Below are 53,152 nucleotides of genomic sequence, written 5' to 3' on the forward strand. Positions count from 1 at the left end.
AGATAGAGGAGAGAAAGAGAGTGACTATACATGTAAGTTTTTCTTTTACCACTGCATGTAAGTTAGTACTGAACATGAAGAGATTGATTTCAGTGATTATACATGTAAGTTAGTACTGAACATATGTGTTCTGTTTGTGTTATTCTATCGGTAGTTTTTGATGTTGCATATGATAAAAGTGAACTTGCTAATCATGGTAAAACATCAAAATATTATATTAAAACAATCACATAAAACAGAGATAATATGAACGACAAATAGAGAAAAGTACGGCGCAACAACGCGGGCGTACCCTTCTAGTACTATAGCATTGTTGATTCTTTATAGAACATTATAACTCCTCCTAGCTTACGAGGCTCCAACAAACATCACATCTGGTTGCAACAAAAACATGGAACCTCATAGGTACAAGCATCACCTGCTGTAACCAAAACATGCAACCTCATAACTATCAGCATCCCATCTCTCTATCAAAAGCATGGAACCGACCCCTTAACACCACGAGCCATGCAACAATTTTTTTTAGAAATATGCACAAAATCAGGGACTCTTGACTCCCTTTGAAGTCTAGAAAGATGCACAAAAGAAAAGGAAAACCTAGCCTCCTGCAGATGTGCTTCCAAATTCTACCAAATTAGCCTTGTCAAGGGAGTCCGCAAGGGGAGGCTGAGTCAATACCCGAACCACCACCATTGCTCTGTGCTAAGGACCTGATCCATCCAGTCCTTACCACCTAGCAAAGGTCACTCCAATTTCACGGTTCGTTCTTGACTCAGATTCTTACCCAGCTGCTCACTCCAGACCAAAAGGTTTTCCATTTCCAGGTTCAGACGTCACAGTGCAGCGCCGTCTTGATCCTGTTAATGGTGCAAGAGATCAGGTTGTTCACAGTCTGTATCGACTCCACAGTGAGCTTTGCGGTGGGCTCGCTGTTCTTCACAAGTATCTGGAATGCAAAGGTGAGCAACGAGCCGCATGTCTTGTGCCCATCACCAGGTATGGTAGGTCCATCAGGCAGAATAACAAAACCGGATGGCAAGAGCGGGACAGAAGCCGAGTCACCTCCACTCATGACAAGATGCATTGCTGGGATGTCCACTGGGGCGTAAACGACCATTGAGCCAGATGCATCGGTGCATGTCTCCTGTAGGATCAGAATGCCGTTCTGCTGGGTGTTTGTGGTCTGTGCCATGCAAAGATATTAGGGTAATGTATACCCAGATAACAGGAAGGATAAATACTGTTACAAATCACGTAAGAACATCCCTACATCAGAACAAAATGGCGATATTTTCTGCCACTGATGACGTCTATGATCGAGACCAATGGGACAATAGATGTTGACAGAAATTAGATGAAAGTTCACATAGATGTTATACCTTTGCTTTCTGAGGCGTGTGCGTGTTTTGTGTCAACAGTTTTTAAGATATATCAAACTTGTCTGGATCTACTGGTACCTTTTTTTTAGCACACATGTACTTCTCTGCTTTGGCCCTATCCAGTGTGGCCTTTTGGGAGATCTTGCGTAAAGTTTGCTTCTGTCATGTTAGCCCAGTCCAGTTTCTCTTTGCTTAATAACACTAGACCCTTTCCATTTCCCTTTGATTTCAAAATAAATAAATAAAATTGATTGGAAGTTTACTCAATCGTTGCATGGAAAGAATTCAGATATCTGGATGCATGCTAGATTACTACCTACCTTCAATCTCTTGTTGTTCCATACATGTCTCCTCCACTAAACACATTTGACCATTACCTTTAGAATATATGCTAGTAAAAACTATATAATTTTTTTGATATCAAATGAAGTAGAATTTCATGATTTTGTGTACAACTGAAATAACTTTTCAAAGATTGACTGTGCGCATCCTAAAAGTACATCTAATTTGGTTTTAGAAAAGAAGTGGTATGTAGTACCAAGGCAGCTGAAAACATCTTTAAGTTTTGAGCCAACAATGTAACTTTCAGACTTCAAACTCTTAATTATCTATAAAAAAAAGACTTCAAACTCCTCATATTTCTGGCTCAGCATTAGCTACGCCTGACCCATATCTACACGCGTCATATTGCAAATTTCAGAACAAACATTTGGAGCGCACCAACAAGTTCCTGGCATATGTGTTTTCTCTTTCTTTCTGAAAATCCTGAAAGTGATGTGTTGTATCACAAGAGTACCGTACTACACAGGGTTCAACTTCTACACTGAAAAGCCTCCTGACTACTAGTCAGTTAAACGTGTCATTGATGTTTCTAATAGGCATAGAAAGAGCAATAACTATGAAGTGTGACATAAAATACTCACGTTGGTCCTCAATAGAGATACGGTGTTCCCATCTTGTTGTCCCTTGGCAATGTTTGTCACCTCCTGCATAGGGCCACCAGTGCTGAGGATATCCCATTCCGCGCGTGTTCCCTCGTCGCACAGGAATTGGAAAAGCCGTTCAGGTGTCACAAGCATCCATACAGATGTGGCAGCACAGAGCACCACACCAGGTGGCACCCCAGGTTCATCCACACTCTTCCTTTCGATGATACGCACATCATTCCCAATGTTGTCTGTGAAGCCATCCAGTTTGCTCCATTCAAGAGCAGATGATGCACTCACTCCTGAAAAGAAGCTCTCCATCATCCTCTGTGCCAACTTCAGCAAGCTCTGTGTTCCTGCTGCCAGCACATCTGTGGAAAATGGGGTGCATTGTCATTTTTTTTTTCTTCCAAGGAAGAATACCCCGAGCATGCCACATGGATGTTGCAATGCTATCATATTTCTGTACCTGATGAGTATTGCTCCCACGCTGCAACGCATGACTGGAGAGTGGCCCAGCACTTGCACTGGCGCTGTAGCGTTGCGAGCCACCGCCCTGCACCAAGGGCAAGGCCTGACCGAAGGAGAGACCGGTAGAGCGGGTGCACTGAAGATTCATCATATTCTGCATGTTCGACCCATTTTACCTGCAGTGTAGTTTTGATAGAATCTGTTAGCACATAAATGCATGCCCACATGCAATATTGACCACTGCAGCACAATTTTATTATGGAGTCGGGTTAAATAACAAACGTTTTGGTGAGATATGTAGGCCATGTTTTAGAATGTGAAAAAGAACAGTGGAGAAGTTGGATTATACTACTTTGAGAAGCTAAACTATTACGAACCCCCACATTGCAGCATGGACTGGATACTTACATTGCAATAGAACAATAAAGACTATGATTTGCTTGCATCTAATGAGCAAGTGACATACCACCAAAGGGAAGATAAACACATGACTGCAAATAACAGAACAAAACTCAATCGTGTGTGAGATCATATTATTCCTAGTTTGATCTAGGAACAGCTGATCTTTCTGCGGATTGCCTAGCCATAAGTTTGACATCATTCTGATCTCCATATCTTTCGTGTGTGCTACCGTCTACCGAATTTCTTTTGTAATTGCATGAGTTGTCTGTGCAAAATAAAATATTATCTAAAAATACACATCAATTGAATCAACTAATCAAACGATCGTGAAACATGTCTACTACTAAAAGTTTCAAACAAAGCCACTTATGTATGCACCAGATGAGTAATCTAGATGAAAATTGTATAATGTACTCCAAGACAGTTATTATGGATCGGAGGGAGTAGTAATGTACAGATGCAAAACCAAAGCATCAAAAACTTTTTCCATTAAGATAAACAATAGAGGAAGTGGCCAAGATCTCAACAACAAGACATAATCTGGTAATCCACTTCAGATTATTTTTTTAGCTTATCCACTTCAGAATTAGAGTATCAGACTCATGCTCCTTGCAGACTAACAATATGAATACTACACTACATAGTGGTCAGTAGACAACACATTAAAAAACAAACTAAAACTACTTGAAGGAAGCACTATGAAAAGAACACCTTCATTACTCTGTTCCTTGAGTGTCATGGCCATGCAGGACAGGAACTAATGATGCATCCAATAAGCAAGCAGATATTTATCATATGAGTAGAGAAGTAATCTTTGTAACAGATAAAGTGATAAGGTTGATTTTGATGGTAACCTTTAAGGTGTGGCAAAGCAGTATCATAACTATTAATGACCCATGAATGATGAATCTAGAATGCAGTTGAGTTTCTGGCATGCTTTTATGATGTGAACTAGTCAAGGTTATCTTGTTTAACACCTATACCTAGAAATCTCTTAAGAACAGGAAACACATAGTGGATGTCTCTAGGTTATTTTACCTTACAGAAGCCATTGCGGGTGTCTTGTTGCACCAAACAACCAGAAGGCAGCCTCCGGCAATTCATGTTTGCAGTAGTAGATGCCGCAGCTAGGCCTTGATCCACCACCAATCCATCAATGGAGACATCTACTACAGCCCATGCACCCTCACCCAACTGTTTGCAGAACCTGAGAAAGGTCGCCTTCCTAATAGGGACAAGAGGTGAAAGCACTTGTAGCTCTGCCTGTATCTGTTGCAATGAAAGGAAACAATCAGAGTATCAGACGCTACAACTTACTGGTATAAGATATGCACGTGGAGGGTGGACACTGCATACTGTTCAACACTCACAAGCAGCAATGCACCATCTCTACTTCCTGCTACTCCAGTAGAGATCTCCGCGATGGTCGATGACTTGGCGACCATGCACGAGAATATGTTGGACCACCGTCTCTATGGAAAGAAAAAAAACGATGTAAGTTCAAGAATACAGAGTATAGAAAATAGCAACATGAAGGTGCATGGTGAGACGAGGACGACCTCATCCATGAGCGCCTCCACAAGCGCAACACTATCATCACTGATTACAATACCAGACTCCCTAGAGGCTTCAGATTGAAATCCTGCAGGCTTTACCCCTATGCATGGTGAGAAGGTGTTCAGGTACTCTTCATAGTTCAGTGTCTCCTTGGCAGGGGAGTCAGAAAGGGAAACACTTGGAGTCCACAGCGGATCCTCCATTTGCGCCATCTTGACAAGCTCATCCATTGCACTCTTTGCGAGCTCCAAGAGCACTGACTTGTCAATGCCAGCTATCTCCAGCGGTTCCTCACTCATGGTCATGATCGCCGTGCCACTTGAAGTGGACGCAGTGCCAGTGAACTCAGTGATCGTCGAGCTGGCCACTGTGGTCGACGGCACTGAACCAACTCCACCGGCCGCAGGCTGCACTCGCGAGCCTGGCATTGGTTCTGGCTGATGCGTCTGCAGCGGCGCCGGGAGAGAAATGGACTTCCCAAGGAACTCGGAAGAGGCAGCGCAGACTCGGCTGAGCTCTTCCGTGAGCCTCGCGTTCTGGGCGCGCAAGTGCTGCTCCTCCAGGGACAACACCCCAAGCACCACCGGACGGCCGCAGTTACCACACACGGGATGCCTCATCGCCTCCCGGATGCACAGGTTCTCGGCGCGCAGCCTGTCGTTCTCCTGCCTCAGCTGCACGTTCTCATCCCGCACAAGCTTCGCCTTGCAAGATTCACAGGAAGCCGTGTCAAGAATTTAAGCGCGGAAGACCAAGTAAAGGATCGAAAGCGTTCGGCAGCTTAATCCATCGGTTACCTTAGTCTGCGTGCGCCGGTTCTGGAACCAGAACTTGACCTGGCTTGGGTCCAGGAAGAGCCTCCTGCTGAGCTCCGCACGCTGCATCTCATCCGGGTGGGGACATTTGTCGAACAACCTGCACCAAAGAGAACACACGCATGCACGCACGATCAAAAGAAGTGATCAAAGCAACGCAACGAATTGTCAGGGCGGCTCTCCATGTGTGGGGACGCGTACGCTTGGAGCTCCTGGATCTGCTCCGACGAGTGGCGGACGTAGGGCCTCTTGCGCTTGCGGGGCATGCCGCATGCCGCATCGTCGTCGCGGCCGAAGCCACCTCCGGAGACGACGTCGAGGTGGTCTATCGTCCGCGATCGTCTCTCGTTCTCCGCCTCCGACGCGCTCCGCACCGTCCCGCCGCCGGCGCAGCCCACCGGAACCACGCGCCCACCGTCGCCGCCATGGCCTGCGGCGTCCGCCTGCAATAAAGCCCAGGAGAAAGAATAATAAAAGGCACACTTTTCCCAATCACCCGTTCACCACCCGAGACTCGCACAAAAGGAAAACCCAGGCAGTACTAGTAGTACAAGACACGTTAAGAAGCGCGGCGCCGCGTACCGTGGCGACGGAGAGAGCCGGCGTGGGAATGAAGACGCCGGTGCCAGCGCCGGGGAACGGGAGCTCCATGCCGGTCAAGGCCCCATCCCCGCCGTCATCGTCGGAGAAACCAAGAAAGCTCATCGCCTTTTCCCTTGGCATGGGCCGGAGAAGGAGAAGCAACAGCGCAGCGGCCAAGCAGCAGCAGTACAGGCGCGTGTTTCTCGGGCGCAGCAGCCAAGAGGCCTCCCTCTTTTCTACTGTACGCCCAGTCCCAGACGGTGAACCTGAACACGCCTCCCTCTTTGTCTGTGTCTGTAGTAGCTGTACTATTCCTCTTGGATGAGACCCAGCAGCAGCCTAGTCCCCTAAACCCTCTCCGCGATGGGATGTATCGGCAAGGTGGCCAACGCAACGCAAATGCAGTACTCCTACCAGTGATGTACAGCAGTAGCAGTAGAGTCGGGAAGCGGCAGGCAATTTCTTCGAGCTGTGGAACGGTGGACTTGTGGAATGTGGACGGACGGGGGTCGGTCAAAGCGGGTTGGGGTTTTGTTCGCTTGTGGTGCGTGGGGTTTTGTTCGCTTTGCTCTCTTTCCCTTTGCATGGCAAACTGGCAGCGGCACTGACGGCTCACACGTTGTGCCCGGCGTTTTTCCCTGCTTTGATGAGTTGGTGGGACTGGCCGCCTGTCCTGTATCTTTGCCTTTTGGCTTTTGCCCTTCTTCGGCGTCCTCTCCTCTCCCTCTCTCTGCACGGAGAAGCAGAGGGATGGCAGGGGCGCGCCGCGGAGTCAAAAGCGAGCCGTGTTGGTGGCGCCTCCGTGGGGAGTGACTGGAGATTAACGCGCTCGGGCCAGTAGTAGGCAGGAGAAAGCCGAAAGCCACCTACGTGGACGTGGCTAGCGATGAGCAGGGGCCCCACCTCTGACTGTAAGTGCAAGGCCTAGCGGCCAGGGGCGTGCGACGTCTTGAGGCGCTGGAAAACGCGGGTAGCCTCCTAGCGTGGTGGGATGGTGCCGTGCCGTGCCGCCGGCACTACGGTTAATCTGGCTAGGCACGAGCACGATGCGACTCTGGTCCGCAGAGTGACGTAGCCAGCCTAGGACAGCACAGCACAAGAGGCACGCCTCGGCACGGCGTGAATGCTGAATTTCGACAAAATTCACCCAAAATCGAAACAAATTTGAAAACTGGATCCCGCGCGAAATAAATTCACAAACCTGACCCTTTCTAGCAGCGCCCGCACACCAGGCACTAAACCCTGCAGCATAACGTCCTATTACTTGGAGTTGAATCGATGCCAGCGTGGCTTTTCCGGGACCCGCGCGCGCCCCTACAGCGCCTCGTTGCTGGGCGCTACATTGCGGCCATACAACCTCGTCACCGGGCGCTACACCCCCCGTGCCCTAAAGTGGCTGAACCGCTCGGGCCGAAGGCACAGCCCACACAGAACTCACCAGCAGACGCCGTTTTTCCTCCCGCGGAAGAACAGGGGGCGATGGCGGTTGCTCCCCCACAAATCTCTGCCCAAGTTCCTTGTATTCTCTGTGGATTTAGTGCGAATTTTCTCCCCCAAGGTCTTCGGACTTCCTACCTCCGATTCGCACTGAGCCTCATGCCACGTTCCACGGGTTGTCGTACTTGCGATTCAGCTCGGGCCGCGGATTTCAGCGCCACGCAATCTAGATGAGGTTTCAACATATATTTTTCTAGATAATAGTCCATTCTAAACCCCTGAACTTGTAGAGATCGTCTGAATCAAACCCTGACCTTCTACCCGTGATTTCGGCCCCTGGCCTAATTAATCCTGGTTGATTAACCCCCTGACCCGAAAATAGCCGTTTGCTTGCTTCGGGATTGCTGACGTGACACGGGATTTGGGATTCGACACTGCATGTGGGTCCAAAGCCGGCTATATACATATTTGTTTTTATCGTGTACCTGTAGAAATTATAGCTTCGAAGCTGAATTTCGCCTGGTAGGAGATAAAGGCCGTACCTCATCATCGTCTAAAAACACTCCATCGATAGCGCGCGTGGCGTCCTTGCCTCGCGCCGCTGCTGTCGGCCCGTCCCGCCGCCATCCCCCGCCGTCGCCGCCGGCACTGGCCCGACCCGCTGCCGTTTTCACCCAGCCGCATTCATGCACCGCCGCAGTGGGAATAGTGCTGAACCAAGGCTGAAGGACCACTTGTCTTCCATGAACGCTGGACTCCGGTTTTCGAGTTCGAGATAGCCGGCTGGGGACCACATGCAGTGTCGAATCCCAAATCCCATGCCACATTAGCAATCCCGACGCAACCAAACAACTAATCTTGGGCTAGAGAGTTAAACAACCAAGATTATTTAGGTCGGGGCCTGAAATCACGAGATTAGAAGGTCATGGTCCGATTCAAATGATCTCTACAAGTTCAGGATTTAAAATGAACTATTCTCATTTTTCTACCCAGAATTGCATTTTTTGTTTTAGAACAACCATCTGGCTTTATTGATCATAGAATAAAGTACAATAGCTCGAAACAAGCGAAACGTACACAAGCAACAAAAATCCACTATAGAACTAAAAGCTCCATCATGGTCTTTCGAAACCAACATCTCTAGATCCATCTTCTGCATCTTGACGTTTCTACGTATAACCGGTAACGAAATCGCAGAACACCATGTTTGCACAAACTTGACTAACCTTATAGGTTTTGAAAAGCCGCTTGAGTCGCCCACCTCAAGTAATTAATGGGAGTCTAAGATCGTTGAACGCACCATGGCGGGGGACACACCCCTTACAAGTCAAGCTGTGAAACTGCTTATCCGTTGATGAATTGACAAGGAAAAAAGACCAAAAACACTAAAAAATAAATCGTGAGAAGCACTGACTCCATGGAGTAGGACGCGGCACCTACGCCAGGACGAGGATGGAGCCAAGATGCCACCGCGAAGAACACACAAACATAATAAAAAAAACTGCAAAACTGATGCAAGATGTTGATCCGTGGTTTCCCCCGTCTCTCAACGCCGAAACGATAGTCAGAGACGAGGGGAATCGCTAGAGATCGAAATTTTCTTCAGCAAGTACGGCTAGGTCTTCTCTTGACGGTTAGAGTTTCAAACGGAGGGAGAGATGATCATCCAGAATTGCATCTAGACGGGGTTGCAAACAACAGATGGATAGCTCAGATTCAAGCTACTTCTTCCCCAGTCTCTTCAGCTCTGCAGGCTGAAGCTCTTGGTGGTCTCCTTGCTGCAGAAATTATTTCTCACTTCAATCAACAGGAAGCAAAGCAGATCACAGAAAATCAAACTCTGGCGTTTGCTTGTCAGCTGAAGGATGTGAACAACCACCCTGGTCACTTGTCAATAAGAGCTTTTCTATCACAGATCATTGATATCCATTCTAGGTTGAACACCAGGATGATTTTCACTCCAAGAGACAACAATACTTTAGCCCATCAATTAGCAAATGATGCTAAGAAAAGGGATAACAACAGCCCTATCATCTCTTGTACCAATGATCTTCACAGGACTGTGGGTCGTCCTTTTAGACAACTTTGTAACTCCGAAAGCTCTGTTTTATACGAGCTTCGTCATGTACTATGTTGTTAATGAATAAATTCCTTTTCTTAAAAAAAACGGGGTTGCAGCGCATTTTCCATCGGGCAGCCCGGGTTTAGGAACCAATTCGACGACAGGCCTTTCCTTGGCCTGGACCCCGGTTGTCGCGCATGTCACGAGCCGACTAGTTTTTTTGGGCTAACTGTGGGCTGGACCGACTGGCGACGGCTTAGCCTGAGTTTTCATGTCCTGCTCAAGCCCCAACTCCGTGACGATTTCAAACCTCTACAGTGAGAAGACGTCTTCAGTTGCAAATCCAGCATCCCACAGGTGACGTCGCGACGCGATTGTGATTTGTGAAGGGATCCTCACAAGCTGTTGATTCAGTCCAAGCCCCTGGCAATTTGCAGGCAGTTGTCTGAAGCAGGGGAGGCGTGTGACGGTGTGAGAGTTTCCATTCCTCCTGCTTATTGATGGTGAGCTGCGCCTGTCGAGTCTCTCTGTGTGTTGCTAAGTTTGTTCTTTTCATTTTTCAGTTTTCTGGACTCTCCTTGCACTCATACTCGGTTTCGTGCGTAATGGAATCTGAGACAAAATTTGTGCAAGCAACAAAATTTGTTAGTACAAAGATAGGTCCAACCAATTCGGGTTCGAAATGGGCCAGATGTGTATATTCGGTTTTACGAATTTAATACTCCATATGCGGTATCTGTTCTTTGTCAGTGACAAATCCGTACAAAAACACGAGTTTTCCGGTTCGAAAAATACAGATGCCACAGCTCCTGCGTTGTCAGTCCCCCTCATTTTCTCTTTATTCAGCTATTTTTTAGTCGATGATAACGACATTATTGAGATTCGTGTAAGATTAATATAGGTTTGACGGATAAGAAAATTTTCATTGGCTAAGATTGTTGACTGAAAAATAATTACTTCCTCCGTTTCATAATTCTTGTCTCAAATTTTAAAAAAAAAATTGACCGAACTACTGGGCGACGTGCCCACGTTAGTTTAGCGTGCGGCGCCTCCCCGCGCCTGTGCGGGATGGAGCCAGCCTGGCCCAGCAGAACCTCCCCGCGGGTGCAATCAGCCTGGCTCAGCCCGCTCACCCAACAGCGCTAGCAGCCCAGCTCCCCCACAGGCCCACACGAAGCTAGCTGGTCCAGCCGCAGCGCAGAGCAGCCCAGCCGTGGCAGCATGTTGGTGGCTTGGCATTCGGCCTAACTCGTTTTAGTTTTTTCTTCTTCTTTTGGATTAGACATAATTTTCGCTACGTATAAAAATTGATCGATTTAATATGCATCAACCTCATCAATACACATCAGTTGTCCTCTAAAAAAGTAGCACTGTCGCATGTGTTTAACTACTCGCCTTTGCCGATTCATCATTTAACTGCGCCTTTGCCGATTCATCATTTAACTGTGCGCCTTTGCCGGTTATCATTACCTACTTGACAGTTTATCCGTGCGCAATTATTCACTTATGTATGCCTATTTACGAACTTGCAAATATTTGCTGGTTTAGCTATTTCTACTTGTCGATTCAGGAACCTATTTGTCAGCATATCCACACATACTGGTTTATCCACACCTATTTGTCTAGTCAATTGTGCCTACTTCTAGATTATCCGTATCTACTCATCGGTTTATCCACATCTTTTTAATTGTGAGTACTTACCCGGTCAAATATGCCCCCTTATCAAGTTAATTGTTTTTACTCACAAGTTAAATGTCTCTACTTACCGGGTTAATTGTTCTAGCCTACCAGGTTAAATTGCACACTTATCAGGTTAGTTGTACCTATTTATCAGATTAAATGTGTCTACTTATCAGATTAACTGTTCTGACTTATCAGGTTAACCATGCCTATTTACCAAGTTATTTGTGCCTTTATCAGGTTAACTATGCCTATTTACCATGTTAATTGTATCATAATTATCATGTTAATTGTGCCTACTTACCAGATTAATTATGCTACTTATCATATCAAGCTATCTACGTCTACATACTAAGACCTACAAAAATATAAGTCTCATGGTTAACAAGTTATTTGTGTTTACCTACCGTAATATTTGAGCACACTTACCGGGCTATCAACCCTATTCACTAGTACCTATACCATTCTCATGGTTCTCAGGTTATTTAAATCAACCTATCATATTATTTGTGTATATTTACCGGATTATTTGCACCTATCTACCATGATAATTATGGCAATCGAATCAAGCTGAGCTTCACTAATTTTCTTCTATTTATAATTTTTGGCACCAGTTAACCGGGTTAATTGTCCCACAACACTTGTGGTCACCTAATTGATTATCCATGTGACAGTTATCAGGCTACATCAAGCAAACCACACATGTTGTATGAACCACACATATCAAACTGAGTGTAGGTGCCATAAAAATAGGCTTAGAAGCTACTGGATTAAAGCCCCACAATCTACACATGTTGTATGAACAAACAATGGGAACATATGCCGTGCATTAACGGTCCAGCCAAGCAAAAAAAGCAGGATGTAGGCTAGCCTTACAGATAGATAGATGAGCAGATCTTGTTATGCTCCAATTTGACTCCGAGGTCAACAGCAAACACCACATAAATACATAATTGAATCACGTGAGGGCTGGTCTCCTAATCAAACTTGTACGCCAATGTTGAATCAAGCGCTTAGAGCAGCTTGTGCTGAAACCCCATGCATACATCCGGATTGTCAAAATGAGCCTAATTGTTGTTCTTTTTGTTCTACCGAGAGCATCACCTGGCCTGACGTTCGATCAATACAACATACACTGCTGCGGCAGAGATGCAGATGCTAGATCGCCAGGCACTTGGCGACACCCGCATTGCGCCGTCTTGCCCACACCTTCTCATCCGATAGCTCGCAGTAGCAAGTTGCTAGCTGCTGCCTGCTGCTCCACCGCGGCAGAGATGCATCGCCGCGACCCGCCGGCCGCCGCTGCTCCGCCGTCGCCGCGCCTGCTATGCCTTCGCCGTTATCTGCTGCTGCTCCACCGCTACAGCGCCGGATCTACCTGCTCCTCCACCCTCATGCTGGCTGCTGCTCCTCCGCCTCTTCTCCACGGCCGCCGTGACCTACGGCTCCGCCGACAACGAGCAGGGGAAAAGCACTGCGCCCCTCCAGTGCGGCGTCGGCGCCGGGCGAGAGGGATCCACGGGTGGTGCTTGTGGGCGGGAGATTGCGGGCCGCCGACGGCCAGCGGCGGTGCGGGGGCCGAGGATGAGGCGAAGCTACCGCCGGAGAAGAAAGAGAGAGCGGGGTCTGTGGGGAGGGGAGAAATATCGGGGGATGAAACAACCCGCCCGCACAACGCGCCCCTCTGGAAACTTCCACGCGAACTGCAGCCATCAGATCGCCGGGACGTGAATCTTGATGCGCGCCGCACGGGAGGACAACGGTGGGCATGTCTCCTGGTAAGATTGTCCGAAAAAATGAATGTATCTATCCGGGACCGGACTACAGGGCGGCGTGCCCCACCCATGCGTTGCCAGCGGCGGTTCCCGTACACCCGCGCGAGCGAGCGTCCCGTACGCGATGGCTCCGAGACGCTCCACGCACGGCCCGAAACGACGAAACAAGTGGGCCCGAAACGACGAAACAAGTGGGCCACGGCCCAAGTAGCTGCTTTTGGACCATCTGCAAAACTAATGCTGGGTCAAGCAACGTTCGCGTTGCCCCCATCTTTGGTCTTTGCCATGTTCTGCGTTTTCTCGAGTTGGTTTTTCTCCTTCTGATTGCTTCTGAAACACAACAAAATAAACCAGATTGCTGTCAAAAATAAAAACAGCTTTGCTCTATGGACCCCATGCATCTTTTGTTTGAACTGAACGCTGCAAATGCGCTGCTTCTGTCCAGCGTCTTTTTAGAACGGTTGGCCGTGCTGCACTTGTGTCTTCCTTGATGGAATGGATATCTAGTGTTTAGTTCTTATATTTTTGCAATCTTGCTTCTTAAAGACAATAAGAGAATAATCAGCTTTGGCATGTGGACCGGATGTGACAACTGACGATATGTGTAATGGACTAACATGTCAATTAGAATCAAATAACCTGGTCGCTAGAGTCAAAAAAACATGGGAATTGAGTGGAAAAAAACATGGCAACTGGAATCACATAACCTGGTTGCTGGAAGCAAAAAAAAAAGTGGCAATTGAGTGGGGAAAATTAACAACGTGACAAAAACAACATGTCAATTAGGCTCAAATAACCTGGTCACTAGGACAAAAAAACATGACAATTGAGCGGGGGAAACACCATCACAACAAAGCTCAAATAACCTAGTCGCTAGTGTGAAAAAAACATGTCAATTGAGCGAGAGAAAACAACATGGCAACTAGGATCAAATAGCTTGGTCGCTAGCGGCAAAAAAACATGCCAATTGAGCAGGGGAAAACACCATGGCAACTAGGCTCATATAACCTGGTTGCTAGGACAAAAAAACATGGCAATTGAGCGGGGGAAAACACCATGGCAACTAAGTTCAAATAACTTGGTCGCTAGGACCAAAAAATATGGCAATTGATCGAGGGAAAACAACATGGCAACTAGTATCAAATAGCCTGGTCGCCAGTGGCAAAAAACATGCCAATTGAGTGGGGGGGGGGGGGGGGGAGGACACCATGGCAAATCAGGCTCAGATAAACTGGTCGCTAGGACCAAAAAACATGGCAATTGAGCGGGATAAACACCATGGCAACTAGGTTCAAATAACCTGATCGCTAGGGCCAAAAAACATGGCAATTCAACGATGAAAAACAACATGACCACTAGGATCAAATAATCTAATTTCTAGGGGCAAAAAACATGGCAATTGAGTGGGGAAAACACCATGCCAACCAGGCCCAAATAACCTCGGCGCTAGGACCAAAAAACATGGCAATGGAGCGGGAGAAAGTACCATGGCAATTAAACTCAAATAAGCTGGTCGCTATGGCCAAAAAACATGGCAACTAGATCAGTAACAATTTGGCTAGGGAAAAAACATGACAACTAGTATTAAATAATCTGGGTGCTAGAGCCAAAAATATATTAATTAAGTACGGATAAACAATATGAAAATTAGGATCAAATAACTTGGTCGCTAGAGCCAAAAAATATGGCAATTAAGTACGGGTAAACAACATAGAAATTATGATCAAATAACCTGGTCGCTAGAGCCACAAAATATGTCAATTCCTTGTGCACCTGACTTTTGAAAACAACTATTTGGAGATGTCCACAAAGGTAGCAAAATCACAGGAAAGTGTATGGACCGGCAATACAAAACAAAATCATCTTTCCCCCTCCATTCGTTTCTACAATCTATGACAGTTGCGATCTTTTGACACGATGGTAAGCTGGTCAAGTAAACTATGACTTCACATAATTCATACAACATACCAAAAAATGATATCCATGTACAACCTAATTGCCAGGTTACCTATGCCGAATTGTCATGCTAGCAATGCCTAATTGCCAGGTTTGCAATGGCTAATTGCCAAATTACCTATGCCTAATTGCCATGCTAGCAATGCCTACTTGCCAGATTATCTATGCCTAATTGGCAAGTAAGCAATGTCTAATTTTCAGGTTACCTATGCCTACTTGCCGGGATAGTAATGTCTAATTGCCATATTACCTATGCGTAATTGCCATCTTAGCCATGCCTAATTGACAAAAAGAGCCACGGGTCTCACAAACATCCGTCCACGTGAGAAGAACATAGCAAAGAACACAACACAACGAAACAACATCGAGCCACCAGGCATCCACTCCGTTGATCTAATCCTCTTGCGCGTCAGCATCGAGACCGACGACCCTCTCCTCTAAGTCATGTGCTCCGCCTCCGTTCCAGTCGCGTGATCTGCTCCCTCGTCCCCTGCTTCAGCTGACTCGCTACTCATAGGAGGACTCCCAACGGTCCGGGGGGCATCAACACGACCCACCTCAACGTGTTGCTCACGTCTTTATGGCCGCCGCTGCCGCCTCAGTGACGCCCAGCCGCTGTTCGACGAAATGCCTGGCCAGGGTGTCATCTCCTGGACTACACTCTCACCTCTACACCGACCACGGGGACCTGGACTCCTGCGAACAACTGCAAGCAAGATACATAGGACAAATGGACCGAAAATTTGGGCATCCAGCACCATGGTGTGTTGACACGAGGAGCATGGTCTCAGAGATCAATGGCAGATGGCCAGAACTCCACGAGCGGTTAGTGGATGTCGTTGCCAAGTTCGATGGCACGCAATGTCCCGTCGCCCCTGCTCCGTCGGCACCCCGCCGGGACCGCGCCCCTTCTCCACTGGTGCCCCTCCGCGCCACTGCTCCGTCGGCGCCCCGTCGCCGCGGCCGCGCCCTGGCCCCGACGACGCGCAGCCCCTGCTCCGTCTGCGCCCCCCCGCAGCGCACGCTCTGCTCCGTCAGGTGCCCCGCCGCCTCGGCCGCGCCCTGGCCCGACGACGTGTAGCCGCCGAGGCCGCGCCCCTGCTCCATCGGCGCCCCATCGCAGCGACCACGCCCCGCCTCGCCGCCGCGACTGCTCCCCTGATCCGCCGCCGATCTGCCGCCGATGCGGACGGGTGCTGCTCCGCCGCCGTTTTCTACACCTGCCCGAGATTCGGTTCCCCCGCTGCGCTTGCTTCAATCGGGACTCCGTAGGAGAACGAGAGCTATCAGGAACAAGAGAGAGGAAGATAGGATCAGGAGAAGAAAGGAGGATCAAGGGGAGTTGGATCGGACGGACCACTGCGCGCCGCAGACCAAGTGGGGCACATGCCCCGCTTACAATATCGGATCTATCTATATCTATATCCATAAGTATCTAAAAAATACGAACCGTTCTTTTCACCGTCGTCTGTCAAACTTTCCAAAAAAATTATGAGCCCCCAAGATTGCACGTATATTAGGCCTACTAAGCCGGCTGGACCGTTACCTACACCAAATTGGACCGGAACTATTAAGCCGGCTGGCCCGTTACCTCCACCGAATTGGACTGGAACTCCGCGAGCGAATCTATCGCCAGCGGGATCATTACGAGAGTCGGGCAACAACTCTGAATCTAACGGGAAAAAGATCGCTCCGCCGAAACACTACGGGAGTTGGAAGATGAGACCCGATCGGGCACCCATCGGGCAAGGAACCGAAGCCACGGCCGTCCCCTATGTCTCCCAGGCGCGGCCATGGTTGGTTCCCTCTTTCGTTTCCCAGTCACAACCGTCTCCTCCTAGGGATAAATTACACGAGGTGATGGCGAATTGTTAGAAGAAGCTAATGAGACAGACTGCGAGAGAGAACGATGGCAGCACCTAGTGCATAGTAGAGAGAACATCTAGCTGCCAAAACATAAATTTGTTGCCCCTTCTAACTCTTTTTTTTAACGGATGAAGTGAGATAGTGGAGAGAACTAAAAAAAATTAAGAGATTCCGTCTCAAAACTTCTTTGACCGGGTGATAATATATAATTTTCAGAAGAAAGTGTATTGTTCTATTTTGAGAGACTAGAATATAGAGACAATCTTGGGAAGAAAACTTTTTTAAATGGATACTTGGTGATTGTTAAAGAAGAGAAAAGAGAGGTTTTGATGCATGTTTTTGAATGTATCATTTTATTTTGTTGTTCCGTTGCAACGCACGGGCATATCAGCTAGTTCCTAAAAAATGTCTAGATACATGTAATATTTGAACAAGAATTATGGAACAGAGGGAATATTTGTTAGACTACTCAGAAATATACGCGTTTTTCTTTTGGACCAGACTATGTGCCAGCCGTGTGGCAGTTATCATAACTACCGTACGTTTCCCGCCATCCTTCCTCTGATCTGTTCCGTGAGCCCGAGCCGCACCTCCTGCTTTTTCTCCCACTCCGTGCATGCACATAGAAGTATAGAACTGAGAGAGGGGCTGCAGCATCAGCACGTGTGCATTTAAAATGCTCTAGAAAATTTAAAAAGTTGTGTAGCTCAAATCGTGTACCCGATCAATAATCCGTTTTCACAGTTGATTTCGTCTCAACGAGAGCTACAAAACAAGATCCCGTTTGGATATATTTCGGGGAATTTTTGGTTAAGCTCAAAGTTATCAACCATAGGCATGTGAGTTACCAGACCTCTTCATGATTAGTTACCAGCTTTCAATCTATATTGGGGTGTTTTAATGTTGTTTTTAGAGCTCCAAAGTTACCAACCAACAATAGCTGAGTTATCAGCCTGTTCACGATTGGTCCAATGCTAGATATATCTTGACATGTTTTGGCTACTTTTTCAATCTTAAAGGTTACCAATCAATACTATGTGAATTATCAGGCCATTCACAATTGTTCGACGTTGTTTCTAGTTATACATGTTTTGGTTACTTTTTTCGAGTTTAAAAGTTACCCCACCAATGCTTTGTAAGTTACCAGACTATTCACGACAGAGTTATCGGTTCGGAAACTAATCTCACTTTGGAAGTGTCCAAGATATTTTTCAAATTTAGAATTCACCAGTCAGTAAGAGTATGAGTTATCACACTATCCACAAGTAGTTATCAACTCAAAATTAGACCTTAATAGACCTCAATTGGTTATGTTTTGACGACATTTGCTTAAGCTTGTAAGTTATCAGACCACTGATACATGAGTTACCATACTATACAAAAATTAGTTACAACTACGGACCTACCACTCACTTGGATATATACCGGGAACTCCTTTTACTAGTCCAATAATAGATGACTTACCAGAACATTCACAACTAGTTACCAGTCTATATCATATCTACAATCGGATAACTAAAAGGTGAGGTTGTGATAATTGTATCACAATCACCTTGGTGACGGTGTCATGTTGGTACTAGTGTGAGTTATTGGACTATTCACAAAGGAGTTATCAGCTATAAACTACATATATCACTTGTAATGTTTCATGACTTCTCCAAACTCAAGAAGTTATCATGTAATAATAAGAGAGTTATCGGCTTCGATACTAGAACTAATACCTACATTTCAATGACTTTTGCTGGAGTTTAGAAGTTACCAGCCCCAGTATTACATGAGTTACATACCAGAACATTCATAACTAGTTACCAAGCTATATCATATCTATAGTCATGTAACTAAAATGGTGACCTGGTTATAACTTTATCATGAACACTTTAGTGACTAAGTAAGTGTCATGTTGGTAATTGTGTGAGTTATTGGACTATTCATGTAGGAGTTATCGGCTAGAAAACTATAGCTCACTTGGAATGTTTCGATGACTTCTCTATACTTAAGAAGTTATCAGCCCACAATACAAGAGTTATCGGCTTCGATACTAGAACAAACACCTACATTTCAATGACTTTTGCTGGAGTTTAGAAGTTACCAACCCAATAATGCATGAGTTACCGGAACATTCAGAACTAATTACCAGGCGATATCATATCTACAGCCGGGTAACTAAAATGGTGACCTGGTGATAAGTGTATCACGAACACCTTGGTGACTAAATCAGTGTTTTGTTGGTAATTTTGTGAGTTACTGGACTATTCACAAAATAGTTATGAGCTAGAAAACTAAAGCTCACTTGGAATGTTTCGATGACTTCTCTGAACTAGAAGTTATCAGCCCATAATACGTGAGTTATCGACTTCGATACTAGTACTAAAGTACCTACATTTCAATCACTTCTTCTGGAGTTTAGAAGTCACCAGCCCAATAATACGTGAGTTACCGGACCTTTACCAAATAGTTAACATGTTATATCATATCCGAACAGTTGGGTAACTAAACCGGTGACCTACTGAGAAACTGTATCACGCACACCTTGGTGACTAAGTAAGTGTCATGCTGATATTTTCGACTTCAAGGTTGGATAACTATATAAATGACAAGTGGTAACCATAAACTAAATAGTCCGGTAACTCCACCATTGCTATTGTGATAACTATAGTGATATAATCTGGATAACTTGGTAGATATGCAAGGTTCGCCAACACTATGATGGTAACCTAGGCATGCGAGGGTGGGAAATCTATACTTTAGAGTGTTGGTAACTACATCAATGCTATGCTGGTAAGACTACTTTACTAAGCAACGGCCCATCAATCAAGTTGGCTAAATGATCGCCATGAGCTAAGAGAACAAGGAACCTCTTCAATCCAGTTTGCCAAGGAATCAACCAACCCATTTGCAAACATACATCTTCCCACGGTCAAAGGGTACCACCCCAAACCTCGCAAGTAACCTAGTTTTATAGTCAGACGACACTCAATTTTGGTTGCTAAATGACAACATCAGAAGCAAAATCAGCCAAAAAACTAATCAGATGAGCATTTCATAGTGGAGTTCTTCGCCGTCGTGGAGAGTTAAAACTAGACGCTGATAAATCTCCAATCCATGGCTCCACGCAGTCACCAAGCACGCCTCATAAGTCCGTCACACCAGGTTGGAGCCCGTGTATTCGTGCACACCTTCACAGGCAACGGTGAGCACAGTTTTGACCACGCCCTCCTCACCGACGACGACAAGTACAACATCAGCCATGCCCTGATTTCCTTGATCCACTCCGCCCCTCTCCTCCGTTGCCACGCGGCGACGAAGGCGGGATCCGTCTCCTAGCGGAGGCAGGGATCTCCCGTGCGTGCCTCGAGGTGCTAGTCACCGCTGATGGCCTCGCACTGTCCTTCCGACCGACCACCACCGCCGTCCTCACCGGATTGTTGCAGCGGCGAGGCTAGCCATCGGGAGCAAGGGCCCCTTCTTCCCCAATGGAGGCAGAGACCTCCCGCGCGTGCCTCGAGATGCTGGTCGTTGCCGATAGCCTCGTGCAGCCCTTCCCACTGGCCACCATCAGCGCTCTCGCCGGAGTGTTGCGGCGGCGAAGCTAGCCGTCAGGATGGCTGAGGAGAGTGGAGCAATGGCTGGATGAAGCAAGTAGGTGGGCGCTGCCTTCGTTGGGGCCTCGTGGGTAGGTGGGAGCAGAGGGGATTGATTGGAACTGAAGATAAGGAAGGAGTGGAGGAAAGCAGAGGTTTGAATCGGAAGGAGCAAAGAAAGAACGAGAGGATCGGACGGAGCGGAACGCGTCCGCGCGTAATGCAAATAGATTTTCCGTTTTCTTTTACATACATAAGCCGCCTTGCTCGCCTTCCTCCTCGCGCGAGCGCCGACATCGCGATCTCCCATTCGATTTTCCCATCACCCAACGAACGGATTCCGCCCTTTAGCTCCCTGTTTCATTTCCTCAATCTCCCCCAATTCTCTGCTGCCCTACCTTTCCCTACTGGGTCCTCCAGCACGGGTGATGACTTCGAAGCCCTCTCCCACGCCAAACGGCGCCGGCGCCGGCGCCGGTGGGGGCGTACGCCGGTGGAAGAGACTCTGGGTGGCAACCGCGGCGGGGCTCCTTCTGGTGCTCCTCGCCGCGGCCGTGAGCTCACGTAGCCTCCCGGCCATTCCCTCCTACTCGCGCAGCGGAGGCTGCGGCTGCCCTGTAAGTCTCCCGCAGTTCGGATCGTGATTTGGCTGGTTTGTGGGGTTTTGGTTTGACGATGTGGTTTTGGAGCGGCGGCGTGTTTAATTAGGGTGCCAGGAAGTACACCGGGCTGGTGGAGGACTGCTGCTGCGACTACGAGACGGTGGATGCCATCAACGAAGATGTGCTTTATCCGATCCTGCAGCAGCTCGTCTCGCTGCCCTTCTTCAGGTACTTCAAGGTGATGAACTATTTGGTGTTGTTTTTTAACGGTCTTGTGCGGCTAGCTTATGGAAAATTTATGTTGCATTGTTTTGATTTCGTGAACTGTGATAGCTAGCTCAACATGCTAGAATTATGGAGTGATGTATGTTTGATTGGAGCATATGCTCCAAACCGTAGAGCCATTTTTGCGGATCTATGCTCTGCTAATGTGTATGCTGAATTGGATATGCGGAATATCAGTGAACTGCATTATTTGTGTTGGGTTAGTGTACTCCATTCATGTGGTGCCCTTTTTCCACGTATTGATCAATTCTTGATTGAAGCATCAAAGTTTAATGGATCAGATCCGCAGGGAATTTTGATGTGAGTACTCTATATAATACTTTCTGATCTGGTTGTCAGAAGATGACACGGCCATAGCTGTTAGCCCTCTTCAAGTGGCTTGTGATTCCAATCCCATTCTTCGTTACATGTTCTTCTCATGCCGATCTGAGGCAAAGTGAGGATGATGGCCTTTTTAGCCAAGTGATAGAGCAGTAGACCAGTAACATATATGAGGTAACGTTGATCTATGTTTAATGTTGTTGCTGCTGCTAGATGTGGCTACTGTCTAATTAGAATATTTAAGAGCGTAAAATCATAGCACCTCCATGTAAACTACTTTGTGAGGTTTTAAATGAAGATCTGTCAGAATGTCATCATCCTCTAACTGTTAAAAGACATTCTGAACCATAGATGTCACATATTGCATCCCTGTTCGGTATGCGCACGAAACGGGGATGCGCTTGCCCCCTGAGTACCCCATCCTTTTCATTTAACTAGTAAGGTACCCGTGTGTTGCCACGGAATAATTAAAAAAAATTCAAATACATTAATTTAGATAGATTCCATTATATTTTGCGCAGATGTGACACACTTGTAATTTCCAACTCTGTCAGAACAAATGCTTTGTCTTCTCTTTTCCGGCAGCCACCACATCACCCTATAACTCTATGGCCACCAGTATTTTACATTGGGGACACGTCCTGACCGAAATCCCTTCTTCAAAGCCATCTAAAGGCCAAATATGCAATGCCGGACTATATATAGACAATGGGCAGCTCTCTCTCCCTCACTCTGCATCCAGCCGCCCCTTGCAACATGCGGCGGCCGTGTTGGCCACGATGACCATCCCCATCTCCCTACCTGTTATCAGGTGCCTGCAACTCCCCGTCTCCCGTGATCCCCTACTCCCCTCTCGCTCTTGCTGCTGCTGAGTTGCTAGCTTTCTGCTGCTGCTGCTGTTCCTTCCTTGGGGGAGGCAGAGAAAACCACGTTATGAAGACTTGAGTGAGGACATGAGGTTGGGGAGCTAAAAAATATTTATCAAGGAAAAAGAAGGACAGCAAATGCGATACTCTATCTCTCTTGTCTGGAATTATGATTGTCTACATTATATGCTGATTTTTTCCCCAAAACCCTTCTGTATTCGCCGTATCTCCATATGGCTGTTCTTACAAAATTCTTTTTTCCCTCATTCCTGTGTTCATGTCCCCGTATCGTGCAACTTATACTATATCTGTAAGCTAAAATGCGATTGTACATATATTCTATTCCTGACAATATACATTAAATGCATGATTATTATTCTAAATCTTGGCTTATCTGTTTCCTTTGCTAGGTTAAATTGTGGTGTGACTGCCTTTTTTGGCCTGATGATGGAGTGTGCGCGCTCAAGGACTGTAGTGTCTGTGAGTGCCCAGATAATGAATTTCCCGAACCATTCAAGAAGCCTTACAGTGGCCTTTCTCCACAAAATATGATCTGTCAAGGAGGAAAACCAGAGGCTACTGTTGATAGAACTCTGGACAGCAAAGTTTTCAAAGGATGGGTTGAAACTGATAGTCCATGGACATCGGATGATGAGACAGATAATGGTATATTGTTTTGCATCATTTTGTATATCATGCTTCCTTTGATTCTTCTTTATTATCATAACTGAATACCTGGTAATTGCTAAACTTTTATCCCTATTCCAGCTAAGATGAATTATGTGAATCTTCGACTAAATCCTGAACGCTACACTGGTTATACTGGTGATCCAGCTAGGAGGATATGGGATTCTATCTACAAAGAAAAATGCATAAAATGTAAGCTTATGTATTCAGTTCTTTTTCCATGTCCCATTTTTATGCATGACGTCTAATCTTAATGCAATTGAGTTGTTTGTTCTTGTTCCATTTTATTGTCATCGTTGTTGGTGTCCTACTGAATTCATATTTTTGTTAGTACATTATAGCTAGACCACAAAATATAGACTGAATAATGGATGTATTCATTTGTTGCATGATCCTTCTCTTCAAGAATGTACAGGAATTCAAACTAAAAGGTGACTTGTTTCTGAAATTGAGACTAGATGAATCCTTTTAATGAGTGTTTGCAAGTTTTAGTCTGCTCGATCTGATGTTGTGCTTCTAGAGGTGATGGATAGAAACTGATGAGCCGTCATTGCTTCAAACAGCCACTTGTGTTATTTGACGTTGCCATGACACAGTGTTTTATATTGCATAGGTTACTGTACTTTTGCTGGCACACATTTTTAAAATTGCCTTGTATGTTCTTTCAGATCCTTCAGAAGATATGTGCCAGGAGAAGAAGGCATTATACAAGCTAATTTCAGGATTGCACTCCTCAATTTCTGTACACATTGCTTATGATTATCTTCTAGACAAATCTACTGACTTGGTATCTACCCACTACCGTAAACTTCACTTTGGTGTTTATCAGACCATCTTCAGTAGTTGGTTTGACTTATTTTCTATAAATGACTACAGTGGGGACACAACCTTCCGTTGTTGTATGACCGTGTTCTGAAGTACCCGGAGCGTGTCCAAAATCTGTACTTCACATACCTATTTGTTCTTAGGGCAGTGACAAAGGTTCCTATTTCTCTATTTCACTAAAACCTAACCTTCAGTTTTATAATTTAATATGTTCACTTGCTTTGTCCTAAAGCTTGTATGGAGTAATGATTATTTTGCTCTTGTTTAGGCAACAGATTACCTCGAGCAGGCAGAGTACAACACTGGCAATCCCGAAGAGGACTTGAAAACACAATCTTTAGTGAAGCAACTGCTTTACAACCACAAGTTAAGATCTACATGCCCATTACCTTTTGATGAAGCAAAACTCTGGCAAGGTGAAAATGGCCCTGAACTAAAGCAGGAGATTCAGAAGCAATTTAGAAATATTAGGTATGTGCTTAATCTCTCTACTTCAATTCATATCTGCGTTTGAATGATTTGAAACCTTAGCCCCTGCAATTACCTGTTCATAGTGCAATTATGAACTGTGTTGGATGTGAGAAGTGTCTATTATGGGGAAAGCTACAAGTTCTTGGTCTTGGAACTGCACTGAAGATTTTGTTTTCTGTTGACAGAGAGAACAATTTGAATCAACAGGTATGATGTTCATTTCTCTTTTGGCTACTGCCAGTGTGCAACACAACATAATATAGGGTAGATGATGTGCGTTTGGTTGGTCCATGTTCCAGCTTGAGAGCATTCTCCGACGTTTCGTTTTCATATGATCCAAGGTACCAGCACATGATGCTAAACCATATTGGTTACCTACATTTCCTACGGAATATAATCTTAAAAAGACTCCGGTAACTTTAACTTGTCTGCTCTATGTGAATAAAGCAAATTACGGAACTTAGCTCTCACAAGAGAGAAAAAACACTTATGTCTCTTTGAGTGTTGTCTCTGAAATCGACCTTTTGAATTCATTTAAGATGTTCAGTGGTGATCTGTCTTACAACTTTTTTCTTGGCAATTCAGTTCCATCTGCAGCGAAACGACGCCATTGCGCTGGTAAATCTTCTGAATAAGCTGTCAGAATCCGTCAAATTTGTACATGAAAAAGGACCGTCCGCCGAGGAAGGCATTAAACAACTTAGGTCTTCAACTGTGCAAAAGGGTGCTTCGTAACTGAATGCAAATCGTAAGTGTTCTGTCTTGCTCTTCAGTGGTATAGATTTGTGTTGACCACTTGATGCCTCCTTGTATCCTTGCGTTCTTTGATCTATTTATTTGAGCTCCTTTACGGTGTCCCGGATTTAATATGAACCGTTTATTTATCTTAATCTAGTGGCCAATATGGTCTGGTACTCCATCTTTAATTCTGCGGAGTACCGGGTCGAAAATCCCCGGAGTACCTTGGTTTGGAGGGCAAAATCATAATCGTGTGACTCATTATATTTTGGTATTTTCCCGTGCTAGCTTTCAGTCCGACGTGAAGCCGCAAGCGTCAGGTGGACGCCGTCGGCCGTTGTGGAACGACGGAACGTGGCAAGTCCTCCAACGTTTCCGGCATCATTGCCACCATGCGCTGGTACAGTTTTCTCATAGGAGCTGGCAGCATTAGCTTCTTCTAACTCTGAAGCAGACGAGCGGTCGGCGTTAATTGCTTGCACGGTTGCACCGTTGAGCCACAGCCTGACCTTGGTTGGCGGGAGCCGCTGGAGCCGTCACAGGGAGGAGAGAGATGAGCTTTGATTAAGGGAATTGTTGATTAATTAGGAAACCTGCCTACGGTAATTGGTAACGTGGCCGTAACTGCAGGCCTAAATTGATGGAGTTTTTCTAATGGACAATTGATGGAATTTTTTTCTTTTGACACATGTCTAATTGGTACTTCCGTAGCTGTTTTTGGAGTACTGGGGTACTGTAAAAAGCCTCATTTATTTATATAGGCGTGTTGCAAAGACGCAGGAGGGCAAGTTGTATTTACACCTCCTCCTCTCCATACCGGAAGACTAATGTACATGCAAGGAGCAGCTTCCTAGATGATTTTGCAGATCCTAGACAGAGCTATATTTTCAGTTTTAGTGGGGCATCCCTTCGGAATTTTGTATGTAGTGTATTTTGGCAATCGAACCTCCAGATTCAAAACCGACTCCCAGCTGCTGTATTTTGGCCTGCGGTGCTAGGGACGACGCGATCTGTGGAATCTATTCTGAAGGCAAACAGTACCCCGGCCATATCCTTGGACAAGATCACCAAGCTGGTCGACACGACCCCAAATTGTTGCTGATCTCCAATCTCCTCTCCACTTCAATTGTCATACTATTCGTCAACATATTGCTCTGATGATTCCTTCTTTGGAAAATGAGGTTATTGTGGATGGACATCCAATGACACAGCATTGGGACTGCAGAACCTGCTTTGTTCGTTTTGGCCCTCCTCCTGAACATAACTTTGCTTTCTTCTGCGCCCTGACATGCCTGCAGATCGCTCTTCTAAAGTTCCTGACCTGCGCCCGTGTCGTGCAAACCACGTAGTACGATTTCTCTTTTCCGGCCCAATTTGACCTCCGACGCTGAGCGTGAGAAGTCCGCTGCCTCGCGCGCACGTACGAACATTTGCCTGCAGGTTCGTCGGCGGACGGAGACAAATTTGTTGGGGTATCTACGGGTGAGACGAGCGTGTAAGCAAAACAATACGACGGCCTTTGTTGACTTCAGCATTTCGTATACTAGTGCATTGCATTACTCCTCCTTCCTTCAGTTGGCATGATCGATCGGTTTGAGCGGGCGGCGGTTGGGGCGTATATTACACGAGAACAAAGTACAGAAATTGGCCGGGGATGTGGGTTCACGAAGGGAGTGAAGGCAAACGGGTGACCTGTTTTCTAAAAGACGTAAAGCAAAGGAACTGCAAGGAACATACGGCGTTTGATCCATTTTCTGAAATTCCACTCCAAGCCTGGCTTGACTCCGTGTAGGCTGGGCTGGGTCTGAAATATTATTGTCATGTTGTGCGTGCTCAGTGTTCACGGCCCTTTGCTGTGCCACCCAGGTTTACTGTCTGTCTCGAATCTGCCGGATGCCCGGAATCAAAGCAGCCGTCAACGTCGTCGCAGGCTGCAAAACATGTTCTAACGGACTAACATCGCTGATCCCAAGGAGATTGCGTCTGCAGTATTCTGCCAAATCTTTTCGTGGACCAGTTCACGTTTCCATGGGAACTGATAAAAAAATTGCTTGCAGCTCCAGCAGTTGTCGTTCTGTCTAGAAGACGACGAGTGGAATCCCATTATGAAGCAATTTGTATGAATCCTACTGTACTGTAATCCAGCAAATGGCGTAATGCAAGCAATGAACATCTGGCAGCAATGTGAGGGGGGGCGGGGGGGCAGAAACAAAATGGATAAACAGCAATGTACAAGGAACAAAAAACAAGCTTTTCCATAACGGAAGAGGGAAAAGGAGACCCACTTTTGGGGCGTGCATCAACATCGGATTCGGCCTCTCCGAAAAATTGACAATCGAAGAAGAGTTAACCACAAGCGAGTTAACGGGTGGAAATAAAGGACAAAGGTTCACGCAGAAAAAGACTGGAAATGGCATAAACGCGTGGAATGGTTCCTTGGAATAGCAATTTCGAACTAACGCGGGCCTCGTTATCACACTCAGCCGTCACAAATAGCTGTCGAGCGTAACGATCCTGATACGTCTTCCACAATACGCTGAAATCAACAAGGCGTGTTAACGAGTTGTTTGAAGTCTATAGAAGATCAAACATCACATACCAGAATATTCATTAGAATCCTGTTTCCACTATATTTGTTACTCCGTATTTTAAAATTGACCCCTCTGCTAACTGCTACCCCGGATAGAGCTACACCGTAGCATCATTGTGCGGCAACGGGTCAACTTCTAATTGCGCCATCAGACTCAACTCGTCGAACCCGCAAAACCTCCCAATCTTCCGTATAAAACTTCCCGCCAACTCCGTCCAACAACCATAAACAAATACAGTACTAGAAGCGCCATCAAATCGTCTAATTTTAAAAGAAGAGATAATACCAGAAAGAAACGCGTAAAAAGACCTGAGATTAAAAACCTCCACGAGGGATCACACAGGCCCAGGTCTCTTCTCTAGTCTCTATTCATCCCGAGACATCGTCCACGCGTCCGTCCTTCCGTTCGTCCGTCCATTTCCTCCTCTCCCCAGGAACTAGCCCAACAAAACAAAACAGAACGAACGAAACGAAACGATTACTCCATCATCCATTTGCACCGAACACGAACATACAGCCAAGAAGCTCCAGCATCCAGCACTCCAGCGACGACTCAGCGAGAGCCATGTCGAACGGCGACATGGAGGCCGGGGCCCCGGCGAGGGCGGCGACGACGACGGGGATCAAGCCGCCGCCCGGGAGGTACAACGCGGACGGGCACGGGCCGCAGTACGCCGCGGCGGGGGCGCCGGTGTCGCCGTTCTACTACGCGGCGGCGGCGGCGCAGGAGAAGCAGCACCGGACGTGGCTTGTCCCGCTGGTGGTGCTCGCCAACGTGGCCATGTTCATCGTGGTGATGTACTACAACGACTGCCCGCGCAGCGGCAACGGCGACTGCGTGGGCCGCGGCGTCCTCCGCCGCTTCTCCTTCCAGCCGCTCAAGGAGAACCCCCTCTTCGGCCCCTCCGCCACCACGTAACTAGTAATCGGTTTTTGTTTGATTCTCTGTTTGAGTGTTTTCGTCTCCCCTCCCTCTGGTTTGTAATCGGCGGCGGATTGGCCGTGGTGGTGGTGCAGGCTGGGGAAATACGGTGGGCTTGACAGGTACAAGGTGGTGCGCGGGAACGAGGCGTGGCGGCTGGAGACGAGCACGTGGCTGCACGCCGGCCTCATCCACCTCGGCGCCAACATGATCAGCCTCATCTTCGTCGGCGTCCGCCTCGAGCAGCAGTTCGGATTCTGTAAGCAACCACACCACCATCCTCCTGAGTTCCTCACCTCACCCACGAGGCCACGACGACTTCCTCTAGAACAACGACAAGGTCTTCTTCTCGCACAGCGTGCTTCTTTGTTTTTGACTTGGAAGGATTCGTGGTGCGCGCAGGGAAGGTCGGCCTGGTGTACCTCGTGTCGGGGCTCGGCGGGAGCATCCTATCCGTGCTCTTCATCAGGAACGGCGTCTCCGTCGGCGCCTCAGGCGCGCTCTTCGGCCTCCTCGGCGCCATGCTCTCGGAGCTCATCACCAACTGGTCCATCTACACCAACAGGGTTCGCTCGCATCATTCATTCATTCCCCCCGATTAATGTCGAACACCTTGCGGGCATGGCATTGACCTGACGTCGAATCGCAGATAGCGGCCATGGCGAACCTGATCATCATCGCCGCCATCAACCTGGCGCTGGGGATACTGCCCCACGTCGACAACTTCGCGCACATCGGAGGCTTCGCCACGGGTTTCCTCCTCGGATTCGTGCTGCTGATCCAGCCCCGGTTCGGGTGGCTGGAGCAGCCCTTCGGTGCCAAGTCCAAATCCAAGTACACGGCTTGCCAGATCATCCTCCTGGTTGTCGCCCTCATCTTATCGATTGCAGGGTAAGCAATATCGTTGTGAGATAAGTAATACAAACTGATACGGAACGGGTAGCGGGTGATTAATCTGAGAGAGCCATGTGTGCGTGTGCGTGTACGCAGGTTTGCTGTTGGATTGCTCATGGTGTTCCGCGGAGTGAACGGCAACGATCATTGCAGCTGGTGCCACTACCTTACCTGCGTGCCGACGTCGAGCTGGAAGTGTGACAACTAGAAAGACGAGATCAAGCATGCCAGCCTGTGGAGAGAACGTGCTGGCCATCGAGATAATTGCTTCAGTTTGGTTTCTTCTTCTTCTTCTTTTTTTCTTTTTTTTTGCATAATATGCTTCTGTTGTATAGAACTTTGTCGAAGATGCGCTGATTAGTGCTTCTGCTTGTATATGTTAAAACTCTGTAAAACACTCTGCTGTGGACAAATGTGTTTATTGGTTGACTTTACTCTGTTCCAGTTCCATTTTCAGTGTCAATATAGAAAAAAAAAACAGATCATACTTCCAGAACGAATGAATCAGTGCGACCAATATGCACTAGTCTTCTTGCACAAGCACGAACAGTTGTAATTACTCCCTCCGATCCATAAAAAGTGTCGTCCATTTTCTTTTTATGGATCGGAGGGAATAGTATGCAATCCTAATCAGGATTTAAGTCATCACTTATGCAACTAGAATGATTTGTACTGCAATATCGAACATGTATGCAGTAGCCATCAACAGTGGAAAAAACCATACCATTTTCATTATAATCATCCTATCAACAAAAATGAATCAGAAAATTGATGCCAAATTGAAGAGGGGAGAGCCACAAAACATATCAAAAGAATTACAACACAAGTCCACACCGAAGTAACTAACTCATCACTATAGCACGGACAACATTACAGAAACGGAGTCATTTCCGTATTAATCTGGTAAGTGCTAATCCCTCCAACCCATCCCCAAGAACTAAAAATCAAGGGAGTCAAAAATGGTGGTGCTGTGTGTGGGGTGTGGGGGGAGGAGCTACACAGATACAGCTAAACTATTTTGATGTTAATGGTACCTTCCAAAATGTTTTGGTAGCTACAAGTATTTTCTCAGTACTACCTGATTCAGGCTCACTGTCATGCACCTGGGCAATCCACCGTATTGACTGAGCTACATGTACAGCCTTTTCTATCACATCTGGCGAGTCCCGTATAACAGTAGTTCCTTCTGGGCGCAGTATGCGGTCCATCTCCAACATGACGTCAAACAGGTCACATCTGATATAAGTAGATATGGAATCAGGTAGCTCTTTTGGTTCGCACATTAATTTAGTGATGGCATGTATCCCATCAAACAGATGTGAAGTTTGATCAAGAAAACATGCATACTGTATTTACTTGAATTCTAGCAAGCTAGTACAACACCTAATAGTTATCATCTGTGTTATACATATAGAATTACCAATTTGCTAATGCTCTAATATAGCACACCAGTACACAAATACAGGCCTGATCCTAAAATTCCCTATCCATACTTTGTGTGTCTCTCTCTCTATAATCAAGTAAATGCAATCTTAAAATCTAAGTCCTTCCCTGTGTAGCGTCACAACACCAATTTTGAGCAATTATCGTGGTTCTGTTTTACTTTAAGATTCAGCAAGCTATACATCCAGATCCTGCCTTTTTTATTATTCTCACATTTTTCATATTATGTTCTGAAGTGCCCCTAAATGGAATTATGAGAATTCTGTATGGGCTACCAGGTTTGCACTCTGAGTATTTGAAGAATAAATTAGATTAATGTATAATGCAGAAGACTAGAAAAAAATGATATTACTAGAACATGCAGAATTTATGGTCCGCCTACCTGCTCTTTCCAGACTTTGGGTCGGTTATCAGAGAATTGATTCCATCAGCATGTATGAGATCATAGGTACGAGGATATGTTGAGAAAGGCTCACACCTGGAACCAAAACAAACAATCACCCACATTTCAGAACTACAACATCAGAATATTCATTTCTATTTCCTCAATCTATTGACTTCATAGGTGAAATAGTCACAGTTTAGAACATATGAGTTGACCAGACTAGTAAGACTAAATATTTAATGGGTGGTAAAGCAACAAGATCTTGAACAAAGCACTAACAAAAAAGCCATATGATGTTTAAATGTACTAGAACAGGTAATATCCAATGCAAATTCTATACCAATAATAGCCAAATAAACAGTTCACTGTGAATGTTGGAGCAGGTCCGAACACTTTGCCAGCATCATATGTGAATTTACTGAATTAAAAATATATAGGTAACTTGCAAAAGGTGGATGAACAAATTTGAGTTTTTTAGTTTTTGCAAAAGAACCAAAAGCAAGCTGCTTCGGAGCAAGATACAGATTTTTGCAAACTTAAGCCGAACATTGCATCCAGTTTATAATTAGAAATCCGCGATGTAGTCAATGATTAACCAAGAACAAACACATGAGCAGAAAAGCATGGCAAATTTCTGTAATTTGTACGAGACAAACAAATCAAGCATTGTATACTTACCAATCATGATAAACTCCTATAAGGCCCCTGTCATATATTACTCCAAGTGTCAACGGTTTTTGAGCAGGAACAACATTCATAACCCACACAGGATCAGAGGCTACAGCAGTTGCCAATCCTCCGAAGAATGCATTCATGTCCATGACATTGCGTATGTGTGCAGTCCCAAGCTTCACACCAAGTGACATCTTGTAATATGATACTCTTTTGGACCACTTCTGAGTATCTGCTTCGAACAAGTTTGCTCCATCATCCATAAGGGAGGCCCTAGCAGAAGGTTTAGATAGCCTATCTGGCCACTTATCAATCGAGCCAACAGCTATTTCTTCCACCAGAGAAACTTTACTAACGCATTCCTTCAACTTGAAGTACCTGCACATGGTAAAATCGTATTACCAAACAAATAAAAAATGCACAAAATGCTTCCTGGCGTACTAAAGCTAGAAACATGCCTTGCAAGAAATATATAAGAAAGTATTACCATGCTTCATCTGGATCATCATTAGTACTACACAAATCAAGGCCGGATTCATTTTGGTTAGGAAGACATGAAGCCTTAGCAGGTTTCTTCCAAATGGCAGTGTTACCGTCTACAATAATCAACTCATAACACAAAGACCGTGTCATTGCTTGAAGTTCACCCCATTCCTTCTCTTGTTCCTTCCATTGCACAGGAGGTCCGGATATTATCAGATATCCCCCAGGTCTAAGTAGGCGGTCAACTTCAATCAAATAACTGCCATCTGCCAATGTGCACATATCAGAGCGAGGGAGGGAGATATGTAAATATCAACTGCAGAAGAAGAGCATTACTTACTATAGGCGGTAAAAGGTATTAAACACCGGGAACAATGGACAAAATCAAAGGACTGTGCTGGAAATGGAAGACGGCGTGTTCCCATCATTAAAAGAAATGCAGGAATTCCTCTCTCCAGCGCAAATTGAATTTGAGACTTGTGTGAATCTCTTGGGGCAAACGAAAGTGTTATGATATTCTCTTTGAGCAAAAACCCACCAAAGCTAGCAACCTACAGAGATGCAAAGAGCATTTAAGCATTTATTTTTTCTTGGTGAAGAAAACATAGGAAGTTTCATCTGAAAGACTAAATTATTACCCCACATCCCATATCAAGACCTGTCCTCAGGAGACCACTTTTTAGTGGAACATACTGCGTAAGTTTTTCAATATATCGTTCAGCCCCATCAGGAAACATAGTTCCTCCACCAGGAAAAATAAAGTATGATCCTTCTTGCTTCATCCACCCCTGATGACCTTTTCTTTCAGCAATCTTACCATAAGGCATGTTGTCATGCCATATCTGCATGAAGAACAATAAATAGGAGCACTGAGTCTCATACCAAGATACTAGATCTAATTTCTAAATTCCAGTCCAACTTTGCATACCACAGCAAGGTTAATTTAACAATTAACAGGCATGTTGCCGAAAACACTTGAGCTAGACTTGAACCTTGAAGTCTTTGCTTCTATATCATTGATTGGGAGATTGCTAACCATGTTTTCCAAAAATCATCTCGAAACAAAAAAAAACATCATATCCACTATTCTACAAATCTTCCCTAAAAATCCACAAATCCAGAAACAGTCTACAGTCTGAATATCATCCAGTAATTCTGATTCTATAACTGCATCTGAAACCAATTTCGAACATGCATGGAATAAACAAGTCATACACATATATTAACCACACAGGCCTGAGATGCAATAGCTAGTCATAAACTAGCACCAAGCCCAAGATACACAGCATGGTCAACGCTGCACAACATACTTAAACCCAAATGACCCCCGCCTGCACAGACATCAGATCAAACCCCTCTCGTTTCGCCTCCCAAACGCGAACAACCGAGGACTACGAACAAACTAGCCGACACTGCAATTCTACAGCCACTAGGGCTTGGTTTAGAGTGGAACAGCCAGTGCCAACAGCACGAACCTTGTGGAGGCTCTCGGGCCAGGACACGGGCACGCGGTAGCCGCGCGGAGGCGGGACGAGGCACGCGAGCGCCTCTCCCCGCGCGGGGCAGTGGCGCTCGCGGTAGTAGTTCATCTCGCGGCTGAGGCGGGAGCTTCGGCGGGGGTCCTCGCAGGGGAGGAGGTCCACCTCCGAGGCGGCGCACGGCGGCACCGCGCCAGCGAGGGCGGGGAGGGTGTCCCCGCGGCGCGGCGTGAAGACGAGGGCGAGGAAGACGACCACGGCTAAGAGGAAGACCGCCCAGACGGCGTCGAGGAACGACCACTGCCACTGCCCGCCGCCGCCGACGCCGACGCCGGAGAGGGCGCCCCGGCGATGCGGCCGCAAGGAGCTGAGGAGGCCCATCGGGAGCTACTTCGTTCGATCGATCGGATCAGGGCATCGAGGAGGAGGGGTTTGGATTCCGAGCTTTTTTCTATCTGGGCTTGTGCATTGCGCAACGGCGTGCTCGTCTCTGCTTTCGCGGCACGAAGGGGGCCGTGTGAGATCTGTGTGCCTGCGTACTGCCGTACTGGCGAGTTGTCGTTGGAGCTCAGTTTAGTTAGGGCATGTTTCGAAGGAAGGATTACATGAACTTCGCTGCACATTTGAGTAGAATTTTACAGGAAAAATGTTAAATTCTGGAGGATTCAAGAACGCTAGTTTCAGGCCAGAGCACCACGCCCCTCAGAATTTTACATGACAGAACTCCCATGCTCCGTTTTGGTGGTGTTCATCGGGTAGTACTTCCTCCGGTCAGAATTATTTGTTGAAATACTATATTTGTCTAGACGTTTTTGAAACATAAATACATCCATATTTGCGCAAATTTGAGACAAGTAATATGGGTCGGAGGGAGTAGCAAAATTTCGGTTTTGTTTTGGTAAATTATTTTGTAAAACATTAGGTAAAAAAATTAATGCGGAATTTGTATTATATTGTATAGGATTTCAACTTTTGAGAGAAATATTGATTTAAAGACAAAGAAGGTATTGGGATATTTTCTATGACTTGAGCAATAACATGTTACCCATGGACAAATGGATTCTTACTTAGATTGTCACTTGCCAGTGAGATTGTCATAGCTCCGCTTGTCGCTTCATTTATAGAACTTTAGGTCAGGTTCTTTAGGTATCTTAGAACATCTCCAATAACATATCCATATTTTAGCTACCCAAAACCAATATGAATATAAGAAAGAAAAAATATGAGTACTCAAAACTTGTCCAACTTTTGCCGCATACTCAAAACCAAATACCCATATTGCAGCAATTTGTGCCGGTCCCACGTGTCATTGTTCCGCAGGTCCTCTTCAACCTCTAGCACAGCCCGAACTCCCCCAAATGCCAAATCAATCACCAAATTGAGCCCCAAATCGCCATCTCTGACGAAATTGAGACAGCGCGAAGAGGCTGTTGGTCCAAGATAGCGTGGGGAAGGCGCTGGCCGCCGGAATTTCGTGCCCATGTGCCGGCGGCATGGGTCGGGTGGAGCTCGTCGGCGCGGCGACAGCGGGTCGGGGTGGACCTCCTGGCGGCGGCAGCCTTCTTCTTGGAGAACGGCGGCGGCCTCCAACGGTAGGAGGCAGAGCCGGTCGTCTCCTTCTTCGAGCACAGCGACGTGGTTGGTCGGGCGGGGCGGCGCAGGTCGGGTTCGTGCTTGGGCGGGGAGGCGACCAGACGTCTCAGGGCAGGGAGGTGCGCTGCAGGTGCGGGGGTCCTGGGAGGACCGCGGTGGCCGGCGGTGGCGCGGTCCAGCCGTCGGAACCGCGAGCCCTAGCCGCCGATGGGCCTTTGGCTTGGGGGCGGCGCCTGTTGCGGGCTCGGCTGGGGGCAGGGGGCCGACGGGCACGCCGGCAGGGGCACCAACAAGGACGAAGGAGCGGTCGGGCGGTGCGGGGAGGTCGCCGGCCTGCAACAGGCGGCGGCGGCTTGATTTCGCGGGCGGCGAAGGACGCGGGACGCGCGGAAAGTTCCCTCTCGTGGCAGTTGGATGCGCGCGTTGATTTTGCGTCGTTTGGGTACTTTAGCTGGGAGTATCCATATTTGGGTACTCGGGCCAAATCATGAATAGCTATCCAAAATATTATGGATATTCTAGAAATATGGGTATGCTGTTGAAACTGTTTTTTGAGCCAAAATAACCATATTAACAGTTTTTTGGTATTTTTCTTAAATATATGTATGCTGTTGGAGATGCTCTTAGATAAGCTGAAATATAGTTTTACTCGTCCCATCCGTCGTCAGGTGCAAACTTTTTTTTCTTCGAAAAAGAGTCATAACATTTGTCTCGTTGATAAAGGAAGGGTCTAAGGATGCCCAAAGGTTAAAAGTATAATGACTGGACACAACTGCCAACGCACAACGACGGAAAGAAAGACACGAATTGACTATTCCTGAGAACCAAAAACCTCCAAAAAAGAAGAATAAAGCACGCGAAGAAAAACATAAAGGTATCTGCGAATATCAAGGTCGATCGGCCGGCTCATGTCGTTGACTCAGAAATTTTTATTTCTCATACAGCCGAGCCCTAACAAATCTGAAGAATAAAATGCATTCATTTCTTGGTTGTCTTCTTTTCCTTTTCTGGGAACATGTCACTTTTAGTGTGTGTTTCTTGGTACTTCCTTTTTGTATTTTTATTTCCTGTACATTTAAGTTCAAGTCCAGCCCGTTCGGCCCAGAAGGCCTATATCCAATAAAGGCTTCGCGAGGCCATAAAATATCTTTCCGGTATGGGCCAACACATCCTACTAGTCAGAATGGGCTATGGCCCGTAGTACTTCCACCCAAAACAACTCTTCGCCCGGAAAAGTGGTCGCCGGTGCTTACGCGGAATGCACGTGCACGCACTGCAACCAACCACCATGTCTGGTAGGAGTATATAGAGAAGAACATTGTGAACGAAGCACCAAAACATTACGTTGCCCGAGGTGACCTGCAGTCAACCATAGCAGGATTTGCCGCGAAACATCCCTAGGCAAGCGAATATTTTCTTCGGATCGAGTTTGACTAATGTTGGACGTCCCATTCCAGACCAGTGTTGACAGCCGGCCTGGCCATGTGCCGTGACTGTTGACGAAGTACTCCTTCGTATCCTGGGACCTGGATGCTGCCCATGTTTGTCCCTGCGTTTTTTTTAGAATCTGGAAACAGCATCAAAATGTATATCTAACCTGAGAAGGAATGCTAGTAGCTGCAGTAATAACTATATTTACCAGCAAATGCTTCAAGCGGGGTAGCACACCGGCGCAGTCTGACCGTGAGCTCGCACTACCGAGTCCAGAAACAGTGTGTGAACGGGTGGACCTCGTTATCCAGTCGTGCGGCCTTCACGAGTTCACGTGACATCCTGAACTGCAGGAGTACTATACGGTTGAAGCATGCAGCAAGCGGCTATTTAATTTGTAACCACGAGAACCAGCACTAGTAATGACATACAGTATATACCGCATCGAAGTTTTTCTTTCTGCCGGACTATGTAAAGAGCTCTCGTGCCGAGGGTGCAAAACCCGCCGCGTCCCAACTCCAATGGATCAATCGCAGAGCCTGACGCCATGCATGCCGTGTTTAGTCTTGTACAAGCAGACATCTGCTTCTGTCCGTGCGTCCTCAGAGGAAAACAGAGCAGTGCGCGATGAAATCGATCCTTGGCGACCCCGCGCTCGCATCGAGATTCCATAATAAATCTCGCCATTCGATCTTTGTCGTCGTCGTGGCTTGTCGATCCGTCTTTTCCATCCGTCGAAGATTCGCGTACGCACAACCTGAGCAGGGATATCACATGCCGTACGGAGCATGCATGTGGCTACCCTCGGCGGGTTCCTAGATCCTAGTCGTATATCCCGTCTTTTCATGCGTGGTCAATATCTTTATCAAGTTCTAACACGCACCGTGATGTCCTACGGTGCGTACTCACACGGTCTCACTCGCCTATCCAGTATGAATCGCAGAAAATCGGTCCATTCCCCTGCCCACCTGCCTAGGAGTGGAGTAGATGGATAATAGGATAGCCTTTAAACGGTGTCGTCGCATTCCGCCCTAGTAAAAGCAGCTGCGTCACGTATAGGGCCATAGGGATTGGCATGTGACGTACGGACCAGCTGCGTCCATTTGGTACTCTCGCTCGGTTTGTCACCTGTGTCTCCCGTTTCGACGGGTGCACGCACGCACGGACGTACGGTCGTCGTCGCCCTGCTGGCCGTCGTCCTGTGCGTGCGTGACCACCGACAAGATCGTTGCTTCCATGCTTTCGCTGTACGCCTTTACTGTCCTACCTGGCGATCTCAGTGTGATTATTACCAGCATCTGCCGACCCGAAATGCTTAATTCATGGCGGACGGGAGGACTGCCTCCTTCTGGCATGACAGCTAGATGGGTCTGGCTGTTGGCGCAGCCTCCGGCGACACGAACGCAAACTCGAGACACGAGTATTTTCGGCGACATACGCCTCGGCGCACAAACGTCTCCGTCGACGAACGGCTTCTCTTTACTCAAATCGCGCACATATCCATACCTCGCGCACACACGTACAAGGACTCGACCCTACACGCCGGCAGCCCCGGCAACCACCAGGGGCACACCCACACGAGAGACTACTGGAAGACTGCATTTTTCTCATGGCTACTGCTCTCTTCTTTTTTCGCTCACCAAACCGGGCACATACCACGGCTTTAAATAGGCACAGCCTAGACGTACTCCACACTGCCCACTAACACACCTAACTAGCCCAGGCCCTCACGTACCAGCTACTGCCGCATGACCAGGTTGTGCGAGGCCGTGCACGCACAACGGCCACTACCACACGACCCGGCTAATACATGCTCATGCACATCTAGCTAACAACTTAGGCATGCAACGGCAGTCCGGGTCTATCGCCACATGCAGCTAGCTAACTTGAACGATTCTTCAGCCACGCCCGCACGCGGCTCGTGAAGACTTGGCCAGCACACTGATCGGACGCCCGGACGTCCACTGCTGCTAGCTACGTCAAGATTAGTGCTAACAGTGGCTCCTCGGGTTGCCATGCAGCTCCTGTTCAATCTTTCAGCCAGGAAGAACAGATGCCTGGCCGACGCGATCCGGAACGGTAATTGGGTCCATGACCTGCAGGGGAGAGGGGAGAGTGTCTAGCCATAACCTGCATGAGTTCGTCGGGCTCTGGGGGAAGGTGGCTGCCATCTCTCTCCGGCCTGGCAGGGATGAATTCAGATGGAACCCCACACCTTCGGTGACCTATTCGGCCGCCTCGGCGTATCAGCTGCAGTTCACTGGAGCCGTCGCAATTGATCTACAGAAGACTGTGTGGTCGATTAAAACCCCTTACAAGTGCAAATTCTTCCTCCGCTCCTTGAGAAGCGACGGTTGCTCACGGCCGACGTCCTGCTTTGCCGCGGATGGCCCAACTCTTACTTCTGCCAGCTTTGTCGCCGGAACTTGGAGACGATGAGCCACCTTTGCTCCGACTGCCCTTGGGCGCGGGAGGTCTGGGAGGAGATTGGCGTCAAGATGGCTGCCCCCTCCTTCCGGCTAAGCTCCTGGCCTTCTTCGACTTCACCGTTCGACTGGTTTTTGAACCTGTCGCGCGCGTCGCCGCACAGCGGCTTGCTAGAGACGATGGCCCTCATCACTCTCTGGGAGATTTGGCTCGAGCGTAACCGGCGTATCTTCCTTGTGAAAGATCTCTCGGCTGGACAACTTGCTCGCTGTGCGTTGGGCTCGATCGCCCTTTGGTCCTTCGCCCCCAGACGACAACCATGCCGCGAGAGTAGGACTGTGTTTTGTTCCTTCTTCTTCTTTGGTTTTCGTTCTCTTTTTCTTTCTTTTTCTGCTCTATTCGAGCTGCCTTGTACTCATGTTTTTCTCCTACTATTCGGTTCCGTTTGTTTGGGCTCCTGGCAGCCGCTCCAGCAGATTCTGGCCTCTGGAAGCTGGAGCCCAAACAAACATCTGTTCTGAGACCAGATTCCAGAAGTGGCTGCGGTGGAGCGCTCCTCGAAGATGTACTGGCGATGAGAATCACCGAAATCGGTGCTTCTTGCAGCCGCTGCGGCTCCAAACCAACCATTTTACTGGAATACCCTCCCACCAAACTACATATGACGCACAAAATGCCATGAAACGATTCGTCATATGTTTCCTCCGCACCCAACCTACGCCAGTTTCTCCTCCCCGTACCGAACAACCGAACAGGTCTCCGCCGCCACCATCTCCTGTTGCCGTCGCCCGATCTCCCCTCGCCGGCGCTGCCGCCCGACGACGTCTAGTATAACGGGGCTCTACGAGCCCCCTTTATGCCACCTGGATTTCGCCATCGACGCGGTCCCCTCCGGCTCCCCATCGCGCCGCCCCCTCCTGCTCCGGCGGCCAAGCAGCTCCGCTGGCCAACGGCACGGAGCCTCCCCGAGGTCCCGCTGTCGTGCCCTCCTCTTCCCCTTCCCTCTGCCCCGCCCTTGATTGGCCCGGCTGAAGTAGATGGATCGGCAGATTTGGGTGGTCCGGGAGCTCGCCGGAGACGACATCAGGTCTGGGCGCTGCTGCAGTGCTGCCATTGGCTCTACCGCACGGCTCTATGCGCAAGCTCCGTGAGCTACAGAGAGAGCCATCGGGAAGAAATGAAGGATGGGTGGAAGAAATAGTTGAGATTGAGATGGAGATGGAGCGAACTGTAATACAGGAGAACTACAGAGAGAAGCCATCAGGGAGAGATGTACTGCTAGTATTTTTTTCTTGATTTTATTAGTTGCGGGCATCAACCAAATCTAGAGAACTGGTAAATTGGTCATTTGCAGCAAATTGTCAAATCCAATTTGAATCTATTATTTTTCAGTTACTTTATAGGATTATATGGTTATTCATGTCATTTCTCAAAAGTGTATGTATTGTCTAATGAATATCTGCAGAAAAAAAAACTATTAAACCGCTAATTTACATTTAAAACGGTACAGTCAGCACTTATACCCAATCTACAGAACTATAGGGTCATTCAGGTCATTTCAACACATTTCAGCTGCAGCTGTAGTCGCACCAGCCGCCGAAACAAACAAACATCAGACATCTCCAATTTTCCAGCCACAGCTGACAGCTACCGCTGATTCTGAAGCTGCAAGAATCAGCTGCAGTCCAAACAAACAAAACCTTAACGAAGCAGCAGCTCCACCTGCTGACCCTTCAAAACAAAAAAAATGCATAATTCAGGTTGCGGCCAGCCAGGCGGACGTACTCCTGTGAACCAATAATTGTACGTGCCGCTCTATGGGTGCGCCACTGGCTAGAGCGATGAACCAGCCGAAGTAAGTACGAAGCCAACCGAAAGAGGACAATCTTTGCCTCCGTGGCTCTGTGTAGGATTTTTGTTTGCAGCAAATTCATAGTGCGGCGCAGTGTCAATGATACGTCAATTTACGAACGGAGGGAGTATACTGAAGCTACAAATGACGTCCGCACGTTGACAGGGTTAATGCCAGTAGCAAATTAGAAGTGCCGAAAAACGAAACCGAAGCCTCTAGTACTGTCCGTAGATGACCCATCACCCATGCCCGTGTTAAGGCAAGTCAATCACAATCAAGATCAGCACAGACAACCACAAGGTCGCTAGGCCCTTCTTTCTTGTTCTTACGCGATTATGCTAGGCCCTTCTCGAGACGGGCACTCAAAACCAAAACCGCGAAATTCACAAATCAGCCATCTCCTCGGCTGACAGACACACGAAACAAGATGCACGAGCACGACGCTGGGGGGAGAGAGTCAGAGAACGAGAGCCTGCCAGTTCTTGGAACCTGGCCACGGACAAGCACCACGTTGCCAGACGCAGCATTTTTCTGAGCCTCTGAGTGCACATGCATGCTGGCAATGGCATGGCCCCTCCCCTTCCTGGACGCCGGCCGGACGCAGCACAAACGTGCGTGGAAGCAACGGTCTAGCTTGTTGGCGCGCGCAGGCAGGCGGCCGAAGGAGACGAGACGACGGGGGGCAAAGGACATGCATGGCGCGCGCGGCAGCGTGCCTCGTAGCCGGCCGGCATGGTCGATTGTACTGTGCACAGTACACAGCATACTGTCTGCCGCGCGTGATCGATCGGGTCGATAGATTCCTCGCTCCGGCTTGGCCGTTGCCGCGTCTGCAGTTCTGCGGCACACACATGCACGCCGAAGTGCTCCTCGATCGATCGTTTTATTGGTCACCTTGGCGATGGGAGGCGGTTTTGAGATTGGGACGCAAAGTACATAGGCCACGTGCTCGCGCAAACGTGACACTGCTCGTGTGTGATGTGTCGTGGCAGGAGACCCATGTCGGCGACTCACGTTGCTGCGTGTTGCACAGTGACAGACCGACGAGTCGCCGATAAGTCGAAAGAAATTCTGTCGCGCATGTAAGGTCAGCTAGCTGCTACTGTTCCTGGATCCTGCCTCTATATTCTGACGCTGTGATCGGAACAGACAGCTCGTGCCGCTTGATCAAATCACAGTCCACATCTGGGGTGCTGCGTGCTAGCCGGATGGACCTAAACTACAAAATCACACGATCCAAATTCAAAGAGTGACTTAAAAGTTAAATCTCTCCCGGCAAATATGTGCCAGCAGGCCAGGAATGGATCGGTGGTCACGCGCTAAAACAGCAAAGATGGTCAGGGGTCACTCACCGTACCATCATTCCGACCAGCAGAGTATCAAGATTCTTTCATCAAAATCGTTACATGATTGGTCGAGAAAAAGTGGGAAGAACAGGGGAGAGAGCCATGGCACATCACTAAACAAACAGTCTTTGCCTTCATTGCAAGTCCTAAAAATGTCAAATTGAGGGCGATGGTTATTGGTTAGAGCGACAGAGGTACTATTCCTCCGATCCATATTAATTGTCTCAAATTTGCTCAAATATAAATATGTTTATTCCTAAAAAACGTCTAGATACATGTTATATTTCTAAAAATGTCAATTGAGCGCGATGGTTATTGGTTAGAGCGACGGCCGACGGAGCTAGTAGGAGTAGCTTTTATTGTTGTTTGGATCCTAACACTACCCAACGATCAGTCAGTTACGCATATAGCATTTCACATCCATGCCAGGCTTTCCATGGTCCCCCTTCCCTCTCTCTAGCTACCGTGCATGGGTACTTAAATTGTTGGCGCAGTCACTAAATCCAGCTTAATTAGAACGTACAAGAATTCTTCTGCAGGACACGGGAACCACCGAACTAGCATCCAGCCATGCACACAGCATAGCGAATGCACTGACAGCTTCGAGGAAGGTACGCCGTACAATCAACTACATGGATGTGTGTAGGATCTTAGCCAGATTGCTGTTGAAGGTGGCAACAAAAACTATTGGAGTTGTGACCACTTTTTGTTTAGATGATAAGTTGTGACCACTTAACAACTTTGTAGGACAAGCATGGCCGTTGAACAAGATACTCTACCAGCGTCTCTCTTTCTGATTGGTACTTTCGGTACATTTTTGTGAGAAGGTACGTTCTGCTCATCTAATATTGCTGACACGCTTCGTACGTACGTTCTGCCCATCTAAATCTGGCTGACACGCTTCATGCTCAGTTAACGTGTGCTTAAACTTTGTTTTTTTTATGTTAGTGCACATTAATGACCGACTACTTGGATCAACATCCTGCTAGCAGTAGTACGGAATGCACTTTGTCCACATTCGGAGACAGCCGGACATTTTCCTTCCCAGTAATCGCGATCACTCGGTCCCAGCCTTTCCATCTGCAGTTGTGCACTATGCCGTTGATAACGAGACATCGATTGCAGCAACTAGAACCAGTGCTACGTCAATTTGGTCAAACCCACTGCCAAATTGACAACAATCTCTGTCCAACGAGGAACAACGCAGTAGATCCTCTCTGCCTGTTTGGCCTCCATTTGTGCGTCCATTATGGAACGAGCCGAAAGCCGGGAGACGAGGGTCCAAGATTGCACTCGTATATACGCGGGCCTACGGGCGGCGAAAGAGTCGTGCACGCCGGGGCCCCGCCGGCCATTGACAACGAAGCAGGCGAGACGCTAAAATTAATAAGCAGGCGATTGTCTTGTCTTAGAAAAAAAACACGATGGTCTTGGAAAGGTCAATACAGCACAGAGGCGTTGTCTCGCCGGCACTCGCCGTCGGGCAACTGCCCACCGACGGCTCCCATCTGTCGACATCAAAGCACAAAAACCCGCCCTGCTCGGCTCCCAAAACTCTCGCGAGGACTTCGAAACCAAACTGCACGAACACTTTCCGTCGTTTAGAATTTGGCGGTGCCATATGCTCATAAAAAGAAGAATTTGGCGGTGCCATTGCGTCATCTGCACGCCGGCTTGCGGTTAACGATGGCTTGGCCAGATTAGTTTACTTTGGACCTTCCTTTTCAGGGAGTACTAGTTTAGCACATTTCTCGTGTCTCCTGGTACTCCTCCGTCTCATAACACGAGGCACGCACGCGTTTCTAAATTCTCAATTTGATTAACTAAATACGTATGTTTTTTAACAAAATATACATCATTAGATTCGTTATCGAAAGAACTTTGTAATGATATAATTATTTGAGTATTTAATTTATATTTAGTTAGCTAAATTGACAATCTAGGAAGAGATGCGTGACTCATGTTATGGGACGGAAGGTGCAGGAGCGTAGTACTACCATGAAATGCTGCCGTGTTTTTTTTTCCTTTACTATATACCCGAGAGGCAGTGGTTAGTCCGAGCCAAAAGGAACTGGATTGCCCAGCCTATGACAGGTGCCAGTAGATCCAATGGCTAGGAGACAGCTAGCGCTATTAACAAGTCGCAGCTCACCAGATCGGCCCGGGGCCGGGGCTAGCATACCAAACGGACCACCAGTGCAGGACAGAGCGCGCAGGCGGCAGAGGCCAACCTTAGGCCAGGCTTGCCGATGCCATGTTTTGATGTTTACAGGCAACTCTGGAGAAGCCATGTGTTACGAACAAGATCCATGCCATCGTTTGTTACCGCGAGTTCATGGCATTGTTGTCTTGCATCCAATCGTAAACAAGTTTGCAGAAGGAAACATGAGCTCTAAAAACAGTTGCTGTGATGGCATTTAGGCATAACTATGTGCTATTTACGCATGACAACAAGGAACATTACGAGTACTTATCACGGGAGTTGTCAGGGAGCTAAAACACGCACAGATACTGGTGCTACGAGTAAACAACTAGGAGCAGATTTACACACTTAACTAGTCAATAACAGGAAAGAAAGCTGTGACGGTAACAACACCACAAAAGCTCAAGCCTACCAAACTGCCGCTAAATTTACTTCACCCCTTCGTTTTAAGCCAGACTGATTCTTAAGAAAGAAACCTTGTGTTTCGGCACTGACTTTTTATAGGATCAGTACTTGACAGGCATGCCAAGACGGTCCAGCCTGCCAGAGCCCGGGTAAGCCTTATTGGTGAACTTGGCATGCAAGGACGCCGCCCTCTGCTGCGCCGGCCCTGGCGCGAACGCGAACCCCTTCCGGAGAGATCCGGACTTCTCGTACTGCTGCGGCCTCTGCTTGGGCGCGCTCTGGGACCGCGCCTTGGCACGGAACGACTCCGTGTTGGCCATGTAGTTGGGGTAGTCGGAGTATCCCCCGAACAGGCTGCGCGCGCACTCGCTCTTGGTCGGCGTGAATGCGCCGCCACGCTTCGAGCTCCCGGGCCGCGACGTCGCCGAGAAGAACTGCGGGCTGTCGTAGAGCTCGGCCATGTCCACGGGCATGCGCAGCGGGCTCAGGGCCTCTCTCATGCCGACGGACGGCGGGCTGGGCACGGACTGCTGCGCGGTGGTGGAGTCCTTGGACGGCGAGTCCGGCATGGTCGCGTAGCTCCGGCTGTTCTGGTCGGACGTCCTTGTCGAGCACGATGATTGGAGGTGGTTGCCGCTGCCACTGCCGCCCCGCCGCTTGGAAGCATGCCGGCCTGGCTTGCCGCCGGGGTCCACCTCGAGAATCTTGGCGTTCTTCTCGTCATCCATGTACCGCTCCTCGACCCACCTGTCCAGCCAGTTCCTCCCGCAAGATTCTGACCTCTCCCTGCTCAGCCTCTCACCGCCCGGCGTCCTAATCGAGCCGCCCTGCATACGCTGCTACCGTTGTCATCATGGCCATGGAAAATTCACAAACCCAAAACCGTAAAAAAGAGAGCAGGGGATACTACCTTTGAAGAGCCAGGACGCCCGTGTCTGGGCGCGGCGCCATCATAAGCCGCCTGCTCGTACTTCTCCGGCGTCGTCGGCACCTGTAACCGCATAGCCGAAAACCAATAAGAACGCGCCGAGCACATGCACTAGGCGAGCCGCGAGCGGCGTGCAAGCGCCGTTCCCGTTCGTGGCAGTGATTTCCAGTAAGTTACCGGGTGCGCCGCGGCATGTCGGGATCGGACGGCGCGCGCCTGGACGTTGACGAGCGCCTGCATGCACCGGAGCGTCTCGGCGGCCTGCCGCCGAACGATGTTGCCGCGCACCAGCGCCTGCAGCTTCACCAGCCCGCGGAGCGCCTTCAGTGCCCGCCTCGCCTTCACACGCAACGACAAAGTAAAGAGAGGTTAATTAGCAGTGGTCCCGTAACCATGGCAGGCAGGCATGGCATCTGCATTGTTTACAGGAGGTTGACATGCCAACCACCACCGCCATTACTACTACTGCTGCTTCCTCACTACCAGCTTCTAAGAACAGTAACAAAGTACCACTGTGCAAACGGCAAAATAAGGCTCCCATGTTCTTGACTCTTGACAAGGGAAATGCAAGTTAAAGCGGCGACGACGCCCGGCCTTGCGCCCATGCCTTGCTTCCATAAAAGAAGCTTGGAGCCAGAGTCTAGAGGTAGTAAAGGCATAGGAATGGCAGAGCAGAAGCAAAACGTGGCTTCTCGTAGACGGAGGCGACACCACGGCATACAAGAGCACCGGAATTTATTTACGGAAAAGCGAAAATCTGATAGCAATTCGCTAACCAACCAAAAAAAGTGAACCCTTTTAAATTGGAAAACCGGTTTCCCCAAACTTGGCCTGCAAAAAAGTTGATTTTGGATGTTCCGGAAAGGATTAGGAACCGAAGAGCCGAAGGGGAGAAGCTAACCAGGTATCCACGGAAAGCGGCCTGGATCCGGACAGCCGCCCACTCCTCCTGCTTCGCGGCGGCCGGCGCGCACCGCCCACTGCTCGTCAGCCGAACCACGGCGGCCGCCGCCTGCGCCGCGGCAACCGCGGCCTCGGCGACCGCCGCCGTGGCCGCAGCCACTGCGATAGCGCGCTTGTTCTGCTCGTCTCCCCCATCATGCGATGCCGCGTATGTGCGCCGCGGCGTCGCCGGCGGCTGCACAGGAGGCGTCGGCGGACGCACCGGCTCCTTCTCACGGAAGGACTTCCCGAATCCCCAGCGCTTCTTCTCCCTCTCCGGCCTCGGCTCGCTGGCCTTCTTGCCGCCGCCAAGCAGCCCGCGGAACCACCTTGAAGCCCACCCCATCTCCTCCGGCTACTGCTCCTCGGCCCCCCGCATCGGCATGGCCCTTTCTTGGTTCCAGCGCTTCGCCGGAGCAGCAGAAAAGAAAGAGCGGGAGATGGAACCCAAACCGGGGGAACGCGCGCACGCTCAGAGACACGAGAGAAAAAGAAGAAGGTACAGGAGGAAAGGAAGACGAAGGGTCTAGCGGAAGACTAGTGAGGGAGCTTTGTCTTATAGATGAAGCACAAAGCTGGGGCCGTTTTATGTGAACAGAATTTCTTATTAGGGGCTGTTTGTGCCAATATTTTCACGCGGACGTGATGAAACTGTCGAATGTGCTTAACTTGAGGGTGGTATCGGTGAAGTTGCAGGTGTGGATATCTCCCTGTGCCGGGCGCGTGACTGTTTTCTTGACGAAGAGGTAACTGAAGCGGCTGGTGTTCATCATCCTCTGTTCGTATGCTCTAAAAAGATGATCAAATTTGTTGTTTGGTTCTTGTCTCCATTATCGTATGTCTATGACGAAACGGATTGAATATTGTCGTTATTCCCACGAAAGGTTATTTATTGCCAAATAAACAGTCATAAAACTCGGACCGCATAACTACATACTCGTATAAAGCGGCAATACCTTGTTGGCACTGCAATTACTATGTTTTAACAACATGATCTTCATCTTCGAATTCAACCAGTGGATGATCGAAAATGCTCCCTCGGCATTCATTCTTGGAGAGAGGAAAACAAATGCAAGCAAAATAAAGAACCAAATTATTTTACGGCTAAAATTTTAAATTAGCTGTCCATGAGCGATTATACATGCAAATGTATGTGTTTTCTTCACATAGTGACAAACATTTTAAGATTGCCCAATCTTGATCGCATAATGCATCATATATCAGGTGTTGTCTCTTAGCGTATAATATATAGTTCCTCCGTTCCATATTAAGTGACTCAAATTTATCCAAACATGGATGTTTCGATACCTAAATAACATCCAAATATCTCTAATATTTCGGCAATTAATATGGGACGGAGGGAGTAGATGTTATGAGACAATTTTTCCAATGGAATGTCTTTAATTATTCTGTCTAAATTAAATGCTACTCCCTCCATCCATATTAATCGACGTGGATTACCGTGCCAATTAATAAGAAATGGAGGGAGTATTTTAATAGCTTTATGAAAGAAATTTAATATGGAGAATCTTTCTGTTGATTTTCCTAAAGATATAGTGGCTAACATAAGAGATATCTCATCATAAATAATGGGCCATATATAAAAAATAATGACGTGGATGTCTAAGATATAACGCCGTGTACGAACATTTGGAGATGCCCTAGAGTTGGATGCAGCTAAAATGCGGATGTAAAACTAGGGTGTCAAGTGGGATCCCACCAATATCCCACTTCTAGTTAATTTTTCAATTTTAGTTCAACTAGCAAATCGCGAATGAAAAATTTCTGGTGAGGTCACGGGTTTGGCAACAAATCTGGACAAGAGAACTGTGGCTCCCATTAGATGCGGCGATATTGATCTCCAGGCTGTTCTTCATAGTTTCCCGACTGTGCGTATGACCTTTCCGATGAGATATCTTGGCATGCCGCTCTCCATCCATCGCCTCAGGAGCTTCCTGCATCTTGAGGATAAGATTGCAAGCAAACTTGTCACTTGGCAAGGAAAAAATATCACAGCGCAGGTCGTGCCACTTTGGTCAAGTCGGTCATCACCTCTCAAGCAATTTATCATCTCACCCCGCTGATTCTTCCCCGAGGTGTCAAGACAAGCATTGACAAAATTAGAAGAGCTTTCCTATGGTCAGGGACAGATAAAGTGTCTGGAGGCAAATGTAAAGTAAATTGGAAGATGGTGTGCACGCCAAAGGTTTTTGGGGGCCTTGGGATCCTTGACCTTGAAATATTCTTGAGGGCCTTACGCCTTCGTTGGCCTTGGCTTGAATGGAAAGATACAGAGCGGGCTTGGGTTGGAACGGGAAACCCGTGCAATGTTGCGGACATGGACCTGTTCTATGCCGCGACAAAAATAAATGTCGGTGATGGTCGCACAGGAAAATTTTGGCATGCTCCTTGGTGGGATGGACAGAAGCCTAAAGACATCACTCCTTTAATTTTTGGGATCTCCAAGAAGAGGGGCGGGACCATTAGCAATGCTCTTCATTACCAGAACTGGATCTCACAGATTGACATTTCCCAAGGTCTCACTGTGCAACATATTCATGAATTTATCTCCCTTGGAACTGCAGTCGCCCAGATTCAGCTTACCGAGGGATCCCCGGATGGCATCGCTTGGAAATTCTCAAATTCCGGCGCCTACACTGCGGCATCGGCTTACCGGATCCAGTTCGAGGGGCTCACACGGACTCTAATGAAGTCGGTGGTTTGGAATAATTGGGCGCCTCCGAAGTGCAAATTTTTCGCGTGGCTCATTATCAACAATAGGGTGTGGACAACGGATCGCCTTGAAAAAAGAGGTTGGCCCAACTGTGGGCTATGCTCGTTGTGCAAAAGAGAGCCGGAGTCCGCCGCTCACATGCTATTTCGTTGTAGATTCTCGACCCGTATTTGGAACATGATCAAAGATTTGATGGGGTTGGCGGAGATCGAGCCAGCGACTTGGGTGCATATGTGGTCGGTTGAGCAGTGGTGGACAAGCATCATCCTTGCCCATGGCCATCGGAAGAAGGCCATCGCATCGCTGGCCATGCTCGTCGCTTGGGAGCTTTGGAAAGAAAGAAACGTGAGAGTTTTCCGAAATGTGGCGACCATGCCAACGATTATCATGGACAAAATCAAAATTGAGGCAACAAATTGGGCGAGTGCGGGCTCTCATCATTTGGGTAGCGTAATGCCCGGAGATTAGACTCTTGTGATAGTGTTGCTGCTTTGCGGCTTTGTAAATACAAACTTCCCCTTAATTAATGAGATGAGGCAAAGCTTTTGCCTCCGTTTCAAAAAAGAAGTGAGACTTGAGTGGGATTCCACTTGCATTCCTAAGTAAAACAAATTGTAAGTGCCCCTTCTAAGAGATCACAAGTACTCCACTTTTTGTACAAATGATGTGAGCAGATTAAAGCTTAAAAAATGAGTATGGTATTTCCCCGTATATCCAAGCCCTATATCTACGCCCGTACGCATAGACACCACAACCATGTATCTTTGTTGGATTGGCTTATTGGCCACCGAGTACGCTTCCTCAGAAGATCCCTCAGCGTCTACTCTTCCTTGCAGCTGTAAACATTTTCTTCTCGCCGACGCATCGTTAACAATCCCGAGGCGCGGACGAGATCGAGCAACTCTCGTCCGTCGGATCCAGCCGCCTCACCGACTCCCTCACTCAAGCGCCACTCCAGCCGTGGCCCGTGTCTCGACCTGCGTTGTGTTGTGCTGTGCAGCTGTGCCCCTCGTCCGCTGTGTTGCTCGGTTTTCAAAACTATGGAACCTGACGAAAGGGGGTCTCGTCGTACCGCTGGGAGGGACGTGATAGGGCCATGGCCATGGGCCTATCGTTCCAGCCTTTCGTGCGCCAAAAGCGCACAAGTTCCGCAGGCCTATCGGTTTTTTTAGCCTGACATGAAGGGGTGGCGTGAGTGCAAGAAAGGCTAGGCCAAGGCAAGGACGGTCACGTGCCTGGAGGGAACCAGCCGGATTCGTGCTTGGCTCTGCGGCCGGTGGCCTGTGGGGCCGGAGACAGGCTGCCGATAGACAGACAACCGGACATGTACTGTTCACCGGTAGGAGTATATGGGCCGGCGGAGGCAGCCTGATGGGTAGATGGGCTCCAAGGCCCCAAGGCGCTTTCATAAAACTTTCACCTTTAAAAAAAACTATTCCTATAGAAAGAGCTTATTTTTTGACAGTATACAGAAAGAGTTTGTTTGTATTAAGAAAAATGGCGGGGTGACCCGCGCAGACTGCGGGGTTAATTTTAATAATCATTTATTTTCTAATGGTTCCAGTGCAATTAGTTGTACTGTATTTAGAATAGCTCAATTTTTTTCCTCGCAGAATCTCACTTGAGAGTTGTCCTTTATTGAGGAAGATCCAAAACAAAAAAGAAATTTGTTTGGTTTTCATCAGACGCCCCTAGAATCACTTGGTTTCCATTCAACCTGAGACAGAGCATGCAAGCCAATGTATCTATCATGTATTGAATCCTGCCACATACTATCCTCAGACAAAATTTTGAACAGCCATTTGCTAAGAAGCACGGTATTTTTGGCATCGACATCATGAATACCTAACCCCCCCCCCCCCCCTTGATTCTTTGGCCTGCACGTGATACACCATTTAGCGGGTCTATAATTTCTGTTCCCACTCATTAGTAACTTCTCAAAAGTAGGCCACTAAAAGATCATTTGCCCACGTAAACTGATGTCCCGATAGGTCTATTTCCCTCAAGTCTAGACTGTCAATAACAACGTTGAATAGGAAAGGCCAATGATTGTCAAAACGGGAGATGTTTTTATCTTTTTGAAAGCTTAATATATTAAAATCTCCCCCAATAAGCATAGGGGATTACTATGGCGCACATTAACTAATTGCTTTTAAAAAAAATCTGATTTGAGATCATTTTGAGAGGCACCATATGCCGCCATAAGACTACACTTGAAGCCACCGGATAATGTTCCAAGATTGAGTTTTGCCTAAAAATCGTCAACAAACACATCCAAGACCTCGGAAGCCGCAGAATTAATTAACCTCAAGTAAAATCCCACCCGACCGGCCCTGAGGAGGAATAGAATGTCACTCAAAGTCTAAACCCACCAGCAAAGTTATCAAGACATGCTGAGGAAATACTTCTTTCCTGGCTCCAAAAGGGGTCACAAAACTGAGACCATGATCCCTCACTATCTCGATGATAAACACATGCTTAGCCAACTTTTACCATGTTGACCTTTTGATTGTGGATTCTTAGACTTAGACTTGCGAGAGGAGTACCTCGGTGTATGAGGACAAAAGATCGTATACACTTGTTTGTGGTTCACCTGATCAACTTATGTGTATCTTCCAAGGAAGAATTAATGAAACATTTTGCACCGAGTTAACGGTTTATATGTAAACCCCGTGTTATCTTCCTCCAGCCTGCCTGTTGGAAGTACTCCATCAAATCCAAATTAATGGCCGCAATTTTGTCTAGAGATGGATCGGATGTACCTACACAATGAATCGTGTCTAGATACATGTGCATCTAGAAAAATCTGCAACAATTAATTTGGATCGGAGGGAAGCACTTTCTTTTTAATCTTGCCATGGAATTCGTTCGCACACTTGGAATATTTGGCCAATCTAGTAAGGCATTATCTTTCACTCAATTTTGTCGTAGCTAATTATGTTTTGTACCATTCATGCGATATTGTAGTTGCTACATAGCAAATTAGAATCGGGCCATGATGCAGTCTACGGAGGACATGCATCCCATGTACTCCCTCGGTTTCATATTAAGTGACTCAAATTTGCTTAAATATGGATGTATTTTATGCCTAAAAAACGTCTAGATACATGTAATACTTCGACGCTTAATATGGGACAGAG

The 53,152-nt window shown here is 47.6% G+C and overlaps 5 protein-coding genes across 8 annotated transcripts; 2 read left to right on the top strand and 3 right to left on the bottom strand.

Moving 5' to 3' along the window:
• Positions 1-212: 212 nt before the first annotated feature.
• LOC100837849 (homeobox-leucine zipper protein ROC4) lies at positions 213-6,263 on the bottom strand. The gene is made up of 9 exons (XM_003581494.4): positions 6,133-6,263; positions 5,752-5,993; positions 5,533-5,650; positions 4,738-5,439; positions 4,549-4,650; positions 4,217-4,447; positions 2,775-2,952; positions 2,303-2,676; positions 213-1,183 (listed from the first exon to the last, which is right to left on the bottom strand). Exons 1-9 carry the CDS (start codon positions 6,253-6,255, stop codon positions 827-829), a joined length of 2,427 nt encoding a protein of 808 aa, XP_003581542.2. The 5' UTR covers positions 6,256-6,263; the 3' UTR covers positions 213-826.
• A 13,340-nt stretch (positions 6,264-19,603) lies between these two features.
• Positions 19,604-26,180, top strand: LOC100829554 (endoplasmic reticulum oxidoreductin-1). Of its 3 annotated transcripts, none has more exons than XM_014896021.2 (10): positions 19,604-21,106; positions 21,198-21,329; positions 22,974-23,229; positions 23,332-23,442; positions 23,919-24,037; positions 24,127-24,231; positions 24,344-24,546; positions 24,630-24,753; positions 24,846-24,887; positions 25,132-25,274. In XM_014896021.2, exons 1-9 carry the CDS (start codon positions 20,918-20,920, stop codon positions 24,879-24,881), a joined length of 1,275 nt encoding a protein of 424 aa, XP_014751507.1. In that variant the 5' UTR covers positions 19,604-20,917; the 3' UTR covers positions 24,882-24,887; positions 25,132-25,274. The 3 variants fall into 3 exon arrangements, with proteins under 3 accessions (XP_014751507.1, XP_010240278.1, XP_003580348.1); XM_010241976.3 differs by lacking the exon at positions 24,846-24,887 and adding an exon at positions 25,580-26,180 and having other exon boundaries at positions 19,611-21,106; positions 25,132-25,294; XM_003580300.4 differs by lacking the exon at positions 24,846-24,887 and adding an exon at positions 25,573-26,180 and having other exon boundaries at positions 19,613-21,106; positions 25,132-25,294.
• Positions 26,181-28,196: 2,016 nt separating this feature from the next.
• Positions 28,197-30,138, top strand: LOC100829865 (RHOMBOID-like protein 6, mitochondrial). The gene is made up of 5 exons (XM_003580301.4): positions 28,197-28,789; positions 28,892-29,055; positions 29,199-29,362; positions 29,446-29,687; positions 29,787-30,138. Exons 1-5 carry the CDS (start codon positions 28,440-28,442, stop codon positions 29,896-29,898), a joined length of 1,032 nt encoding a protein of 343 aa, XP_003580349.1. The 5' UTR covers positions 28,197-28,439; the 3' UTR covers positions 29,899-30,138.
• A 261-nt stretch (positions 30,139-30,399) lies between these two features.
• On the bottom strand, positions 30,400-35,546 carry LOC100830170 (probable methyltransferase PMT13). Its single transcript, XM_003580302.4, has 7 exons — positions 34,149-35,546; positions 33,312-33,515; positions 33,014-33,224; positions 32,678-32,939; positions 32,197-32,568; positions 31,516-31,611; positions 30,400-30,926 (listed from the first exon to the last, which is right to left on the bottom strand). Exons 1-7 carry the CDS (start codon positions 34,530-34,532, stop codon positions 30,704-30,706), a joined length of 1,752 nt encoding a protein of 583 aa, XP_003580350.1. The 5' UTR covers positions 34,533-35,546; the 3' UTR covers positions 30,400-30,703.
• A 9,647-nt stretch (positions 35,547-45,193) lies between these two features.
• Positions 45,194-47,849, bottom strand: LOC100830480 (protein IQ-DOMAIN 1). Of its 2 annotated transcripts, none has more exons than XM_010241977.3 (4): positions 47,238-47,849; positions 46,514-46,675; positions 46,319-46,399; positions 45,194-46,244 (listed from the first exon to the last, which is right to left on the bottom strand). In XM_010241977.3, the coding sequence occupies exons 1-4, from the start codon at positions 47,622-47,624 to the stop codon at positions 45,510-45,512; spliced, it is 1,365 nt and encodes a 454-aa protein (XP_010240279.1). In that variant the 5' UTR covers positions 47,625-47,849; the 3' UTR covers positions 45,194-45,509. The 2 variants fall into 2 exon arrangements, with proteins under 2 accessions (XP_010240279.1, XP_003580351.1); XM_003580303.4 differs by having other exon boundaries at positions 45,194-46,235; positions 47,238-47,846.
• Positions 47,850-53,152: the final 5,303 nt, after the last annotated feature.

This window comes from Brachypodium distachyon, chromosome 5 (assembly GCF_000005505.3).
Source record: "Brachypodium distachyon strain Bd21 chromosome 5, Brachypodium_distachyon_v3.0, whole genome shotgun sequence".
In the NCBI taxonomy this organism is placed as follows: Eukaryota; Viridiplantae; Streptophyta; class Magnoliopsida; order Poales; family Poaceae; genus Brachypodium; species Brachypodium distachyon.

What these genes read in the sequence shown, in the direction of transcription:
- LOC100837849 (XM_003581494.4), bottom strand. Translation starts at nt 6,255, where the DNA reads ATGAGCTTTCTTGGTTTCTCCGACGATGACGGCGGGGATGGGGCCTTG. An exon ending in GTGGGAGCAATACTCATCAG is followed by an intron (nt 2,677 to 2,774) that starts GTACAGAAATAT and finishes CATTTTCCACAG; the next exon opens with ATGTGCTGGCAGCAGGAACA. An exon ending in TATCTCTATTGAGGACCAAC is followed by an intron (nt 1,184 to 2,302) that starts GTGAGTATTTTA and finishes TGCATGGCACAG; the next exon opens with ACCACAAACACCCAGCAGAA.
- LOC100829554 (XM_010241976.3), top strand. Translation starts at nt 20,918, where the DNA reads ATGACTTCGAAGCCCTCTCCCACGCCAAACGGCGCCGGCGCCGGCGCC. An exon ending in CCTTCTTCAGGTACTTCAAG is followed by an intron (nt 21,330 to 22,973) that starts GTGATGAACTAT and finishes TTCCTTTGCTAG; the next exon opens with GTTAAATTGTGGTGTGACTG. An exon ending in TAGACAAATCTACTGACTTG is followed by an intron (nt 24,038 to 24,126) that starts GTATCTACCCAC and finishes AAATGACTACAG; the next exon opens with TGGGGACACAACCTTCCGTT.
- LOC100829865 (XM_003580301.4), top strand. Translation starts at nt 28,440, where the DNA reads ATGTCGAACGGCGACATGGAGGCCGGGGCCCCGGCGAGGGCGGCGACG. An exon ending in CGAGCAGCAGTTCGGATTCT is followed by an intron (nt 29,056 to 29,198) that starts GTAAGCAACCAC and finishes TGGTGCGCGCAG; the next exon opens with GGAAGGTCGGCCTGGTGTAC. An exon ending in CTCATCTTATCGATTGCAGG is followed by an intron (nt 29,688 to 29,786) that starts GTAAGCAATATC and finishes GCGTGTACGCAG; the next exon opens with GTTTGCTGTTGGATTGCTCA.
- LOC100830170 (XM_003580302.4), bottom strand. Translation starts at nt 34,532, where the DNA reads ATGGGCCTCCTCAGCTCCTTGCGGCCGCATCGCCGGGGCGCCCTCTCC. An exon ending in GTCTTGATATGGGATGTGGG is followed by an intron (nt 33,225 to 33,311) that starts GTAATAATTTAG and finishes GCATCTCTGTAG; the next exon opens with GTTGCTAGCTTTGGTGGGTT. An exon ending in CCAAAGTCTGGAAAGAGCAG is followed by an intron (nt 30,927 to 31,515) that starts GTAGGCGGACCA and finishes TACTTATATCAG; the next exon opens with ATGTGACCTGTTTGACGTCA.
- LOC100830480 (XM_010241977.3), bottom strand. Translation starts at nt 47,624, where the DNA reads ATGGGGTGGGCTTCAAGGTGGTTCCGCGGGCTGCTTGGCGGCGGCAAG. An exon ending in CCGCTTTCCGTGGATACCTG is followed by an intron (nt 46,676 to 47,237) that starts GTTAGCTTCTCC and finishes TTGCGTGTGAAG; the next exon opens with GCGAGGCGGGCACTGAAGGC. An exon ending in GACATGCCGCGGCGCACCCG is followed by an intron (nt 46,400 to 46,513) that starts GTAACTTACTGG and finishes ATGCGGTTACAG; the next exon opens with GTGCCGACGACGCCGGAGAA.